General features: G+C 51.0%; 1 protein-coding gene across 1 annotated transcript; it reads left to right on the forward strand.

Annotated features, from left to right (window-relative positions):
- The first annotated feature begins 3,064 nt into the window (after positions 1 to 3,064).
- On the forward strand, positions 3,065 to 34,011 carry LOC111141412 (ubiquitin conjugating enzyme E2 V1). Its single transcript, XM_022493938.1, has 4 exons — positions 3,065 to 3,115; positions 21,572 to 21,720; positions 30,850 to 30,975; positions 32,194 to 34,011. Exons 1-4 carry the CDS (start codon positions 3,094 to 3,096, stop codon positions 32,338 to 32,340), a joined length of 444 nt encoding a protein of 147 aa, XP_022349646.1. The 5' UTR covers positions 3,065 to 3,093; the 3' UTR covers positions 32,341 to 34,011.
- Positions 34,012 to 70,786: the final 36,775 nt, after the last annotated feature.

Here is a 70,786-nt window from a genome sequence, read left to right on the forward strand (position 1 = left end):
CCGGACTCCCCGCCTCCAATCTTCCTGCTGCCCAATCACTCTTCTCCAGGCAGCCGGGAGGCATTTTGTAAAAATGCAAACCCACCCACGCTTTGCTCCAAACCTCCCAGGCTCCACAGAGGAAACGGCAGGTGCCCCAGGGTTAAGAGAACTGAATTCCAAACCTTTTACTCCTTCCTTGTTATGTGACCCTGGAAAAGCATTCTCACGTTTCTGAGCCTCAGTTTCCTCATCTGACAAACAGAGATGACAAAAGCTAACTTTGCAGGGGTCACCGAGGATTAAATCATAAGAAATAAATAATAAGAAAAATAGTAGCTAATACTTAGCGCTCACTCTGTCAAGGCCTTTTGCAAATTCTTTAGTTCCATTAACATTTCAATCTTCCCAACAATCCAATAAATTGGACTCTTGGCCGCAGCAGCTGAAGCTACCGGCTCCAGCGCAAGGTGGAGATGGGGCGCAGACACCGGAGGAATTTGGCTCTGGGGACCGGCTGTGACTTCCGAGAGAGGGGTGGAGCCTCTCCGAGGGAGCGTTGGCTCGGAGGACCACAACTCCCGGTAGGCTCCGCGACGCAGCCGAACTACAATACCCAGCATGCCCCCGGCCGTCGGGCTTACCCTGTTCCTCCTGCGAGGTCCTGCGCACGGAATTTGCTCTACTGTCAATTTTGCTTGCCAGAAATTCCCTACGAGAACCAAGGAATCTATCCGAGTAAACGTTTACGAGCATCGTGGATAAGTGGCTTGCGTTTTCATCCTTACTCCTCCTGTTAGCTCCGAATCTGTTTACTCATCTCTACAATGGGGATATCCCTAGAATTTGCTGCATCCAGTTGTGAGGATTAAAAACGGGATATGAGGGTTTGGTAAATATCAGCTGTTTCTAGTGTCCCTCCTCCCTCTGTGCTAAAGGGTTTTACCAAAGCGTTTTATCTCTCCAGCAACCCTTTGAGGTGGCTACTATCACTCATCTTTTCAGGAGGGGGTACAGATGCCAAGAGAGATTCAAATCTCTTGCTTGAAGTCACACAGCAAAGGGAAGGGTGAAAGAGCCCTGGAATCCAGAAAATTTCACTCCAGAGGTGAGTCTTACTTTAGGAGTCCAAATGCTTCCCAGTTGTCACCCTATGCTTTACAATGATCCAAATTCCAGGGCAAATATTTTCTGTGTTTTTCAAAGATAAACTTGAATCGTGTGATACACAGATTACCGATGATTCCCTGGTGCCAGTGCTGGGAAGGAGACACATGTGGCACTTGGAGAGTCAATTATAACTAAATTGGATCTGGAGAAATCAGGGAAAGCTTCCCAGAGGGGGTGATGCTGGATCTGAGAACTGAAGAGTGGGAATAGCAGGCAAAAGCCCTGAGGAGGGAGAGGGCATGTACTGCAGAGGACTTGAAAAGGGTCAGCAAAGGAGAGGTACAGGCAAGTCCCAGAGGTACAGGCTATGCCAAGGACAGGGGAAAGAGGCACCCAGGCTGCAAATTTTAGGAAAGTATTCACTTGCAGGATCATACAGGTGCAGAGCTGAGACCTAAGAATAAGTTTCCTTAAATGAGGCTTAAGTGAAAGCCCTAGATATCTCAGTGGCCTCACTGGTCATGGCCCTAGGTCCATGGCCTTTGGTTAGGGTGGCTGTCCACCGTGGTTTGCCCTGAAGAGTCCCATTGTTCTGGCAAGATTATACAAGGTCTCCTTTCAATCTGATCATTGTCTTTGTTGGATGTTAATTCTATGGCCATGCAACTTGGAGAGTCTGTATTTTATCGAAAGGAAATGGGGAGCCACTGAAAGATTTGACTGAAGGCTGTTTTGAGCAAATTTTGGCTGCCATAGAGAGAATGGACTATGGGGGCAAGAATAAAGGCTGCTGGGATCACCCAAGTAGGAGACAAGAGCAGCCTACCCTAAGTGGGAGAAATAGATTGAGCTGAGAAATGCTTAGGAGGCGCTACTGTCAGACAAGGTGATGCACTGGGTGTGCTGGATGAGGGCTTCCCATTTTCTTTTTCCTCTGTACTCAAAGTCCCCATCCTTCCTCTGCCAGTGTTCAGCTATGTGACCTGGAGGTAGTCCCTTCACCTCTCTCAGCTTGTTTCTACATCCGTATCAGGGCTTCTTAGACCATTTATGATAAAGGAGCAGTCCCTTCTTGGATTTAACATATATTTGCAAATATGTTTCTGTAAGACCTTTGCACATGCTGTTCCGTCTACCTCCTAATCATGCAGTCTCTCTTGAAATGGGACCACTTTAGGAGGCCCTCCCTGACCACCACGTTGCCCCTTCCCTGGTTTACTCTCTATCCTATCACAGTCATATTCTTTCCTACTTCTTTGTTAACTAGCTCTCTATCTCCAACTATAATGTAAGCCTGTAAGAGCAGACTTCATTGATGTATATATATCCATTCCCAGGACCTAGCACAGCATGTGGCTGTGACTTCCGAGAGAGGGGTGGAGTGTGGCATACAGTAGGTCTTAGTATTTCTTTGGATGAATAAATGGATTGATGAGTGAATGAATGAATGAGTGAATGCTTTCCCTGGCATCTTAATGCCCCAGAACAAACCTTCTCTGGCTCGGAAGCATCTGGAGTGGGTTCAAATTCTGACTCAGCCATTTAACAGCTAAGTTTAGATAAATCGCTGAACCTCGCCCCCCATCTCAGTTTCATTTTTCACATTAATCCCTACCTGGTAGAGATACTGGGAGGATCCAACTAGATAGGAAAATGGCCGAAGCGAAACAGGAGATATTTTTTTAATGTTTCTTTTCTTCTGTGTCTTTCACAACAGCGTCCTTCCAAGTCTGATCACCCCTGCCTTTCTCATCAAGCACCTCAGTATCTCCTTCGCATCCCAGCCTGGAGGGACATGAAGATTGCTGGGCCCTCCCGCACGCAAATCATGTTTCCTTCCTCTGAAAAAGCAGGAAAAAAACCCTTCCCGGCAACGGGTCGCGGGGTCCGCAGAGCGGGCGTCAGCGGCGGCAAGTGCGCACGCGCGCGCGCTTGCGCAGAAGGGCCAGGGGACGGGTTGGGGGGGTGAAGAAGGGGCCGGCCTTCGAGCGACAGCGACGCAAGATGGCAGCCACCACGGGCTCGGGTGAGCTGGGGAGCCGGGCCCGGCTGGCCAAGGGGGCGGGGGCCTGGGCCAGGGACCAAGGACCCGCAAAGGTCCTTGCAGCGGGACCAGGGCCTCTGCGCTGCCTCTGTCCGCTTGGCTCCGCGGTGGCTAGCCGGGCGGCCTGAGTGGGGAGGAGGAGCAGGCGGTGGCCGGAAGCACGGGCGGGGGCCGGAGGGTCCTGTGGGCGGCGCGGCGGGGCCCACAGGCTCCCCGGGCGGCGTGAGGGCCGGGTTGTGAGGAAGGACTGGGCCCCAAGGCACTACTGAGGGGCCGGAGCTAGCGAGAGGCGAGTCTGGAGGCACTCCTGGGGATACCGAGGCTGGCTGCTCGGGGGAGTTCAAGTGGTCTCTTAGGGGGATGAGAAGGGTCCCCAAAACGGATGAGAGTCCTTTACTGGATGCTAGAGGTCCGAGCCAGGGGGGAGCCTCAGGATGTCCGTTTGGCGGGGACTTCAGAGAACCCCTTAGGATGGATGGGAGAAGAAAAACAGGATCTCAAGGGGTGACCGAGGATCCTCCATTGGTTAAGGGGACGGCTTCAGCGTTAGTTTGGGGGATGGGGTTAGCTGAAGAAATCTCTATGCTGATTGGAAAGGGGGCGTCTTGGGTGGCTGTTTTTGGGGGAAGAGGGATTAAGGGCATCTCTGCAGGATAAGTGAGAAGGGAGAAAACGATCTCTTAGATTCCAAGAGGAAATGACCTCGTCATTATTAGGCTTTTATTTAAATAAACATGTTGGGTTTTAGGAGGCAAGCTCTGAGTCTCCGGAGTAGTAGTGGAAGCTTCTGATATTAGGTGAAGAACAGGTGAGCTAGGAGCCCTGAAGGTGTGTGTCTGGAGCGGGAGGGTCAACTGATAGAAGCTCCAAGAAGTGAGAGTGGGAAAAAGTCCTGTTTCAGAGATTTTTCTTTTAGAGGAGAAAAATCTCCTCTGTTGGATGAAGGAAGCATAGCCTAGAAGTGTCTGTTTTAAGGAGATTGTCACTCCCTAGCATTCCTTCGGATATTGGTAAAAGATAGGTGGGTTCAGCTCAGAAGATCCCCCTCAAGTGGATGGGCATGGGGAGAGGAACAAATGAAATGAGAACTCTGGATGACTTTGGGGCAGGAAAGCTGAGCAAACCCCCATCTCCAGGATGCGGAAGAGGGAATAAGGGAGCTATACTTTGGGAGAGGGAAGTTCTTCCAGTCCCTCGTAGGTTAAGGGAAGCAGCATATTTTTTTTTGAAACTTGATTTCCTTACTGCACTCCTAAGATGGGCCAGACGATCAAAGCCTGAAGGGTCTGTTTCAAGAGTTAATATTCCACAAATGGGCATCAGGGGATGAACTTAGATGGCCTTCTTGAGAGGGCTGGGGTAAAGATGGGCTGGGGGAGATCCCCCGGAGGGGCCAATAAGGCAAGAGAGATTCTGGAAGTGCAAGTTTTGGGGGAAGACTGAGTGTCCTCCTTATGGCGAGGAGGCTGAACCCTGAGGTGCCTTGCAGTGATGTTGGCCAAGGAGGTCCTCACAGATAGGGTGACGATGGGTGACCGCTGATGAAGGAAGCAAACAGGGCCACCAGCTTAGGTGCTGAAATCCTCTGGCTGGTTAAGGCCACAGCATCAGCACTGTTGGGAGAGGCTTGGTGACCTAAAGGGAACAGAGTGAAGGGAGTCCCATCTTTCCAGGATGTTGCTCCTGCCATATCCCAGGGAGCCAGCCGTGTCTGTTAGAGTGGCAGTAGAATTGGCTGTAGGGGATCAGACTAAAGTGACCTGTCACAAGCAGTGGGGTCCCCCATGAGGGATAGAGGAAACCACATATCCTTTTCCTAGATTTTGGTTTTAGCCGGAATAGTGCTGAGTCAATTCATGTTTTAAGATACCCAGAGGAGAGAGGCTGAGTCAGGCCAGACTGCTGTGGGAAACTTCTCACCATAATAGCACCTCTGCCAGGTTGCTGTGAAGTGAGGGTACAGTGTGCCTGTGGCAGCCAGCATTATGGTCATACTGCAACTCAGCCTGTTTGCAATCACTTGAGATTGGCTGCCTACAATCTGTTGTAACAGCTACTTAATTCTAACTTCTTGAAGCCCTGCCAATGGATGAGTGCTTCATAAATGCTAATGTGATCAGATAAAACGCCATCAGCTGCTGTCTAGTGTCAAGAGCACTTGGCATGGTTTAGATAACATAGAACCGGCTTTAAGGTGCTCTCTAAATAGTGGGCTTCCAGAAAGTCCTTTGTTTATTCAACAGATATTTATTGAGGGCTTGTTTTGTCCCATGGCAAATAGTGGACAAGATGGACATAGCCCCTGTCCTTGAGGAGCTTACATTCTAGTCAGTAAGAAAGCCATTAAAGGAGTAAATCATTAAGCCAATTTCAGGTAGAAATTAGTGCTATGAAGAAATTTGTGTGATGTGATAAAGAGTGTGTGGAGTGGTGATCAGGGAAGGCTTCTCTGAGAAGATGGCATTTGAACTGGTGTAAATGATGGAAGGAGCCAAACTTGCAGTGTGTATCATAGGCAGGGGAGGTAGGGACAGTGAGTGCAAAGGCCTGTGGCAGGACCAAGCTCAGTGTGTTGAAAGAACAGATTAAAGTCCTTACTGTGCACGAGAGGCTTGTTAAGGAGATGAGGTAGGGAGATACGGCTTTGGATTTTATTAAGTGTGAAGGGAAGCCATCAAGTTCGCTGGTATGAAGTAGGCATTCTAAATATTTACTGAATGAATGAGTCTGAAAATGACAGGGGAATGACAAGGTGCCTGGCTGGCTCAGTTGGTAGAGCCTGCCACACTCAAACTCAGGGTTGTGAGTGTGAGCCCGTGTTGGGCATGAAGCTACTTAAAAAAAAAGAAAGAGAGAAAAAGAGGGGAGTGAGCGGATCTGACCTGTGCCCCTGTGTAGTAAAGGAGTGCAGAGTGCCTAGAGTGGAAGCGGAAGGGCCTTAATTGGGTTAAATCGAAACGAATATTCAAGCCTCTGCTTTCTAACCCTGAGGAGTCTTTCAGGTTGGTCAGGGACCCTGAAGCCTTTCTTAGTCAGGTTTAGAGCAAACCACTTTCTTAACCTGTGCCCCTAGTTGCCAGGAAACAGCTCTGAAGTCTGAATTCCTATAAAGGGTTGGCCTTAGTTGTTGTTGGGGTTTTTTGTTGTTGTTGGTTTTAAATGGTCACTACTTTCAACACTTGGGTACAACACCTTGCCACCTCCCTTGGTTCTGCAGTGCATGAACTCTGCATAGATCCCTAGAGAGTGGACTGGGAGAAGCCCACGAGAATCCATCAGGATGCTGGTGCTGTGATGGGTAACTTCCTCCCGCCTTGGCCAGGATTGCAGGACCTCAAGCCCTTGGTTGCCAGGCCCTTCCCCTCTCCCAGCACCCCACAGGCTTCCCTGACAGTTAACCAGAGACCTGAGTGCCATAAGAAGCCGCCCTGACTGGGCCTGACTTTAAATTTGCATTCACTGGAGTGGCCTCGTGTCCACATTCGGCACGTGCAAATTGAACCTGCTGCAGTGGAGTTTCAGCAGTTTTCCATTCCATTTAAGGGTGTTCCAGAGAGCTGGAGACCAGTGATGAGAACCTATAGTCTGGGAAGTTGGTCTTGTTCCTGTGTGTCTCACCATGTGAGTGTCTTTTGCTGATTGTAGCCAGCTGCCTTTTGTACAACGTGGGCCTCCGTGCCGGAGAGCTGCCTCCTACTCAGTGCTCCGCTAGAGCCGCCAGCTCCGGGGACGGAGGTCGGTCCGTACCACCTGTTGCCCTCTTCAGGGATTCCTAAGGTTCATTTTGATGATTTTGATTTTCCCCTTCGTGGTAGCTTTCAAACCATGCTTTTCACTCCACCGCATTCTCTTTCTCCCACCCCTTCTCTCTCACCTGAATTGTAGCCACAGTACTTTGATAAAAGTGGAATACAAAATGTAAAGTCAGGAATCCTCTGTTTGATTCTGAAAGGCCCCAGTGAAGTACAGAGCAGTATATTTGGTGAAGTAAACACTGTGAAGTTTCCCGGTAATTTGACTGACCTGTTTAGTCATCTCATCCAACTCCCCACAACCCAGTGAGCTAACCAGAGTCAGTTTTGTCCCCACAGTATTACTGAGGGAGATGGGTGGCTGAGTGGCGGCACTCGGACTAGAGCCCAGGGGGTCTGGCTCCAGCTCCCTCTCCAGCCTGCTCCAGCGCCTTAGGAAAGAACTGAAAAGGCATGGATTTTTGGGATTGGTTCTTCGTAGGTATTGCAGTGTTTAATCTTGGTGAGAGAAAGGGCTTTAATGAGAGGAGTCTGCCAGCTGCCACAGGGACCCTTTTTATAGCAGCCCTGGCCACTGTTTGTCTCATTCTGGGTAACCTGCTGTCCAGTGATAGTGAAGTCCATTTGTAAGGAAGTCAGTACTCGCTAGGCTTGGGGCCCCTCCTGTCATTTACGGAGTAGGGCCTTATCTTCGTTTACGTGCAAGCTCGTCAGACTTTTTTTTTTTTTTTTAAGAGGGTGGAGAAGGGCAGAGGGAGAGAAGGAATCCTAAGCAGCCTCCACGCCCAGCACAGAGCCTGATGTGGGCCTGATCTCACATCCCAGAGATCACTATCTGAGCTGAAATCAGGAGTTGGAAACCCAGCTGACTGAGCCACCCAGGCACCCCCAGACTTGTTTTTAAAGTGTACTTCTAGGGCCTACTATGCGCTAGTCAGTGTATTCAACTCAATTCAGTGATCCCGCCCTTCACAGCAGTGCTTGGAGACAGGTACCTGCCGTGAAGTTGAGAAACTGAGGCACAGACCCCGGTGACTTGTGGAGCTAGGGTGCAGCACAGTTCTGCCCCAGGGCATGTGCTCTTGGCCACATTATCATTCTTCCAGCCCCCACTGCCTTCTCTCCAGCCAGGCATCTCACCTTCCTTCAGCCTCTGGCAGGTCTGTCGACATTTCCGACTTGGCCAATTAGTTCTTATACAGGTGGGTAGTCGAGGTGCTTAGATAGGGTCATTTCCTCATCCTCACATCCATCCATCACAAGTCTGATAGGTAAAACCCAGCAAAAGATGCTAAGTCCTCCTTTGCATCTCCACTAGTGTCATTCCTGCTGGACCAGAACCATCTCTCTGAAAGACTGCAGAAGCCAGCTTCCAGTCTTACCCTTTTCCAGTTCATTCTCTAGAGGAAGCACAATGATGTTTTGCAGACTGAAAACAGAAACTGCCCCTCCACTGCAGAAAGCCCTTAGAATCAAATCTCCTTGCACTTTGAATCAGATCATTCTCTTCTCTGGGGCCCTGAAGGCCCTCTGGGGCCTGCCCCCTGACCTCACGTGGTATCTCGCACACCTCTGCTCCTGCTCTAACCCCTTTGGGAATGATCTGCCTCCCGTTCTTCAGGTCTCTGCTCTGCAGAAGGGACATCCCTGACCACCCCATTCAATATAGTCTTCTCAGTCATTATCACATCTCTATTCTGTTCTCTTCTAAAGCACTCGCCTTATCTGAAGCTTTCTTATTTGCTCTCTTGCGTATTTTCTGTCCTTTTCCACAAGGGCGGGATTTTTTCCTGTTCTCCACTACTATGTGGTAGCACCCAGCACAGTCCCTGACCTGCTCTGTAAATATCTGTTGACTTTTGCAGTGAATTAATCCAAGGTCTCACCTTGATGTAGCCAAATATATAAATTTGACATATTTGGAGAAACAATGTATCTGATAAGGCAGAAGCAAGAGTGACTCTTCAGCCTTTCAATAAGGAAAGCTCTTGTCCTGACTAGTTGGTTTTTCTAGAGGGACTTTAGCTAGACTTAACTCTGTCCTCTCCTTCCCTAACTGTCCTGATACCAGTTCCCACATCTTATTCTTTGTCTCTGCCCCTGTCAGAGAAAATCTGGTCCTTGTCCTTGGTCACCCTAGTGTCAGAGAAACCCAGCATCTCACATTTTGTCACCAGCTCTTTGTTGTCCCATCGTCTGGGCTGTAAAGACAGATTGCCGCTCTTCCCCTAGATCAGCAGCTCTTAAACTAGTGTCTGAATCTCTAGGATTGCTTGCTCAGTCGCTGGGTTTCACCCTTAGGGTTCCAAGATCTGTAGTTGTGTAGTGTGTTGTGGTGTTCTGGGATGGGGCATGCGAATTTACATTTCTAGTAAGTTCTCAGGGGATGTGTAGGCTGCAAGTGTGGGGACCATACTTGGAGGATGATTGCTTTAGAGGAGAGAACAATTCTGCTTCTCTGGGCAGGCACTAACTATGCAGCCAGACTGCCCTTGGCAGTTGCTCAGGAAGAAAAGTTACCTGCCCCTGACTTTATAGCTACTTTTCAGAAACATTGAAGCTGGTGTATCACGGTCCAGGCCTCCTTATTTTCCAAAACAGGAGTAGCACCAGACTCCTAGTTCACAGTCTTCCTTAAATGGGCAACCAGACCAGTTTTAACTGCAACTTTCTTTTCAGGAGAAAACCTGTGAGGCTCAGCCAGGCCAGGGTTTTCCAGGATGGGGTGCTATAGGAGCTGCTGCTTTGTGGCTATGACTTTCCCAAAAGGTGTTTTAAAGGGCTTCACATCCATTTTGTACCACAAATACTTTACTGTGTTGCTGTGTCTCCAATTACTGCATTAAGTGTTTTATTATGACATGGTGTAAAACCCTATCAAATATTCATGCTTTTTCAACCTGGTTGTCATATTTTCTTTGTAATATCCTGCAGCTGCTGACTTTTCAGCTTATACTTAGCCAGGAGAGTAACTGGCTAACTCTTGATGCTGACACAGATCCAGGAAAAATCTTTCTGGAAAGAATTCTGAAATTACACAGGACGAATATTTTCTTTTAAAAAATATTGGACTACTGTGATATCTTAGCACCTTGGTGAAGTTATCTTAACATTTCCATCGTTAAATTTTTAATAGTTTACCAAGATTAACAAGAGTTCGTTTCTCCATCCTCTGTATTGTCCCTTGAAGCTGCTTCTCTAGCTGCCTTTGGTGTAAGATTCACACACAAATATTGAGGTTGATTCAGTGGATTAAAGTGCCATAGGAACTAAACATACAAGGAGTATTCTTAAGTTTTTCTGACCTATTACGCTTCTGTTCTTTGACATGTGTGGATTTAATTTTTAAGTATATTCACGGAGATCTTTTGTTAAAATTAATGTATCATCATTTTCAGCTTATACTCTCCATTCAGGATGGGATGAAGTCCTAACTTGTAACTGATACAAGGTCTATAGGATCTCTGAACTCCAGTAATACATATTTTTTAAAAGATTTTTTATTTTTAAGTAATCACTGCACCCGGTGTCAGGCTCGTATTTGTAACCCCAAGGTCAAGAGTCACACAGTCCTCCTACTGAGCCAGCCCCAGGCGCCCCAGAACTCCACCAGTATTTGGATTTGTGTCCCTGGATAGCCCTTGAAGTTCTAGCACTAGGGTGTAGTCAGACCATGTGGAGTTAAATGCACTTGCTTTGTAGAAAATATTGATGTATTAACTTTGTATATAGTTTCTAAACGGTGTAGAATATCAGTAACATGCTTTCACATATATTTCATGAAACAAAGGTCATCTTGTAGTGAAAAATCCTTTGGCTTGTGTGATTTAGATTAAAAAAAAAAAAAAACAGTTTTCCGTCATTTAAAAAAATGTAGATTTCCCTAAAAGTCTCTATCATACTTGACTAAAAAATAAAATTAGTTATCAGTTTTTAATGATCTCAAAATAAAAGACATGAGGTTTCTCAGTTACTTGGTATCAGTGTTCAGTGTTTTGGCCACAGTAGACCATGTTAGAGTTTACAGTAGGAAAGGAAGAGCTAGTGCTGTGTCTCCTGTCAGGAAACATTTATTGAGCACCATTGTATGCCAGGTAACACACCAGATTCTGGGGAGGCAGGATTGAATGAGTCACAGCTCTAGCTCGAGAAGCTCTGAGAGTGAGTCAGACAATAAAAACGAAAGAAAATAAAATGTAAAGAAAAAATAAAAGGTCCAGCACAGACATTGCGTGAGGGTAAAGGGATGTGGGGGAGGAGCGCTCCAAGAAGAACTTTGCCTGGCTTCTAAATTAAGATTTCTGCTTCTTCCCAAGATCATTCAGAATTCAGTGTATAACTTTCCTTCAGCTACTTAATCCATACTTCCATAATCTTTCTAACACTATGGCTTTCTTTTAATAGTGCTATGAATGTTTCCATGCTGTATTTTCAGAAATAAACCAGAATTAGAATTCTGTGACATGGAGTGTTATTCATTCCGAAATAAGATCCCTCGCTGACACCCAGCCACCCGTTCATTCAGTCTGCAAGCACTTGAGCACAGAGGCTGGCAAAGCGTTCCTCGCGGGGTTGAAGCTTTGGCAGTGAACAGAAGAAACGGAGTTTCCCTCTCATGGAGCTTATTTATGTTCAGATGGGAGAGACAATAGACCACTAATAATTAGAAATGAACATATTAAAAATGTCAAGTGGTAGCCAATGCGGTGAAGAAAAGCAAAGCAAGATAAGGGAATGGGAAGTCCAGCCTTAGTGAGGAGTAAGAGAACCACCCCACCGGCCATCCAGAGAATCCCAGGGGAGGCAGAAAGTGAGGTTGCCAGTTCATGTGGGAACTGAAAGAAGGGAGGATGGCCGAGGGAGGACAAGGAGCAAGGGAGTGGGTGACAGGAAAGGCTGGAGATGCGGGTGTTGCTCCAGTGTGTGCTGGGTGGGCCAGTGGAGGGTTGGGTGAGTGACAGGAGCAAACTTACTTTAAAAAGCTCACCGCAGGGGCGCCTGGGTGGCTCAGTGGGTTAAAGCCTCTGCCTTCGGCTCAGGTCATGATCCCAGGGTACTGGGATCGAGCCCCGCATCGGGCTCTCTACTCAGCGGGGAGCCTGCTTCCTCCTCTCTCTCTGCCTGTCTTTCTGCCTACTTGTGATCTCTATCTGTCAAATGAATAAATTAAAAAAAAAAATCTTTAAAAAAAAAAAAAACTCACCGCAGAGACGAGACTGTAGGTATAGGCCAGTAGGCTGGGCAACCAGTTAGGATGCTGAGGGGGGCACGGACTACAGGGATCACAGTGGACATGGCAAAAATGACCATATTTGGAATGTATTTGGAAATGGACTGAGTATGGGGGGGTAAGGGAAAGATTTCTCATCTTGACCCCAAGGTACTTGACCAGAGCAATCCGGTAAATGTTTGTGCCATATATACTGAGATAGAGGAGTGGGTGGTTTTGGGAGTTTTTGTTTTGTTTTGTTTTGTTGTTGTTGTTTTGAGGAATACAGGGTTCTGTTTGGAAGTGTTTTAGGTTGTAGGCATCTAAACTGAGAGGTCAGGGAGGCAGTTAATTGGAAATGTAAATTGTAAAGTCACCACCGGCCTCCTTGGTTTTGGTAAAATAGCCTGGGGATGGGGGAATGGAAGAGACAGAAAGGGGAAGGTCTGGGGGCTATGCCCTGAGGCCAGGCAGTCAGTATTTGGAGGTTAGAGAGGTGAGACGAAAGAGTCAGTGAGATAGAAAGAGAATCTGAGGCTCAGAGAAGCCCCTGAAATTGCCACTGGAGCGCTAGGAAGTGGGAATTGGGGCTGAAAATCTGCCCCAGGATTTTGCTAGAGGGTCCGCTCGTGCCCCTGACCAGAGCAGTTTTGGTGAGTGACTAGACAGAAAGGATGATTGGGACAGGTGCAGGTAAGGTGCAGAATGGCAGACAAGAAAAAACCCTTTGAGGTTTTTTGCTAAGAAGGAACAAAGAAATGAGATGGTAGCTGGGGAGATTATGGGATCAGGCGAGGGGATGGGGGTTTTATTTTATGATGGATGATACAATGTGCTAATGAAAGTGATGCGATAGAAAATTTATTCTGCCAGGAATTACACACAGCGCTTTACAGGTTTCATCTCGCCAGTTCTTCTTGACACGTATAGCGTCAGGGAGTGATGGCATCCCTGTTTCCCTGAGCCTCGAGGTAGCTGGTAGAGTCACACAGCTAGATTGCTAGGAGACTGTGGAGCTGGGACTTGATTCCCAGGTCTTCCTCTTAATCCTTTGTGGAGAGATTATAGAATTTTCTCTAGCATGCACTCTGATTGTTTTGTGTGGGAGATAACTTAGCCATTGCTCTGACGAGCATTTGAAAATTGGAATTATAATGGGGCACCTGGCTGGCTCAGCCGGTACAGCGAGCAACTCTTAATCTTGGGTTTGCAAGTTCAAGCCTTAACGCTGGGTATAGAGATTATTTAAAAATAGAATCTTTAAATAATGGAATGGTAGACCAGGTGGGTGTCCTCATGACTGTGTGTTTGTGACATGTAAAGATCATTATTCCATACAAAGAAGCATGGGTGACCTTGTCCTGTTTTTTTGGGGGGGGGGAAGGGCAGAGTGAGAGAGAGAGAATGAGAGAGAGAGAGAGGGAATCTTAAGCAGGCTCCCGAGAGTCAGGCACTTAACTGATTGAGCCACTCAGGCACCCCTGTGCTTATTTTTTTTATAAAATGGAGTTTGCATACCTTTTTATCCTCTCCCCCTACCTCCAATTTGGGGTTTTTCAACAAATACTTATGTTAAGCCTGCTGTGTACAGGCCAGCAGTTTTTTTCTCACATCCTAAGAATGGGAACCACTGCCACGGTCATGCAAATTGATATGTGCTGCCTTAAGTCTCTTAACATTCATTCCTTTTTTTTTTTTTTTTTTTTTTGACAGAGAGAGCAGGAGTGCGCACAAGCCGAGGGAACCTCAGGCAGGGGGAGAGGGAGAAGCAGGCTCCCCACAGAGCAGGGACCCAGACGTGGGGCTCAATCCCAGGATCCTGGGATCATGACCTGAGCCGAAGGCAGACACTTAACCAACTAAGCCAGGCACCCCTCTTAACGTTCCTTCAGTTTCCCACCGCCTGGCGCCTTGATGAGATGTTCTGCCATAATATTTGCTCTAAGCAGATGCTTCTGGCTTTGCATCCTGAGACATCGCTGGTTGCATACTCCTAACCTGGCCTCTCCTTCCCTGCCCACCCTGAGCATTGCGCAGGACATTCACCTCATCTCTTGGCCTACTTAGAGCATAGTGACCCTAGGGATAAAGTCTGGTCCCTCTTGGTAGCAAGGCCCCACTTCCAGCTTTCATCAAATTCAGAGGGGTCCTGGACCCTTTCATAGCCTTGTGATAGGCTGTATTTCTGTCATCCAGTTCTGAGACTGTTCTGTTTTACTGAGCGTTGTATGGTATACCTTTTTGCGTGTGTATTTTGTTTTCATAGTGAGACTTTATACTTCAGCTGTGAGACTTCTGTTTTTGTTTCTTTCCCAGCCCCTCGAAGGTCTAGCATGGTATTGGATAAGTGTTGGGTATTATTGCACAGAAAGAAGTTGTAAACGTTTATGCTACCGACAAATTTATAGGATAATGTTGACAAGCAGGTAAAAAGCCTAGCAAACTTTTTTTTCTTTTAAAGATCTTATTTATTTATTTGAGAGAGAGAGAGAGAGAGAACAGTGGAGGGGGGGGAGAAGTCAGCTCCCCACTGAGCAGGAAGCCTGAATTAGGGCTCAGTCCCAGGATCTTGGGATCACAACCTGAGCCAAGGGCAGACGCTTAACTGACTAGTTGCCCAGGTGGTCACCCCTCCTAGCAAACTTTATTTGCAGGCCTGAAACGTGTGGATTTTTTTGCTCAGAAGTGTGGCGTGAGCTCAGTTTTACACACATTAAACATGGTTAACCCCAGAATAGTGCCTTACCAAATAGAGTTCAGTAAACCACTTAACTAGGTGCTCATTAGCCACTCCTGTGTAAATATCAGAACAAACTGAATGAACCACTCCATAATTTTATAATTCCTGATTTCTGCTAGCTGTTCTTATTCTCCAAACTCTGCTTTTAGTCAGTTTTTGAGTGAAAATAAAAGTTTATGTCTTAGGGGCGCCTGGGTGGCTCAGTTGGTTAAGCGACTGCCTTTGGCTTAGGTCATGATCCTGGAGTCCTAGGATCGAGTCCCGCATCAGGCTCCCTGCTTGCCAGGGAGTCTGCTTCTCCCTCTGACCCTCCCCCTTCTCATGCTCACTCTCTCTCTCTCAAATAAATAAATAAAATCTTTAAAAAAAAGTTTATGTCTTAGTAAAAATGAATTCAGAGTGATAGTTCCCAGCTGTTGAGTTTGTGGACTTAAATTCTTCAGTATTTAGCTAAATAAAGGTTAACAGAGTACTTAACCACCCCATGCCAGATTAGCATAGTGGTTATCAATCTTACCCTTCTGACAAAAAAGTTTTTAAGAACTCTCTGAGCTAAATCTAGGATGTTAGGGATCAGAGAGATTCTTGAGAACAATTAGGTGTCCCCACACGTAGTGATGGTTCATAAGCAGAACTTGACCCACAGATACTTGGTCAGACCAAAGGAATGACTGTCGCCTTTATTTAATTATTATTTTTTTTTTTTTTAAGATTTTGTTTATTTGACAGAGAGAGAGAGATCACAAGCAGGCAGAGAGAGAGAGGGGAAAGCAGGCTCTCCGCCAAACAGAGAGCCTGATGCGGGACTCGATCCCAGGACCCTGAGATCATGACCTGAGCCGAAGGCAGAGGCTTAACCCACTGAGCCACCCAGGCACCCCTGACTGTCCCCTTTGAACAGGACATATATTCTCCAGTTTACCTCGGTTCTTAACACTCCCTATTTTAAGCCAGACATTAAAGAAAATTTGTAAAGCTGTCCTACTCTTCTCACTAATTTTCTTTTGTTCTTTGGAAACTAGTTATCTCATAAAATAGGTTATTTATCTGAACACATGATGATTTGTTGTCGTGGTTTTTTTTTAAACATTTATTTGTTTTTATTTTTTTAAGATTTTATTTATTTATTTGACACAGAGAAAGATCACAAGTAGGCAGAGAGGCAGGCAGAGAGAGAAGGAAAACAGGCTCCCTGCTGAGCAGAGAGCCCGATGCGGGGCTCGATCCCAGGACCCTGAGACCATGACCTGAGCTGAAGGCAGAGGCTTAACCCACTGAGCCACCCAGGCGCCCCTGTTGTAGTTAGTTTTAAATGAATTAAATATTTTTTAAATTTGTTCAGTTTTGACTTCTGATTCCGCAAGTATCAATAGCTATAACCCACATAGACAAAGGCTCTTTGAAGTCTTCAGTAATTTTTAAGAGAGTATAAAGGGGTCTTAAGACCAGAAAAACTTGAGAACTGCTGGTCAAATGGAATGAATGCTTATTGTAATTCATCAGTATATGGTACAATTATTCTAATATTTATATGTATGTTCCAACTCCCACTTGGAATGTTTTTTGACAACCTAATAGATAATTAGCCATTCCAGAGCTTTTGATTTTTTTTAACTTTTTTTTTCTTTAAATAGGCTCCATGCCCAGCATGGGGCCCAACACTGGGCTTGAGCTCATGACCCTGAGATCAGACCTGAGCTGAGATCGAGTTGGATGCTTAACCAACTGAACCACCCACGCACCCCTTAAACTGTTTCTGAATCCTGTTTTATAACTTGAATCAAATTTAATGATCCTATAATGTCAGTACTGCGAGAACTGTGCATTGCTTTGTCCTGTGTGGTGCTCTGCAATTGTTCCAAATGCGAACCTAAAATAAGTGGAACCCTTTATTTCTTTGGTTCAGTTGTGTACATGGGCTTTAACTGAATGTCTAATCCGGTAGAATGACTGTTGGAAGTACAGAATTAAATAATAGAATATTTTTTCCCTGTTTCACAAGTAGAAATCAAACATCAGAAGAATATAACTTGAATTTACTATTTGAAACTAATACAATGAGCTTGTGATCTTTGGATTAGGATTCCCGTATCAGATCTGCTTGTTAATGAAGAGGTAATATTTCCAGCCTCAACATTTTGCTTAAGTTTACAAGAGAGGTAGTCTTATCAGGAATAGTTAATCCAGCCTGATTTAAATAACTGACACAAGAAGGCACATTTTTCATCTTTCCAAAAAGAGCAGCTTGAAATAGAAGTCACACACACAGCTTCTGTTCAGAGGGCTCAGCTATGGTAACTGTTATACTTTGCCATTGTGCATTTGTCTTGAACAGGTTTTAATAATATTAAAAAATATGGACCACTTACTTAAAACTAGTCACTTAAAAAACCATTAAGTCGGGGTGCCTGGATGGCTCAGTGGATTAAGTCACTGCCTTCGGCTCAGGTCGTGATCTCGGGGTCCTGGGATCCAGCTCCGCATCGGGCTCTCTGCTCAGCGGGAAGCCTGCTTCCTCCTCTCTCTCTGCCTGACTCTCTGCCTACTTGTGATCTCTCTTTCTCTGTCAAGTAAATAAATAAAATCTTTAAAAAAAAAAAAAAAAAACACCATTAAGTCAGATTCCTATTCATATGAATGAGGGCCTGAGAAGGTAAGGGAGCTTGATAGGTATCTGGGGGAAGCGTGTCCCAGGCAGAGGGAACAGTCAGTGTGAAAGCCCAGACATAGGACCTTGTCTAGAGTATAGTTGGCATATTTCCTGAGTGTTTTGTTTTGCACATAATGAGATCATGGTAAAAGAAATCAGAAAATACAGAAAAGATAGGGGATCGGGATTAAAGAGTACACTTATCATGCTGAAAAAAATAAAATGATTTTAAAAAGAAAATATAGGAAAGGGGTTGGAATCACCCATAATCCTTGCACCTAGAGATAACCACTGTTACCTTCTCGGTCTCTAACCTTTTCAACTTTGTTAAGCTGCTTAAAATGTCACCTAGCATCTGCATTAGTTTCCTAGGGCTGCCGTAACAGTACCACACACTGGGTGGATTACACAACAGGAATTTATGTGCTCATGGCTCTGGAGGCTAGAAGTCCAAGCTCAAGGTGTCAACAGGTTTATTTCTTCCCTTCGCTTGCGGAGGACTGCCCTCCTCCTGTGTCCTCACACACTCTGTCTCCGTGCACTCTTGCATCCATTGTTTCTTTGTCTAAATTTCCTCTTATCCTTGGACACCATTCAGATTGGATTAGGGCTCATCCTAATGGACTCCATTTTATTTTTCATTTATGTGTATGTATTGTTTTGTTTGTTTTAGAAAGTATACGCACGGGGTTGGGGTTGGGGGGGTGGTCAGAGGGAGAGAGAATCCCAAACACGCTCCCTACCCAGCGAGGAGCCCGACATAGCGCTCGATCCCAGGACCCCAAGATCATGACCCAAGCCAAAATTAAGAGTCAGACAGTCAACCAACTGAGCCACTCAGGAGCCCCTTTTGTTTATATATTTTTAAGAGATTTTAAAAATACATATATGTGTGTGTGTGTGTGTAAGTAAACTCCGCCTCCTACATGGAGCTCGAAATCACAACCCCATGATCAAGAGTCACATGCTCTACCTTCTGAGCCAACCAGGTGCCCCAGTGGTCTCATTTTAACGTAATCACATCTTTAAAGGCCTTATTTCCAAATACTGTCACATTCTGAGGTGATAGCAGTCAGGGCTTCAGCATATGAGTGGGCAGGGACACAATTCACCTGTTTCACCATCTGACATTTATCAGTCTTCCTCTCCGTATGATCGTGTTCCTTCGGTACTCATTTCCGTTAGTGCAGGCTTATACATGAAACAGTGGTAATAGCCACAGCTCTCCACAGTGATGCCCCTCCCTGCTCCGCTGCCCAGGCAGATTACTTAGGATTAGTAAAGATTCAGAGTTAACTCTCTCTGGACAAAAGACATTGTATTGTCTGGTGTTTTGCTTATAACGTCACAAACATCCTTTAGTTTCGGTTTTGCTGAGGAACGCAAGCCAGTATAGCCGAATAATCCAGTTGACTATTTAGATTAAAAATGCCAGTGCTTTACAAATGAGCCATTCAAGTATGCTTTCCCGTTTATTCTGTTTCCTTTAAAGTACTGTCCGTGTCATTTACTCTTACCTTCAGTCAGCCGACTCGTTTGCTTACATTTATGCTAAAAGGAAATTTTTTTTACCATACCATCATTGTACATGGGAAGTTAGTATAATATTACTTGGCCTTAAATTATTTTCCCATCCAAGTACTAACCATGGCCGGACCCTGCTTAGCTTCCGAGATCAGACAAGATCGGGTGCGTTCAGCATGGTATGGCCGTAGATACCTTAAATTATTCTTAAAAATGAATACAGAGGGGCACCTGGGTGGCTCAGTGAGTTAAAGCCTCTGCCTTCGGCTCAGTTCATGATCCCAGGGTTCTGGGATCAAGCCCCGCATGGGGCTATCTCTGCTCAGCAGGGATCCTGCTTCCCTTCCTTTCTCTCTGGCCCTGCCTCTGCTTACTTGTCTGTGTCTGTCAAATAAATAAATAAAATCTTTCAAAAAAAAAGAAAAAAGCCTCTGCCTTCGGTTCAGGTCATGATCCCAGGGTCCTGGGATCGAGCCCCACATTGGGCTCCCTGCTCAGCAGGAAACCTACTTCTCTGTCTCCCACTCCCCCTGCTTGTGTTCCCTCTGTCACTGTGTCTCTCTTTGTCAAATAATTAAAATCTTTTTTTTTTAAAAAATGAATACAGAGCTGTCAAGTGAAGTTCAGTTATCGCCACCTAAAATCCTCTCATGTAACTACCACTGGCAACTCCACCCTTCCACTTGCTCAGACAAAAGCCGGGAAGCCAGAGTAGTTGACTGCTCTGCTTTCGTGCTTCTCAGGCAGTCTGGCCGCAAGTCTTAACGGTGTGTACCTCTCGAATATCTGGAATTGTACTACTCACCACCTTCACCAGCCCAAGCCAGTATGTTCTTTTGCCAGGATTTTTACAGTAGGCCGAAGCTCCCTTCACCTCACTCTGTACACAGCAGTCAGAGAGATCCTATTTTTAAAAAGCAAGTCAGATCCCACCACTCCTCTGTTCGGAACCCCACTGTCTTCTCAGATCAGTAATTGGAGTCCTTACCCATCCCCTGCTCCTCCCTCTCACTGACCCGCTGCTAGCCGAATTGGGATCTTGCTGTTCTGTGACATTCCAGTCAAGGTCTTACCTGCGGGTCTGAGCGCTTGCTGTTTCTTCATTGGAAGCCTCTCCCCTCAGTTCTGCGTAGGTCATGCGCCTTCACGCAGTTTAGGGACAGGACCTCAGGACACCTGGTCATAGTAAGGCTTTCCTTGATCTCCCCGTTTAAAGGTGGAGCTCCTCCCCCTACTGCTCCCTGCTCCAGAACTCCACCAGCTGTCATCCTCTCTGATCTGTATTACTGTTCTGTGATTATATGTCCCCACTAGCATGTAAGCTCCATTGGGGGCAGGCATTTTTGTTTTTTTCACTGCTTAGTCAGTCCCCGTTGCCTAGAAAAGTGCCCGACACAGAGCAGGTGCTCTGGTATTTACTCCAGTTGAATGAATAATAGCAGGAGCCCCACCTTGGGAAACACTGATAGATCCTGGGAACCACCTCCCAGTCTGCAGTCCCTCCAGTGAGTTTTTCTCCACGGCTATGTGGTAAGTGCTGCTCACCTCAGGGAGTCTGGCCAGACGGAGGCTCAGCATTCAAGGCAAAAGAGAGCGTATAATTTGTCTGAATTTGAGTTTTTTCCCCCCAGAGGTTATAGTTCAAATGCCAGGGAGGCAGGTGGAAGAGGGGAGAGAGAGGCCCACAGGACTGGCTGGGAGAACGTTCCTGGGAGGGTTGCTTGGAGCCCAAGCACAAGAAGAGAGTTGCTCTCCCTGCCCTTCCACAGCCTCGTCCCCTCTCTGTCCCCAGTGCCTCGGTTCTGTTCTGGAAAACACCCAGAAATGGCTCAAGCCTTAATCTGAACTCAGGTATAGTAGCTTGAACCTGTGAGATGTGTTTGTGTGATTTCTTCCACGAGCTACTTGCCAGGCTTTGGAATTTTTAGAAACAAGTAAATCAGAGAACCAACTGCTCTCTTTGGGCTTTTTCATAAGAGAGAAACCACGGCTTGAATAATTGAAAATGTTACCCTTGGCGCTTTCAGTTGACTCTTAGCTGATCAAGAGAATACTGTGTTTATTTCATGTGGCTATCGCGGCTGGTTGTTCCTCCTGAGGTAGTCTGAGCGTCATTCCAACAAATGCACACACCCTTAGCCTCAAAAACGTGTAATAAGAATGAAACAAAAGCAGGAGCCTTTTCTCTTCTGAGGCGGTTGCTACTCATGATACCGGTGTTGGTGGTTTTCATCTGTTGTGGACCCAAATTGATCAACGTATTGACACAAGCTCTTGATGTCAAGTTTATCGAAGCTGCGGGACCTGGTGGGGAGGGGGCATGGTCTTTCTAGGCTTGGCTTATTGGTCACTTCACCTTAAACAAAACCACAACCCTTCCTCGTGGGCACGCTGCTCGGTCCCGGAAGCTCTGTAAGCAAGTTTACGGGACGACAACTTTGAGCCAGGTTTTTTTTGCATGTCAGTATCTTTATTTCCACATAGTAATAACGAGCAGCTAGATCTAGGCTTACAGGTTCCCCTGGAGTTGCTAGTATCTTGAATTTCTTTCCATTTATTTTAGGAGTAAAAGTCCCTCGCAATTTTCGACTGTTGGAAGAACTGGAAGAAGGCCAGAAAGGAGTAGGAGATGGCACAGTTAGCTGGGGTCTAGAAGATGACGAAGACATGACACTTACAAGATGGACAGGGATGATAATTGGGCCTCCAAGAGTAAGCGTCGAGCTACGGCTATAAATGTCAATGTCTTAAATTCACTGTGCCTCCTTTTAAGAAATATTAGCCTTATCACGGGAAAAACTCACCAATGGTATATTTTCTGAAATGTGGCTATTCTGTTTTGACCAGTTTCAGTTTATATATTTGAACCTCCTCTGATGCTGTTTAATCCCTCTACATGGTAAGCAAAAACCTGTTTAGACTCCTAGTGAGAATTTCCATGGCAGTGGAGGCAGGGAGCTGTGAGGTCATCGTACCCTCACGTGCACTTCAGAACAAATTCGTGGGCTTATCAAATAACAGGTTTCAGATACAGCCAGCGTTCCGAAGACCGTGTCCAGACGAACTTCGGAAAGCCTGCATGGCTGTGGTTTTCATTCACAGTTTCCCGGTCTGCCGCGCGCCCGTGTCCTAATTCATCAGCTGTTCAGCAAAGGCTTTTGCTGCCTGCCTGGTTGGCCCTGGCCTCCTGCAGGCACCACGAGACCCAGAGGCCTTTGCATGGAAGACAGAGACAACGGGGAGGAGAAGATGGACCTCCCTTTTAGAGCTTCGTGATCTGTGAGGGTTCCCAGACTTCATAGCGCTAGCTAACTTTTTAGTGTACATAGTAAAACCCCCAAGAAAAGCCATTGAATTGTCACAAGAACCCGTTGTTCGAGAACCTGTTGTTAGTGGCATTAGTATTACTGTTGTGCTGTCGCATCCCATTTTACAGGTGAGGAGACAGACTCAGAGAAGTCAAGTCACTTGCCCAAAGTCACGTACCTGATAATTCCCAAAGGGGTTCAGACTCCATACCCTGTGCTCTTAACCTTATGCTGCATTATCTCTTTTCTGTTTAGACGTTGAGTTTTCATTTGTTCCCATTACAGAATTACCCAGAATGTTAAGTAGTAATATGAGGTAGGAGTAAGGAAATGGATTCCCATAATATGACACTTGTTTCAGACCACGGGAGATTCTGCCCGAATGCAGCAGGACCTCTCCTGTGTGTGCTTGTGCTTAAAGATGATGGCGGCCATGCACTCTTTTCACTGCGTGCACAGGCCCTGCACCAGCTCCGGGGGCAGTAGACAAGTGGGATGTGGCGCCGTCTGAAACAAGGAGGAAGGTCATGCTCATTAACTGTTAGGGAAATCTACTGTTCATCGTGGACCGTCATAAACACTCACGGTGAATGACTGGCTTTGCTGTTTAATGTTACTTCTTGAATCATCTTTGACCCTGTGGTTTTATTTTCTGGGTTTTAAAAAAAAATCCAATTTACTATTTTTATTCATTTCTTTATCTTTAAAAAAAAAATCTCTGAAAACCAGGATTTCTGGATCTATTAAATACTGGGGAAAACTCGATCTAGAAAGTGTGTTTCTTCATGGAGATCGTTTCTTGCCGTCTCTGAAAGCCTGCTGTTTGCTGATGGCCTCCTTCACTGCCTTTCTTCTCTGCCTAAGAACGGGTTAGGTGGGTTGAGGATGAGAACCCTCTTCCCTTGACTCTCCCTCGCACCTGGAAATGACACAGCATGGGGTAGTTGTTCAATAGATGTGTTCATTAGCAGATCGATGTTCAGGTTCTAACAAATTAAGAACGAAGCAGTGTACAACACTGTGAATACTAAATACCACTGAACCATACGCTTAAACAAATGAAACACCAAACTCCATTGAAAATACTCTGTTCTACCTACAACACCTTGGATTACCCTGAGTTTTGTTTTAACTCTTTCTGCAAGGCTCTCCCTTTTAGTGAGTGGCCACAGTATGCAAGGGGCTCTCCATACATTCTGTATATTTACATGTATGTGCATATATACACACACATACATGTATGTGTTGTATTTTGTGTGTGTGTGTGTGTAGTAGCTTCACCGAGATGGAATTCACGTATTATAGAATTTACTTACTGTAGATTGCACTTATGAAGTGTACCATTCAGTGGATTTTATTATATTCAGAATTGTGCAACTGTAACTAATTTCAGAACATTTTCACTACCTCAGAGAGAAACCTCCTTCCCCATTGGCAGTTACTCCCAATCTGTCCCTCATCCCACTCCCTCACCTTTGACAACCTCTCATTTACTCTCTGTCCCTATGAATCTGTCTGTTCTGGATATTTCCTATAAATGGAATCACACAACATGTGGTCTTTTGTGGTAGTTTTTACTGTTTTCAGGTTCATACATGTCTTAGCATTTACCAGTTGTTCATTCCTTTCTACGGCTGAATAGTATTCCATTGATTAGACGGACCGTATTTTCTTCATCCATAAACTAGCTGATAGACATTTGGATTTGTTTTCCTTTTTTTTTTTTTTTTTTCTTTTTTTGCCTATTATCAGTAATGCTGCTGTGAATATATGTATGCAGGATTTTGTGTGGACATAAGGTTTCGTTTCTCTTGGGTGTATACCTAGGAGTGGAACCGTCTGGATCATATGGTAACTTTATGTTTAACATTTTAAATAACTGCCAGGCTGTTTTCCCAAGCGCCTGTACCATTTCCATTTCCACCAGCAGTCCATGGGGGTGTCTGCTTCTCCACACCCTCACCAGTGCTTGCCGCTGACTGGTTTTTCACCCTTGTGGTTACGCTTGCTCTGGCTCCCCAAGGTTAAAAACAAAGTCGTAAAAAGAACTGTCTGCTTCTAGGTGCTTCCTGTGACCAGTCCGCTTAACGACTAGCCTACAAGGCATATGCTGGGCCTCTGGAATAGCAACATAATTATTAAAATATCTAAATAGAACACTTAGTAACTCATCTGCCTATTGGATTTTTGTATAACTATAACTCAAAAGAAAATCCTCCATCCCAAAAGTGACCCAGCAATTTTCGGAATTTACTCAGCTTTTTTTAATGTGTTGCCCAAATGCCTGTTTGTGCATTTGGAATACCGGAAACCACGTCAGTGTCTTTCAGGAGACCATCGTGTGTACTGTTTTGCTGCTGAAAAGAGACAGCTTAATGTGTGCTGAAATGGAATGATTTCCATGATATTTAAGTGAAAAAAGGTACAAAGCAGTATAGGAAATGCTGCCCCCGGAGTTTGGGGGGTGGGGGAGAAGAGGGTCATACATACACTCCTGCTTCTTTGTGTTTACAGTACTTTTGGGGGAACAGGAAAGAAGTTGGGGACGACAGTTGCCTTCAGAAGGGATCTAGCTGGCTGGGACGAGGGTGGAAAGGAAACTTATTTTTTACCATATGTGTGTTAGTTTTTGAAAAATTTTTTTTTTTTTTTAAGAAGGCAGGTTCTCCGAACCTAAAAGTTAAGTTTCTCATCCAAGTGCCCTTTGCAAAATCCAGGCAAATCCAGCTGTCTGCAGCATATAACGTGGATTATTTCTGCTCTGACCACAGAGGTGCTAAGAAGAGCCAGGTTACAGACCAGTTTCTCTGCTTTGGCACCACTGACATCTTGAGCTGGATCATTCTTTGTTGTGGGGCCATCCTGTGCATTGTGGGATTTGCAAGACCCCTGGTCCCTGCTCACCAGATGCCAGTAGCACCTCCCTCCTCAAGCTGTGACAGTCATTAATGTCTCCAGATGTTTCCTAATTCCCACACCCCTCAAGGGAGAAACTGAGGCAGAAATTGCCTTGGTTGAGAAACACTATTTGTGTCTCTGGGTTGTCCAAGATAATGTTTTTAGGTGTGAGTTAGAGCCTGGGTGTGTTTTTACACATACTTATCTAAAAATACTGTACGCATGCTTAAGAACAAAACATAATTACAGGAATGTGTGAGGTAAAAGGAAAGTGATCCTTCCCCCATTTCATTATACTCCCCACAGAATGAGTGTGTTTCTACTGGCTTTTGCTTTGGGGACATAAACATAAGCACATAGCCTTTGCAATAAAAATAAGACCTTGCCATACACAATGTTTTGCACCTTCATTTTTTTCACTTCACAGATGGTGGATGTCTTTCCATGTCAGTGCATCTTGATCTTTCTGTTTAAACAGCTTTATGTGGCAGGTCTGGTACATGAATATATCCTCATAAAAAGTCTCAAACAATACAGAGTATGTAAAGTAAGAAGTTCCCTCTGTTCCCCTTAACTCTTTGTGTTAGGAAAAGAGAAACGATGCTAGGTATTTCAACAGAGAGAATTTAATATAGGAAGTTGGACTAAAAAAGCAGGCAGGCACACTGTGGGACCACAGAGATAACACTGCAGGAAATAGTAACTTAGCCCTGGCGCTGGGAGGACATGGGGGGCACAGCCATCAGAGCCGAGCACCGGGAGGAGCTGTCCCAGGAGGCAGTGACAATGTCGGGGACACTGAAAGACGCTGGAAACCAGAGCAGCTCTCATGGCCTAGATGAGGGGGCATATGCAGGCTGACGTGACAGGAACAGAAAGCAAATGGAAAGGAATAAGTACTTCCTTTCTCCTTTGAATTTTATATGACGATTGGGTGGTTAACTGGACAATTTAGTTGTCAGGTTCTAGAACATTCTGAGTGGCACAAGCATTGACTTGGAGAAATGAATAGTTAATGTTGCCTGAAGACAGGTCTGGTAGCTCATTCAACAGGATACCCTGACTGTGGCAAGAGGGAGAGGCTCGGTACAGAGGAAAATTGTGTCTTGTCACTGGAGGGGGCTTTGCAGAAGCCCACTTAAGCTCCACACCCAACTTCCTCAGCTCTGCTGTTGGATGCTAGGGCTAGGACTCTGTGAACTACATTTTTCCTTTGCCAGCTGGTGCCCTATTAGGTTCCTCCAGTCAGGGACACAGCAGAGGGCCCGAGCGGCAAGGAGAAGGGACTTGCTTCTGCTTGTTTGCCTGTTCTTTCCCCACTACTCTGGCAATGGTCCTTCACCCTGGCATCAGCAGTGGGTGTTTTCAGCCCAGTGACACCTGTTTAACCAATTCCCTATGTTAAATTCGCTGTTAAAATGCCTAGTGCTGTGTCTCGTGTCCTGGCTTATCCCTGCCTGCCATATGCCTGCTCTCCAGGTGGACTGTGAGCCGCATCGGGTCCACCTCCTGGACGGCTCTTCCCGTGCATTTTCTTCCGTCTTCATCCAGAGCCATATAGACTTTCTCACTTTTTAAGGGGCTCATCCCTCCTTCTCACACAGCATGTGCCAACCTTGGACAGCACACCTAAGTTACGCACACCTGTGGAAGATGTCGCTTGAGGAGCGGTCATCTGGTTGACCTGAGTCACCTTTTTATATACTGAGAGTTTGTGATTTTCTCGTTTTTGCAACCAGTACCTTTTTTCCTTTGCTCATATCCTACATTTTAAAACTACGTTTATTTCATAATACTTTTAGATTTCTAGAAAAGATGGAAAGGTAGTCTGGAAAGTTCCGTGTGTACCTCTCCCCCAGTTTCCCGTGTAGTTAGCATCTTCTATTGGGATAGTACCTTTGTCACCAGTGGCCCCATATTAATGCCTTACTATTAACTAAAGTCCGTATCTGATTTAGATGTTCTCAGTTTTTACCTTGTGTCTATTTTCTGTTCCAGAATCCTATCCAGGATACTACATTATATTTTGTTGTCGTATCCTGGGCTCTTTGTGGCTGTGACAATTTCAGGTTTTTCTTGCCTTTGACAGTTTTGAAGCACACTGGTCAGGTATTTTGTAGAGTGTCTGTATTGGAATTTATCTGACGTTTTTCATCATGATTCAGCTGGGATTCTCTCATGTATATATTTTAGGCCCAGGAAGTGATTGTCATCGTTAGGCTCCGGGCCTGTAGTGTCCAGCGGATGAAACATCGTGTGTGCACGTTCTCATAGCCTCAGTTAGAAGGGGGTGTCTCTCTGCTCTTATAGGTTGTTCATATTCTGCAACTGGCTGGTTGTACCAAGACCCATGTCTTGTAGGTCTTTGTCGGTCTTTCCCTGTGTGTATCTGGGCCTCAGCCTTTGAAAAGGCTACGAAGTATCCAGTTTTATGCATGTGCCATGTTTGCTCAGTCAGCCCCTTGCAGGTGGACATTTAAATTGTTTATAGTTATTTTTGCTATTGCAAACAATGCTTTTTTTTTTTTTAATGCTTCACATTTTTATGCAGAAGTACAAGTCTGCTGTAGGAAGTTCCTCGAAATAGCCTTTCTGATTTAAGCATGCCTGTTTCACATTTTGATAGGCGCTGCCAGACTGCCCCATGAAGCTCTAGCCGTGTCAACAAAGTGGACGGTGTTTCATGATCAAATAATGAATCTTGAGCAGTGTCCCTCATCCACAGAATGTTCTAGCTGTTCTTCTCTAGGCACAATTCCTTTCTTCGGGGAAACCTTTTTAGCAGGTCTCTGGAGCACTAGTAAACCAAACAAAACAAAAAACCAGAACCATTTTCCCACTTTCTACAAAAGTCCTGCTTTGTCCTTTTTAATGATCCTTAAGGTATCTTTATGTTTGCTTGACTTGAGGCATTTCTTACTATGTTCCTGTGAATTTGTCAATTGAACATCAGTGGTCAGAAATTTAGTATTTCCTTTTTGCTTTCTAAGAACTTAGTCATAGAGGTACATTTTAAAATTAGACTTCATAGTGTCAAAAGTAATAAGATTTAATATATATACTAATCAGAATCCTGTCACCAAGCTGCTCACCTTAATGCTTAACCATTTTGATGCTTTTGTAACTTAGAATGATGAGTGAAATTTTTTCGAGACCGATAAGCCACAGAACATCCCGGCAGGTGAATTCATTGCTGCATCAGAACCTCCAAAATGTGATATCGAATATTTTTAAAAAGACTTACTGATTTTGATATTTACCACAAGCCCATACCCCCAGGGACTATTTTATATAAGAAGTTCTGTCTGAATTATGTGACAAAACCATTGAGCATGAATGTAAGATGGATGTCCAGGGATGAACTTGAGATTCATGCAGTCAGCAGATATGGCCAAGTGCAGAGTTGCTGATGGAGACTGTGCTAGATGCTGAGGATAGACCTTTTATCATGTTTTCCATAAATCCCTGTCGCTTCCTTCTTGTATTAACTGAGTGAATTTTGGTCTTCCGAGGGAGCACCTTAGTTGCAACAGACTGTTCATTTTATAAACTAGTGAAGAGCCATATGTGAGTCAAGGAACATTTGAGAATCAATTCTGTTGAGGCTTCTGCCCTCCTTGTTCTCAGTTTGTCAGGGGAGGTCTGACAGGAGACTTCAGGTGGGTGATCAGGAGGACATCTGAGAAGAAGGTGTCCTTGAGCCAGAGAGCTGCGGGGTGAACACAGAACGGCAATTGGTGTCAGGGCCCCACGGTAGAGAGAAGTTGGGGGCTAGATGGAGAGGAGGAAGAATGAAAAGAGAGGAAGGCAGGGCTGCGCAGGGTCTGATCCAAGGACGTGGGCTTCCTTCTCGGGTCACTAGCCACCATCGGAGGGGTTAAGTTCTTGGTATTTTTTTTTTTTTAAGATTTTATTTATTTATTTGACAGAGAGAGATCACAAGTAGGCAGAGAGGCAGGCAGAGAGAGAGAGAGGGAAGCAGGCTCCCTGCTGAGCAGAGAGCCCAATGTGGGACTCGATCCCAGGACCCTGAGATCACGACCCGAGCCGAAGGCAATGGCTTAACCCACTGAGCCACCCAGGCGCCCAAGTTCTTGGTATTGAGAGATCAGTCAGGCTGCTGTAGTGGAGAACAGATGTAGGGGGGCAGCGAGAGCAGCGACCTGGGGTGACTGAGGGGAGGGGCGTGGTGGAGGGACATGGGTGGGTGTGGGATCGCTCTTGGAGGTGGAAGCTGAGACCTTCTTTTGATTAGAAGGTGGGGGATAAGAGAAAAGGGGGTTGTGACTGGCTCCTGTGTTTTGCTTTAACTAACTGCTAGGTGGTGGTGCCATTTATAAAGGAAGAAGAGAGGAAGAGCAGGTTGAGGGTGGGTGGGAATCCAAACTGAGTTTAGATTTGTCACAGTTTGGAGTCCCTGTTAAGTGGATGTGAAAGGTTTGTGGATGTGAAGGATGAATGCCTTCTGAATCTTAAAATATGTTCCTGTCTTTTTCTTAGGCATAGACCACCGTTTAGACGTAATGTTTTCAAGGATTTCAGTCGTGTCTTCTGTAATTTATTCCCCCAAAGACAGCTAGATGGCGCTGTTTACGTGGGAGCCATTACTTGTGCAGGAGGCACTGCGGAAAGCGGGAGTACTGGTGCCCGAGAACGGGACCCACTGGAGGGTGCGTGGCCTCTGCCTTCGAGGGGGCCAAACTAATCAGACACCTCACCTTTCAGGGTGGTCTTTAGACATGTAACTAATAACATAGCCGCTTCATATAGGACAGAAAGCGGTGGACTCACCTGTCCCGTATGATGGCTGAACTGGGTGACATGTGAGCACGTGATGTTTGAACTGCGTCTTAATGGATGTGTGGTAGTTCAGGTGGGGGCGGGGTGCTCTAGGCGGACGGAACACCCTGCTAGTGACATTGCTGCTCATCAGGTGGAAGTTACAGGGAGAAGGTTCATTGCCGTGGGGGATTGGACTTCCTGGTGTTTCTCGACAGAGCCACGGTTGGCGTTTGAAGGACGGTCTTTTCCTCTGCGGGCCTGGCATCCGTGGCTCCCCACCTCACCCACGACATGCCTGTGGCCTCGCAGGTGGATGTAAAGCCTGCGGGGGGAGATGGTGCAGCACACGGCCCCAGAGTGATGAGGTGGGAAAGCGGCTCCCGCATGTGCACCCGCACCCCTGCCTGTGTTTCACATTGAAGTTCTTCTAAAGAGCCACCTGGCCTGTGCTTTGCACTTGGCGCTAGTTAATGCATTGGCGGATGACCTTGGCGTGAGTAAACGTTTGGTGTGGCTTCCCAGAGTAAGGAGGGCCCCTTACACACCATTGCCCAGAGCACAAGACAGGTCTGCAAAGTAGAGAAATTAATGCAAAAACAAGTCCACCTGATTGGACTTAAACTTGAAACTTCAGTGATACAGTTTTAAATCGTCTTTGTATCCCCCAAGAGTTCATAGACACTAGTGTGGGAACTAGTTCCTGCTAACTTCACAGGTAACGAACGGGTAGACTCTGTACAAAGGAAGCAGATGCACCAGTTCTGCAGACAGGGAGAAATGGGGTTTCAAAAGATCTGCCTTTTTGAATTCATGGTTTGTAATTGCCTGACGTCTCTGTGCCTTTTTTTTCCAGACAATTTATGAAAACCGAATATACAGCCTTAAAATAGAATGTGGACCTAAATACCCAGAAGCACCCCCCTTTGTAAGATTTGTAACAAAAATTAATATGAATGGAGTTAATAGTTCTAATGGAGTGGTAAGTTGTTTTTCCTGCCCACGCTTGTTCCCTCTGGTTGAGAAATGCTTTGTGCTTGAGCGTCAGGGGCGCTGTGGCCCTGAGCCTGTGTATTTTGTGGTTGTTTGATGCTGAAATGTACTGCAGTATGAACAGAGGCAGACTCAGGGTGAGGGCCTGTCCCCCAACTGTATTTAAATCATCCTTTTATGCCACAATCACTCCCGGCCAACCCCCTGCTGCTCGCTTGAGATAGGAGCTCCTTCTGTCTTCATGATGGGCCCTCCTGAGGTGGGGAGGAGGGGCCTGAGGGACAGAGGTGCGGAGTCCTGCCCAGGGTCATACTTGGACTTCCTGAGCCTTATTTATGGTATAGGCTGGTTTTTCCCCTTTAATGGCCTTGCTTTTTAAATTTATTTTGACTACCATAAATGGAAAAGCAGTCTCAGTTGTCCGAAGAAGGCAGTAATGGCAACAGTAAATACTACAAAATCAAGAGTGATGTTAGTCAGTTCTTCCCCCACAGGTTTCTTGCCAAAGGCTTTGAGCCTTTGAGACCTGCTGTCTTATTCAGAGGGGGGATCAGCAAGCGTTGAAGGGTTTTACACATTAGCATCACGTGAGCTAAGCCTTTGTTGTGAGATATTGAGAAGACTTGAAAGAAAAAAGATGAACCTTGTTGCTGTGTGTTCACTGTTTCTTGCATCTGAGTTCCACCAAAAGTCCTGAACCCAGAACTCGACCCATGCTTTGGGACACTTCTTTTGGGAATTGCTGCACTAACTTGAGAGAGTGTGACTCGGAGGCAGATCCTTGTCACGAGTGTGGATCTGGGCCACCGCTTGCCTTTGCTCCTTACTGCCCTGTGCATCGGTAGTATCCACCACCTGGGTGTGAAGGGGCCAGCCCTGAGCAGTGGCAGCAGCCCGTCCAGGAGAGCAGGTCACTGTTTAGAACCAGTTGGACTCTTGCCGAGTGTCAGGGCCCTTTTCTCTGAGGGTGGCTTTACTTAACCATTGTTTTCCTTCTCCCAAACAGTGAGGGTTTGGGACACAAACAGGGAAACACAAACTGACCTGGGGGGAGGGCATCGCACAGCTCATTCTGCCCGTCAGATACCATTAGGTGATGGACGTGTTCAACTTGAAAAATGCGTTGAATCCTATCTGCTGCTTTCCTCCAGCCTGTAGTGATTCGTTTGTTTGAGAGCCTGACAGTTTTTTGTTTGCCTTTTTGTAGGTGGACCCAAGAGCCATATCAGTGCTAGCAAAATGGCAGAATTCATATAGCATCAAAGTTGTCCTGCAAGAGCTCCGGCGCCTAATGATGTCTAAAGAAAACATGAAACTCCCTCAGCCGCCTGAAGGACAGTGTTACAGCAATTAATCAAAAAGAGAAACCACAGGCCCTCCCCCCTCCCCCATTCGATTTAAGCAGTCATTTTCCACAGTAGTACATTTTCTAGATACGTCTTGTAGACCTCAAAGTACTGGAAAGGAAGCTCCCATTCAAAGGCAATTTATCTTAAGATACTGTAAACGATACTAATTTTTTGTCCATTTGAAATATATAAGTTGTGCTATAACAAATCATCCTGTCAAGTGTAACCACTGTCCACATAGTTGAACTTCTGGGATCAAGAAAGTATATTTAAATTGATTCCCATCCTAACCGGTGGGGCACATCTAACTCAACTGTGAAAAGACACATCACACAATCACCTTGCTGCTGATTTCATGGCCTGAGGTCTCTGCCTTCTCCCCTTCTCCTCCTCCTGCCTCCCTCCCTCCTGCCTCCCTCCCTCCTCCCTCCCTCCCGGCAATAGCCCCTCCAGCCTGGGGCGGCTTGCTAGAGTAGGTGTCAAGGTTTCAGGTCGCAGCCTGTGGGACTACTGCTAGGTGTGCGGGGCTGCTCCAGCTGCACCCCTGGTTTCTTTTTTTTAAGTCTTAAATGATGCCCTCCCCCCTCCAAGCCATCATCCTTTCTCCACTTCCCGTGACCACCCTTGGCCGAAGCATAGATTGTAACCCCCTCTGCTCCCCTCTGAAATTGGCCTTTGGTGAGGAATTCAGGGCTTTCCCCATATCTTCTCCCCCACCTTAATCGAGGGGTGCTGCTTTTTTCCTTCCTCCTCCTCAAGACCTTTTTTGCACCATCACCACCCAACACTTTACGACACTTCCTTGCTTTGGCCAGAAGCCATCAGGTAAGGTTGGAAAAGAGTCTCTGACTTCCCTCGTTTAGTTTTGGAACCATATGTACTCACTCTCCACCAGCCTGGGAATGAATACTGGGTCCTCAGCCCTGCCACCCTCTGCTGCCATCGTCAGCTGATGTGGTTTTTTAGCTCAGGTTTTGATAAAGTGAAAAGAACAGTCACCAGGGGTACTCAGACCTGCCAGCTCTCGAAGTGCTTGGTGGTTAAACTTGGAGAAAGGCCACAGAAGACACTTGTAAGCACACATGATCCCTCTGAATGAATTGTTTTCTTTTCCTGTAATTGCTTTTGCTTTTAAAAATTGAAGAATTTTTAAACAGGGTTCTCATGTGGTCATCTTACCATCCACTGGGGTGTAGTTTGGAATCTGACAACTGGAACAAAAAAGAACCTTGAATTCGGTGCATACTTTGGTTTTGGTGCTGCTGCTTCTCACGGTCCTCAGCAGGGATTAAGAAAGAACTCGGTGTGCACAGCAGATCCCCGAAATTGGCGGGCTTGACTTCCTGGCAAATAGCTGCATTTTTCCACTTTTTTGTTCAGGACCACTAAATGCTGAGATGCGGACGCGTACCGACATAAAAGCGATTCATTGTGTTCTAAAGGGTTTTTTTTTTTTTAATTTAGTGTTTATATAAAACCACCTTTTGAAGCAGCAACTATCAAGTCTGAAAAGCAATCGATGTTTCCATTAATCTTTTTCTGGGGGATACCTTAGTTCTAAGGATTTAACATCCTGTAAGTAAAGTTGAACATAACAGTATTCCATATGCAGCCTTTTTATTGTCAGACCATTGCCTGATTTTAATATAATAAAAAAAAAAGTGTGCGTTAATATTTAAGAAGCTGTGCCCTTCTTCCTCTTGGCATATAATTAAGGAACAGAATTTGATGTCTTCGATGCTTTGGGGTTCAAATTGATGTCCTAAACCAGGGGGCAGCAAACCTCCTTCCTCCAAGGACCTAAGTCAGTAAGTACTTGGGCTTTGTGGGCCAAGAGGCAAAACTGAAGGTACTGTGTAAATATTTATATAGTGAGAAAACGGATTTCCACAAAATTGTTTATTGATGGAATTCAAAAATCTAGTAACTGAGTATAGTTCTTTTGTAACGTTACAGCTCAACCAATGAGAAGAATGGAATTCTTTCTTTAGAGGATAACATTTTTGCTTACTGGAATTCAAAGTTAGTATTCCTGGTTTATCAAATCTGCTGTAAATGTTCCTCTGTAAAAATAGTTCTTCACCAAGGGGCTGTGCACAGTCAGTGGGCCAGGTTTGGCCCCTGCACCACAGTTTGCCAACCCCCATCCGGCGAGGTGATGGCGCAAAGTGGGGCGGGTGGGGGGGGTGTCTTTGCTTTAAGTAGCTTTGTAGACTCCAACTACTAAGTCCGCTCTAGTGCCTACTTAGAGCTGGATTTAGGAGTCTATTGGGAAGGGAAAAATAGGACTTTCGCGTGGATTTTTGGTGTTTGAGACAAAATTTTTGCCTGACAGTGGACAGTTTATCTACTGCCTCCTGTGTACGGGGTGGACGTGTGTCTGTGGCTGTTTTTATCCAGGATTTGAACTTCTGCTGTGGTCCCAACTGCCAGCAGGCATGACCTTGGTGTCCTGTGGCAGGAACCAGGCCATTCTTTTGTGGCTGTTGGGGCCAGCTCAGATGTCAGAACCTGGTGCCCGGGTTCAGCCAGATTACTTCTACCAGGCCACTCGGAGAAGGCACTGCCCGAAATTCTGCCAGGTGGGTCCTTAGGAGGCCTCCGGAGTGAATTCCTGCCCTCCAGCTGTGGCTTCTCCGCACTCAGTCCTACCTTCCCTGAGGGAGGAAAAGGACAGGGGAGGTTCTAGAATTATTTCAAAATGCTGCTGGAAAACCCCCAAGGCAAATTCAGGGCTGAATCTAAAGGTGGCAGCCCTCTTGTGCGTGTGACCTCCAGAGAGACGAACGAGCCACTGAAATGCTAGAGTGTGCACTTCTCAGCTTCTTGGTGTGTGACAGAACTGACCTCGGAGCTTGTGGAAATTTGCCCAGATCCATATTGTGATAACGGAGTCTGATCTGTGGTTATGCCCCCCAGCCATGTGATTTGCCCCTCACTGTTGCTGGTGGGTTTACAGGTGGTCTGCAACTTCGGGCCTGAATTTAGGGCAGAGAAGCAGCACTTATGTGGGGGGCTGAGCACGCTGCTTCTCCGGTGGCCTCCACTCACACGCCTCCAGGCCCCAGCGCCTGCCAGGTCTTTGCTCTTGAGGGAAGACCCTTGTGTTCTTCACCGTGTAGACCTGCAGGGTGTGGGGGTGCATGGAGGTCTTCAGAGTGATCTGAGAGGAAGCACGCCCCTGATAACACCAGCAGCAGACTGTGGTGGGTCTCTACTACCTGTGACCTTGGACCTCGATCGTGGGATGAGGGCAGGGCTCTTGAGCTTCCACTCGGCCAGGCTGGGAAAGTTCCTGGAGCCTTCTGGTTAGGGGCAGCGCTGGGGCCCTGGTGCCTTTAGTTGTGATGGTGTCCAGTAAATGGCGCGGACTCCGTGTGCTGCTGCTCCATCCACCCCGGTTATCCGGGCTCCCTGCTCGGCCTCTGGCCCTTTGTGCTGCCTTCCGGTCCCCAGGGAGCTAGTGGACACTCAGCCTCTTTCCCTCCCTGTCTTGTGCCTGCTCTGTGTTACTGCATCATCAGAAGCCCTTGGGACAGAGCATTAGGGATTGCCCCTTCCTTTCTCAGCAGAGGAGGAAATCTAAGGACGGGAGCTTGTGAAAGCCGGTCTTCTTTCCAGCCTGCGAGTCCCCCTGTGCCGGGCGGGGGCTCTGCAGACTGCGCAGTTCCGAGCTGTGCACACGATCACTGGACGTACCTTGAAGGCTTTCTTGGGGTGACGAGGTGACCTGCTAATGCTTGTAGTCCAAGCCGCCTCACATTGGCTGGAGGTGACCTTGGAGGAGAGAGGTCTTAGTGCTAGAGCCAACCTCACTGCGGCCACCAGATGTCTCACTGTGAACAAGAAGGCACAGGCCACACGGGGGAGTTGACGCATGTGCCTGATGGCTCGCAGGCGGGTGGGGACAGGTACACGTGCCAGGGATGTGGGCTCCGTGAATGGCAGCTCCTTGATTGGCAAGACAAACTGTGAATGCAAACTTTTATGCGGAATCTCCCAACACTAGTGTGTTGACCTTTTTATTCCGTGTGTAGTACAAAATTCCGAGACAGCTGGCAGGCCACGGGGGAGCTCTGCGTACCTACGGCTCTGTCACCAGCTCCACCTTGGCCCTCCCAAGATCATGGTGACCTTTGCCCGCCCCCCCCAGACATACCATGGGTCCTTGGAACAGGGGCAGCACCACTTGTGGTACAGGTGAAAGGTTCTAAGAAATCAGAGTTGCTGCAGGACCCACAGGAAACAGACCCAGGTTTCACTGTGTCCAATGCAGTCCACTGAGATGTACCATTATTTTATGTCCCACCAAGAAAAAGTGCTGTCAGGTATAAGTGTAAGACCCCACTGATTGGGGTGCCTGGGTGGCATAGTCGTTAAGTGTTGGCCTTTGGCTCAGGTCATGGTCCCAGGGTCCTGGGATCAAGTCCCGCATCCGGCTCCCTGCTCAGTGGGGCGCCTGCTTCTCCCTCTCTCTGCTCATCCTCCTTGTGCACACGCACGCGCACTCTTTCTGTCGCTCTCTGTCAAATAATTAAATATTTTTTTTCTGAAAGACCCTACTGCTTCTAAGGAATGTCCCAATCCAGAAGTGTTAAGGTGTGAAAGCGTTCGGTTGGTGCAAAGCGGTGTACTGTCCATTGTGATAAGGACAGAGGAGGCGGCCGCGCTGGTGGCAAAGGACAGACAGCACATGGCATCCCCTGTGAAGGACACTCCGCACACCTGAGCTGGAGACTCCCACTTCCATCTCAACGAAAGAGAGTACCTGGGCCTAGAATGAACTTCAAACAGGGACTAGAAAGGAAGTGAGGTTCTCTCCCGCGTCTGACCCCATCCTCTCCAGGCCAGCACCTGGTCTGTGGGTCCCTCTGAGGTCCAGTTCGCGTGTGCAGACCCATGCTCCCTCATCCTCTCCCCGTAGCTCCTCCCCACCATTGTGTTTCGCGTAACTGGGTTACGCTCTCCCCCGTGCTCTCCCCCTGGATGTTTCCTTCCAAACAGGTCCTCTCAAGATCCCCACGGGGCGGCAGCGGGGAAAACAGCCGTGTAGTTCTGAACTCCCAGTCCACGGCGTGCCCTCACCCGGGTGACATGGCCCTGGTGGACACAAAGGTGTCTCTGATGTTTTTAGCGCACGCATGGGTGTGTGTGTGTGTGTGTGTGTGTGTGTGTGTGTGTGTTTGCGCGCGCGCACAGGCGTGTGTGTGTGCAGGTGCCCATCTGTGGAGCCCAGTGCTGGGAGTGGGCTTCTCCATCCACGGACAGGGGCACTTTCTGTCATTTTCAAGCTGTCTCCCAACGACGTATCAACTCACCCCGCCTTCCATCAACAATGTGGGCCTCTCCGATCATACCGAGAGGTCCCCGGCTGCTCCCTGGCACGGGCCAGTTCTCGCCCACCTCCCATCTCGGAACCGAGCGGCTGTCCCGTAGTTTCATGTGCATGTTCGCATGTGTGAGGCTGTGTCTTCTCAAGCTGGAAAGTCCTGTTTTTTCCTCCCCCACCCCCGTGTCCTCTTTGTTCCTTTTTCCGACTGATTTCTGAGAGTGTCTTACATAAAGGAGTTCTCACTGTCCGAGACAGTCATCTGAAGCATGAGCCAATGGGTCTGGTGTACTTGGCAGGTTGGTGATGGGTGGCCCCCTTCACCAGCCATCAAGGGCCCTGTGGTATAAGGAGGTCAAATTGGAAACCCTTCCCTTGTGGTCAGCTGGGGACCTTTTCAGTCCCTGCTCAAGGCCTGTCCACCCATCCTGTAAGTGAATAGGGATGAAGACAGGCACATGGCCAGCGGCCCAGCTTCCTGACCCCACCCGGGGCTGGCTGTGTGGGCCGGGCGGGGGCGGGGTTCTGATGTGCCCTGCCCCCTGGCGGTGCTCGGAGAAGCACAGACCCCAAGCCAGGGAGTGGGTGCACTAAGAAACTTCCTTCCAGAAGCCAGTTCTCACATGCACCACTACCTTCCCAGCCCAAGCCACCGCCAGCGTCCTGGGCTCTCAGCTGTGCCCCCATCTCCACACAGAAACCCAGCCTAGAGTGCCCTCCCCCTTCTCCGTGTGGCTGGCTCCCCAGCCCGGGCCAGCAGCTCCTGTGTGTCCTCTCCAGAGAGGCCTTCCCAGACCCTATCCCTCTCTGTCCACATTACCGACTGTGTTTTATGCCTGGCAGTCACTAATCTCTAACCATCTGATTTGATGGTTATTCCTCTTTCCCTCACTGAAGTTAGAGCTCATTAAGTAAGCATGTGAATGACTCCCCAGAGCTGGGCCTTCCTCTCCAGGCCACTGACAATGGGTCGGGGCGGGGGGGTTGTGTGTCTCGTGGCCTATGATGCCTCAGCCGCCTCTGCCATGAACTCACTAAATGACCTTTGGGCAGCAGGGTGGGCGGCTGAGTGGGTGGAGGGCTCGGCTGATTTTGGCAGCTTCGGATGAAGCTTGTAAATGGTGAACAGGTGGAAATGAGAGGGTAGAGGTGAGATTTTCATGATATCTACTTCACTGGACCCCAGTGCAGGGCCCGGGCCAGGAGTCAGGTGGGCCAGCCCCAGCTCATCTGTCGGCCCACTGTGTGGCCCTCGGCTGGCTCCTTAACTTCTCTGTATCCGCCCCACAGGCTTACCAGAAGTTTTATGTGTAGTGAGATTCTCACAGTCCTCAGCACACAGCAACCCTCCAGGAAACGTGAGTTAGCTACTGAACACTGAACAGAACAGAAATTTCCCAGGTCTCCAGGCCCTTGGTGCCCCATCCTGGCTCAGACCTGTACTCCTGATGTGGCCAGAAGAGGGCGCCCGTGCGCCGCGGACCGCTCTGCGGGCCACACCTCGGGTCCCCGTCCAGCCCCAGGGACAGATGTGGCAGGGAGGAACCACTTCTGAGCTGGGCTCTGCGGGAAACCCGGGGAGAGGGTGTGCAACCTCCTCCGCTGTACCGGAGCTCTACCCCTAGTGCTCGCCAGCTACACTCCTGTAGCCTCTGGCTGCAGGGGTCACAAACCCAAAAGCCTCAAGGGCCCGTCAGGGGCTGCTGTGAGCTGGAAACCTGACCTATTCGCCCCTGGAGTGTGGGATCAGGATAGCCACATCTTTTGATTTTTCAAGAGAGAACCCAGACATCCGGATTTAGTAAAATATCTCAATTTCTGTGATGGCAATGGATTAAAGGCTTTATTCCCCCCTTTTTACTTTTTTTTTTAAATAAAGATTTATTTATTTATTTATTTATTTATTTGACAGACAGAGATCACAAGTAGGCAGAGACGCAGGCAGAGAGAGAGAGAGAGAGAGGAGGAAGCAGGCTCCCTGTGGAGCAGAGAGCCCGATGTGGGGCTCGATCCCAGGACCCTGGGACCATGACCTGAGCCGAAGGCAGAGACTTTAACCCACGGAGCCACCCAGGTGCCCCCCCACTTTGTACTTTTAATCACCAGTTGCCACCTCTGAGCTAACTTTTAATGCTGCCTTGGAGGAAGGTATTTTGAGATAACACCATGTCCCTCTGTTTCTGCACCTGCCCCCCAGGCTCCCTCCAGGCCCCAGTTTGCAGGTCACCCCAGTCCTCTGGGTTAGGCACTACCCCCATCCCTGAGCTTTTCCAGAAGAGCTTTCATTCACTGGTTCATTCATTCATTCATCCAACAAGCATTTACTAAATGCTTTGTCTGTGCTGACCACTCCGCTGGGGACACAGCAGGGAGCAAAACAAAGATCCCCCGCCTTCGTGGAGCTGATGTTTGACTGGGGGAGACGGACAACAGACAATGTCATTTTCGAAGTATTAAGTACATACCCAAGTAAATGGAGGGGACAGAAGGGCAGCAGCACTGGGCAGAAAGGGCCTCTCTGAGGAAATGACTCCCAAGTATGTGAAGGGCCTGGCATGCCCAGAATCTGGAAGGGCAGACAGTTCCAGGTGAAAGAAACAGCAAGAGCAAAGGCCCTGGGGTAGGAAGATGTATGTCACATCATCACCTTAAAAGTCCACAGTGCCTGAACGGATGGAGAAGTAGACATGGATTTGCCGTGGTAGACCCTGTGCTGGGCATAGGGAGGCGATGCCCGAAGAAGAATGAAGGAATGAATGAACAGACCCAGTTCAGCGGCTCCTGCTCTGGTTTCATCAGCTCGATCCCAGGCCTCTCCCACACATGCCCTGGCCCAGCTGGGAATGATATTCCAGTTCTCCCTCTGGCTGTCAGGCTCCCTCCACAGCCCCAGACATCCTCCCATCAATAGCCTGAGCCCCTTTTTCTATGCTCCACAGACTGGCTCAGAGTCCACGTGGACTTGTCAAGGGGCACGAGGTAGGGAGGAGCAGCTGAGCTGACATCGGACTTCCCTGGGCCATAGTGGGCAGGAGGCTCCAGGAACATCGCCCTGTCCTCAGAGAAAGGCGGTGATTTGGGGGCCACAGAAGCACTCCCCACCCATCCTCGTTGGAATCCAGCCTGGGTGAAATGGGACCTTTCCTAAAAAGGTAGGTTCATTGGCGCGCCGGTCATGAGTGACGCACAGAGAGCAGCCATGTCTGTCCACTTGTTCGTTCAGCGCATACTGGCAGGGCTGCTTCTCCACCAGACACCGGGTGTGCAGAAGAGGAGAGGCCGGAAAGTCCTTTGCCCTCACACTGCTGTCATACTGGAAATGGGAGACACAGAGTAAGGAAATAATGAATATATAAGATAATTTAACAACTGAACTGGGTCAATAAAAATAGTACAGTGAGCTCATGTGATAGGAGGAAGGACAGGGAACTGCTTTAGATGTGTGGTCAGAGAAGACCTCTAAGGAGGTGGCACCTGAGCTGAGTGCTGATTAGAGAAAGAACTGGCAGAGAGAACAGCAGGTGCAAAGATCCTGAGGCTGGCATGAGTTTGATGGGACGACAGAACAGCAAGGAAGCCAGAGTGGCTGGAAGAGAGTGTATGAGGATCTGGGCGGTAGGACTGAGATGGAGGCAGACCCCACAGGTCCTTAGGGACCTGCAATGGCAACGGGGTGACCTCCTCATGAGGTGATGAGAGGGTAAAATGAGACAGTACAGGAAAGTGTCTGGAACACAATACAAGCTCTTATCATTACTATTATTACAAACTTCAGGCATTCTCCCTGGGTCCAGACCTTGGGACCATCCTAGGAAGGGCCATCAGGTTTTTCAGGCCCTATTGGTGGCTTGTAAGGGCAGTAGCCCCCTCTATGGGCCCGGTTGCTCCCACCGGGGTCCGGGGGATGGGAGTGGACACTGCCTGGTGTGGAGTGTCAGCTTAGCCTGCTGCAGGGTCCCCCAGCTGCACCCCAGCCTACAGCAGTTGGTCTCCCCTCCCCATGGCTGCCATGTCCCAGCCATTCACAATCTGGGGGCACCTCCCGTGGCCTAGTCCAAATCCTAGCCATCTGGGGTCACCCTGACCTGACTCTTTGACCTCTCTGAGCCTCAGGCAGGGCCACCACCTACCCAGGCCAGCCTACCCCTCACCTCCTCACCCCACCCCCACAAGTGGCTCCGGCGCCCAAGCCATGGGTTCCTTGGAATGTGATTATTTTTCTTCCCAGATAATTCAGGCCAGAAGACTGGGCCGGCCACTTCCTGCCACGCTGAACCCACTGCCTTCCTGATCTTTCTCTCCACAAACTTGACACTGTGGCCAGAGGCCTAAAGCCAGACCCAGGAGTCCCCTTGTCTCCCTTTCTTGCCTTGGCCCCTGATCAGGGCCCATCTCTGGGAATCTGACTGTAAACACCAGGACCCTGAGCTGCCCCCTTCCCACAAACCCCAGCTGAGAACATGCTGACCCAGCCATAGTGTCTCAGGAATATTGCCCTCCACAGTTTACAGGGGGATTCCCAATCGCAGATCTCCCTAAAGCTTCCCAGATAACCCAGGGACGTGTCCTCCAAATTTATTCATTCAACAAGTATTTAATGAAAACCTACAGTGTGCCAGGCTCTGCCCCGGCCCAGGGAATGTAGCAGAGAACAAAACAGGCTGGAAACACTTGTCTTCGTGAAACTGACATTCTGGGGGTGGGGACCATGGGACCCGGTAGGAAGAAACAAACAAGTAAAAATTCAATTATGTAGAGTATTGGTTGGTGATAAGTGCTGTGGAGGAACATTAAGCAGGGTAGGTGGATGGGGGTGATTGGCTGGGGCAGGAAAGACCTGCTATTTGAGAAGGTGTCATTTGAACAAAGACCTGAAGAAGACGAGAGAGTGAGTCATGTGGATACCTGGGGGACGAAAATCCTGGGAAGAGGAAGCAGCTAGTGCAAGGGCCCTGAAGCAGGAGCATGCCTGATGTGTGAGAGAAACAGCCAGGAGGCTGGTGTGGCTGGAGCAGAGGGAGGGAGGGGATCAGGGAGAGGATGAGGTCTGGTGACAAGAGACACGTCATGCAGGACCTTGTCAAGATTTGCCTTTTTCTCTGAGGGAGCCAGAAACTGCAAAGGAGGAACAGGATGTGACTTGGGTTTTCACGGAGTCCCTCTAGCTGCGTGCGGAGGATGGACCGTGGAGGGTGAGCTTGGACAGCAGGGGACAGGGAGGTGACAGAGACGGACCAGGGTAGGGAAGGTGGGAGGAGAGCGTGGGGCTGCCACAGGCAGTCCCAGGGGACTGGGTGAGGAGTGCTTGGATGCTGGACACCACACGTCACTGACTCAAGGGCACACATCTTTTCACATTGTTCATCTCTCCAGTCTTTTTCCATGGCCTTTTAGACTCAAGGAAAGCAGAGTGATCAGATAGTGAGCCCACGGCATGGGTGCAGAGGGGAGGGGAGAGGAGCAGAGACCCCCAGACCTGGGCCCAGCCCAGGAAGCCGGAGTTGCCTTTTTCTGTCCCGGGGCGGGGGGGTGGGGGGCGGCACTCGGAGGAGTCAGTCTGGGGACGCAGGGGGAGGCCATTCAGCACTGGGTACACTACACGGCCTGCAACTCCAGACAGAGGGATCAAGGAGGCTGGTGTGTCCAAAGCTGAGTGAAGACCTGGGGTAGGGACAGATGCTGGGGCGGGGGACAGATGCCACAGTGGGCAGCATAGAAATAGAGTTTAAGGCCCAAGTGTGAGCTTCCCAGGAGCAGCTTGGATGGAAAGTTGCTCGTGCTTTCAAACTAGGCACAGGTCCCCTTCCTGCAGGCATAAGCCTTCCAGGGTGGGGGGCCCAGAGCCATTGGCGTCCCGCACCTCTCCTTATGGGTACAGCCCAGCACCAGGCACAGCATAGCTGGGACTAGACCAGGCCCCACTCGGCCCTCTGCTGCATGGCCCTGGGGTCTTCTGATGTTAACAGGATGAAACCAAGGCCCCGAGAGGCTGAGTGACTAGCCCAAGATCACACAGCTCTGAGCCACAAAGTGAAAGTCACTCTGACCAGGTTGACCTCCAACCTGTCCCACGGCCTTAACTGCCTACCCCCCACCCCACCAGGATGCTTGTCGCTGCTCGGCCAGGCTGGCGAGGTCCATTTATTCAGCACGGACTAAATACATCCCACCCCCAACCCTCAGTATCCCTTTTCTTTTCCACTATGCTGTGATGTTGTTGGTGTCCCTATTTTACAGATGAGGACCTTGAGACAGAGAAGTGAAGTTGCTAGTATGGGGCGGCCCCCCAGGCCTGGGATCTGAACCCAAACTGGCTTCAACCAGAGCTTTTCCCTCTGGGCGCCTGAGGGGACAGAGTCTGGGGCGGTGCTCAGGTGACCAGGGACTAAGGATAACAGTCAGATCCTGACAAGCATCTTCTGTGTGCTGGGCACATCACAAAACTCTCTTCCCCCAGCCCTAAGGCAGGGACTGTTTACCAAACCTATTTTATGGAAGGAGAAATCGAGACCTTCATGATTGTCAGAGGAAGTCCGCTGGCTCCTGCTGCTCCTGGTGCCCCTTGGACCCCAGCCTCCCCCCGGGGCCCCAAGGTGCTGAGAGAGGACAGCATGCTGGGTGACCTTGAGCAGTTTGCTCATCCCTGAGCCTTGGTGCCCCAGCCTGGCCGCAGACTGTGACTGGGAGCTCTGAGTGGCCCCCCGTCACCCGCGGGAGTTCAGCCCTAGGAGAGAAACGCCAAGCCCCTGGTCACCCCCAGCCCGGGACCAGATCCACTGTGCTGAGGCCCCTGACACTCCAGCTGACAAAAGAGAGAGTCCGACCCCAGCCTCCAGCTGGGGACAAATCTTGTGGGCTGTTGGGGGGAAGGGGTCTCTGCACCCCCAGCCAAAATTCTGCTCAGGTAAATCACAGAACGGGCTCTGCTGACTGAGCACTTGGTTCCATGCGGCACCTCCTAGCCCAAGTTCCTGAAAACCCCACAGTGGGAATGTAGGGTCAGGGAGAAGAGCACCCCCTCACCAGGTGTGGTCACAGTGACCCCTGAGAGAGGTCCCAGTAAGAGGCTGCAAACGCCCCCCCACAACCCCGCCCCCCACCATCCCTCCAGCCCAGAATCCACTCGGCTCTTGGCTACACCTCGCAGGGGATCTAGGAGCATGTGGGTTGGAAAGCCTAGATTTTGAACTTCTGGTTTGCTCGGCACAGCAAGAGGCCCACGACCCAGGCCAGCGGACGGGCACACACCCCCACCCTGCTCATGCTCATGGGCGCCAGAGTCACCCCAACCTTCACGCACCATCCCACTCTCCATCTTTAACCCCCCAACAAGAAGATGGATTTGCCAAAGCCAAACGCATGTGTGATTGTCACCAGCTGTATTTTTATGGGAAAATGTAGGACTTGGCTGAAAGCTCATCTATTGTGAGTGTGTCTGTGTGCGTGCGTGCGTGCGTGCGTGCGTGCGTGCGTGGAGACAGGGAGGAAACACTCTGACACTTAACACCCTTACTCCTGGCCTGCTGCCAGCAGGCTAGCTCCTCCCTGGGACCTGTGGCCGCACCTGGGGACGCTTTTAGCAGTCACAGCTCCTGGGAGCTGCCGGCCTCTGGTGGGCAGAACCCAGGGGCCGCTGCTGAAGACCCCTCGTGGGGGAGCCCCACAACAGGGGATGACCCAGCTCGGAATGTCCAGAGTGCAAGGTGGAAGGCCCCGCCCCAGCCCGTGGGAACATGAGGGGCTTTTCTCTGCTTCCGTTAGCTCCCCAGATTTCCTGAAGGGAAGTGACGAGGAGGACCGACGGTGCCACCGGAGGACAGGGCTCGGGGTCGCAGCCCGGAGCCCCACCTGCTGCGTGCCCCGGGCAGGAGTCCTTCCTCTCTGGTCCCCAGCAGCGGCCCGGGGGTGCACACGATGCCTCCGCCCAGCCCTGCGACCGTGGGAGGACTCGGTGGGACGATGCCTGCCGAGGGCCCAGCGTGTAGGAGGCCCTCGGTTCAGGAGGAGCTGACGTCTGTGTCATTAGGACAAACGACAGTGACAACGTCCATGCCCGAGCGCTGACCGCACCCAGGGCTGGGCCAGCAGGTCACACAGAATCAGTAAGGTCCCCCCCACCGCAGCCTTTCGAGAGAGACATGATGATCTCCCATTTGGCAGGTGAGGGAATTGAGGCACAGAAAGATTAGGCAAATTGCCTGACGTCACACAGCAAGTCAGTGGCAGGGTAGGGATGAAGATCCTTGCTTCCCGGCCCAACCGCTGGCTCCCTCCCTGCCTCCAACACCAGAATAGGGTCATTTTCCAGTTGAGTTTTCCCAATTGTCTTCTCTAAAACTTGGTACGATAAGTCTTTGCTGGAAATCAGATGATTGCTAAAATGACAGACGCCCCCTTGTACTCGGCCACCATCTTCCTGCCAGGGGCCCCCCCTTTACCCCAGTTTCCAGAGAGGGGCCAAGACCGCTGGGGGCTCCTCAGCCCCGCCTGCCCTGAACCAACTTCAAAACCTTCCGTGTCTGCGGCGTGCTTTGATTTCAGGCATCTTATGGTCCTTCTGAAGATACTGACTCCTTGGGAGTGGAGTGGCTTTGTGGGGCCACTGGACAGGGCACAGGCCAGGGACTGGGGCTCTGAAGGGGTCTGAGGCCGGGAAGGGCTAACTCCCTTTAGGATTTAAGGCTGGTTTCTGGGAGAGCAGGACGCCGGGCCCACTGTCTAAGTAAGCACCTACGGGCCGGGTGCCCCGCCAGCCCAGGACCAGCTTTGTCTCTCCACAAGGCATCTCACCTCCAGAGGCACAGCAGAAGGACCAAGGGTGCGCAGGTGGAGAAATTCCCTCCTGACAGCCTAGCTCTGGGCTCTACCTGGAGTTGAGGAGAGTGACTTGGGTGCACATTCTGAAGAGCGTCCATATTTGAAAATAAGCACCTGCTGTAGCAAATCTGAAAGGCCTCAGGAGGGGTGAGGCCCTCAGAAGTTGGGGGTCCACACGGGGTGTGTACGTGGGCTTCTGGGGATGGGGGGAGAGGTGATGTCTACACCACCTGATTTCCATGTCACCTCAACAGCTCCCCATGCTCACACCCTCCCTCACTGGGCCGCCTCCAGCTTCCCCAGCCCCACAGCCTGAGCAGGCACCCCAGGAAGCAAACCCAGTCACAGGGGATGAGGACAGTCACCTCACCACACACAACTGGCCGGGAGCAACCACCCAAGCTGCTTTTAGAGTGTTCCTTCACTCACCTGTTCGTCTGTGTGAGCAAACTTTGTGAGTGTCCGGAGGCAGCCATAACCAGGTCCCCCAAACTTGGTGCCTTAAAAGAAGAGAAACCCAGGTCGGCAGAGCCGTGCCTGCTCAGAGGCTCCAGGACAGAAGCCTTGCCTCTCCCAGCTCCTGGGGGCTCCCACGGTCCTTTGGCTCATAGACACATCCCTCTGATCTCTGCCTTCATCTCTACATGACCTTCTGTGTGTCTGTGTGTCCTCCCCTGTCCTCGTTAGGACCCCAGTCGCTGAGGTAGGGCCCACCCCTGATCCAGTAGGATCTTGTCTCAAGGTCCTTAAACTTATGACACCTGCAAAGATTGATTTCCCAAAAAACCACATTCTGAGCTTCTGGAAGGACGTGTGTTTTGGTGCCTGCTGTGAGCTCTGCGCCCTAGGGACAAACAGGTGGGTGAGACAGAGTGGGCTCTGCCCTCACAGAGTCCCGTGCAGGAGTGCCCCGGAGGGTCAGAAACCCAATCACAGGAACGAGGCTGCGATGAGCTCCACCAAGAAACACTGGACTCAGGGACACACAGCAAGGGGCCGGACCATCAGCACCCCAGCCGCCCGGCTGCCTCCCCGAGTTCGGGGCAGCAGCCTCCCACGGGCTTCTTCCTGCCCACACCTCCTGGGGCCTCTGCTACAACTCATTTCCTCCTGGAGGACTCTCCCTGGCTCCCCAGGCAGCCCCTCTGGGCTCCAAGGCCTCTTGAATTTCCTCCCAGCATCAGTAGGTGGTAGGGTTGTCTTTTTTTTACTTGAGATTTCTTTATTTATTTAGAAAAAGATTGCTTTCTGTTAAAAAAGAAAATTTAACTAGAAGCGGCCATAGAAAAGTGCACTGGCTTTCTCCCTCCCTAAATCCGCGGTCCAGTATTTCTCTCTCCCGCAGGAAGGTACATTCGGTATAGTCACTGGTACACAGTAGGTGCTCCATAAATGTCATAGTGCTAGGTCCCGAGGACAGGGAGATGGTTAAGTCACCACCCCTGGCCTCCAGGAAATCACTGAGATACAATCCCCATGCTGCCTAGTCCAAGTGGGGCATACAGTTGGTGCTCCATTAATGTTGGAGTCCCCTCCGTCTTTCCTGCTGTCCCTGGTGAGAGAAGCTTTGGTGTAATGAGGGCAGGACCTGGGTGAGGTGGGCCTGGAGGACCAAGGGCACAGCTGCTGGGAGGGACTCAGGTGGGCTGCCAGGTGGAAGAAATACTAGCCTTGGCCTTGGGGGCCTGCGAGTCCCTCTGGGCCTCCACCCCAGGGACCAACTTTCAGCATCCGTATCCTCTGTCCCCAGCTGCTGCCCAGACATCAGGACTTTGCAGGGTCCACTGTCCTATCCATGAGCCTCTGCTGAGTCCCCCGGGGTGCCCAGGGGCCACTCTGCATCAGACCAGCCCTCCCACTCCTTCCCTCCTGGAGCTGGTCTTCTGGGTGGGGAGCCTGGCCCACAAGTCCGTAAGACATCACAGCCTAGTGCCAGGGAGAAAGAAGGCGGAAAGGATCAGGGAGGGGCAGATATTAAATAGGGAGGTCAGGGAGGCCTCCCAGAGGAAGTGACACTTGACAGAGACGGGGGTGGGGGCCATGGAGGTTCCGTGGGAGGAGCTTGTCCTGGAGCCCAGAGAGAGAGGGCAGGGATGCGATGGGGCATGAGCTACAGGGCCTCGTGACCGCTGGGAGGACTCGGCTGTCCTCTGTATGAGGTGGGAGCCGTGGAAGATCTGCGCACAGGACAGACGGCACCGGACTCGGGATTCTTGGCCTGGGCACTGTTGACATTGGAGCTGGATGCTTGTCTGTCCCGGGGCCAGCCTGGGCACTGGACGGTGTTTAGTGGTGGCCTCCCCCACCAGATGCCGGTAGCACGCCCCTCTGCCTGTGTGACAACCCACAATGTCCCCAGCATTGCCACATGTCCCCCGGCGAAGGGGTGCAAAACCTCCCTATTGGCCTGTAAGGGACAGAGGGGCAACGAGGCTGGAAGCAGGGAGAAGGGAGGGGAGGGGAGGGGACTGTGATAGTCCCACCAGAGAGGCTGGTTGTGGGCGGCGGGGAAGGCCGGAGCCTTATTTTCTAGCTGTGATTTTTCTGTACTTCCTGAAGTTTCTGTAAAGGACATGCTTCTCTTGTGCAATCAGGAAGAAACAAAACCAAGAGAGGGGTGTTTTGGTGTGTTTTTTTGGGAGAGACTCACAGGAAGCTATTTCTGCCTGCCCTTAAGAAGAGCTGACTCTCTGTGCCTCAGTTTCCTTGTGTGGGGCTGCACTACTGGTGAGACCATAGAGGACCACAGCAGTGAGGACCAGTCAGCCGTAGCTCTCAGAACACTGAATGCATTTACCCTCTAGCTCTCCTCCTAAGAGTTGAGCTTCCAGAACACACTCCCAAGCCCCCAAACACAGGTGCAAGGTTGGGGGGGATTCACCACGGCGTGGTCCCTCAGAATGACTGCAAGCCCGACCCCAGTGGAATACTACACAGCTGGTAAAAGGCCCGAGGCTGTGGGAAGCCTCGGACAGGCTGTTAAGTGCAAGCACCAGGCACCCGGCAGTGCCTATTGGAAAACTACTAGGAAAACGAAAATGAAATCGGAAAGGGAATGTGCGTGGATCTGTTTGTGGGCTCTTGGGCAAGCTCTAGAAGGTATCAGAAGACAGCTCCAAGTAAAGGGTCTTTGTTTGTCCGATGTGTTCTCCATTTATTGTTATTTGTTAATGCAAAGTAGTTCCGGCCACCAAAGAAAGCATGAAGAATGACGGCCCCATTCCCACCCCAAGAAAGGAAATACCACGAGGGAGAACAGAGCCGTCCTCATGACTCACCCCCCGCTAAGGGGACCGCCATCCCGCTCTGCCATTTAGCCTTCCACGAGTGCCTTCCCCTTGGCTGCTCCCTGAGCGCCCCTCGAGTTTTCCTGAGTTTTGCACTTTTTTACTCTGTGTGGGTTACCTTTCCCCTTAGGGATGCAGAAAAATGCATGGAAAAGAAGTGTTCTTGAACCGCCATCCCTCTGGATTCTTCCCGGAGCTTTGGTTTCCTGGGAAAGGGGGCTACACCCCTGGCCTGAGCTCCCCCCGGGTCCAAGGGCAGCAGACTGGCCGGGCGGTGGCACGGACGGAGACCCCGGGCACAAAAGCCCGCGTGCGGCTGGCCTGGCTTCTACAGGTCCAGGGCTCGGAGCCAGCAGGCTGGAGACAGGCGGCCTCCCGGGCCTCCTCACAGCCGCTTTTGATAAAGCCCCTCTGTGCATGGGGTGGGGGGGCCCGGCCGGCTGGAGCCAGCCCACATCTGGAGGCCAGCACAGGCCCGGGGCAGCCGGCGCGGCTGACAGCGACGCCACCCTGAGCCGCACGCCCAGCCCTGGGTAAACACGCCCGCGCCCACCCAGCGGCTCACCTTTCGCCCACAAGGCTGCCTTTCTTCTCGGACCCAGGCCGAGGCCACCACGAACATTCCTCCCTGTTCAGGGCAGAACGGGCTGCTGACCTCGAGGCTGGGCTGAAATCTGAATCCAGGCACTAGGCGATGGGGCGGGAGGGGGAGGGGAGGCAAGGAAAAGCACCTACTACCTGCCAGGGGCCCAGCTCCCCCTCGGAGTGGGGACTTGTGGTTAAGAGAGTGTGCTCTGGAGCTGGAAGGCCTGGGTTCGAAGGACAGCTCAGCTGTGTGGTCCTGAGCAAGGCTCTCTACCTCTCTGAGCCTCATTTCCGCATCTGTAAAATGGGCGTAACAGGAGGCCCTCCTGTAGTGGCTTATGTGAGTTCTAAAGTTACCGGAAGTTCATTGCTCCCAAGAGTGCCAGGCCCGTAAAGTATGACTGCTTGGTCACTCGCTCAGCCAAGCCGCACAGAGGGTGTCCTGGGCTGAGCATAGGTTAAGAGAGTGAGAGACGGGCGCTCGGTGGTTGGGGATCTGGGTCCTTGCTCCATGGAGCAGGGAGGCGTCATCACCAGGAGATCATCCCCTGAGCTTGTCCTGCAGCCTGCTCCCCTGGGACGGGGCTACTGCCCAGCCAGGGCTCCAGGCTGGTGTGGGGACACTGGGTCAGGCCAGGGCTCCTCCCCTTCTCTGGGGGATCACAACCCAGAACCAACCAAGGCAACAGCCAGCCTGGGTCCTTACCTCCTGTCCACAATGTGGGCTCTCAGGTCAGGGGGCAGGGCCAGGAGAAGCAGCCGGGTCTCCTGACTTGGGCTGGGCACCCTGTGACCAGGAAAAACAGCTCTAGTGCACATCTAGCTCTCCTCTTCCCGGCAGTGAGGTCCTCGCCATGTCCCGCTGCCTCCATGATGCCCTGTGTCCTCACTGACAGGACGAGAAGGCGGAGACGATGGCACAGGGAGATCCTGACCCTCCAGCCCCTCGTCTGCCGAGGGGTCAGAGCAGGGCTCCCTGCGGGGAGATTACATGAGAGCGGCCGTGGGAAGGGCACAGTGCTTGGCACAAAGGGTTAGTCCAGGCAGCTTCCTGGAGGAGGCCACTGTGCTCTCAGAAGCAGGAATCAAAGGCCTATCACCGAGAAGGGGAGGGATACTGAGCCAATATCTGCAGCCAGTACACAGCCTGGCAGTTCTCAGGAGCCATATCCCTGACCCTTCCAAAAATCTGCTGAAGTCTGAACTCCAGCCATCCCCATTCTACAGATGAAGAAACTAGGGCCCAGAGAACAAAAATAGTTTATTTGCTCAGGGAGTAATATCCAGAGCCAGAATTTGAACGTAGGAAACAACATGCCTTCTGGTCTCCTTCCCTCCCTCCCGCCCTCCCTTCCCTCCTTGGGTCTTTACCATGCCCCCACAGTATGCCAGATTCACAGAGACAAAGCAAACCCAGCGTCAACCTCAGGAGCCCCTCCCTCTGTCTACCGCCAACCTTGAACCGTCCCTTGACCCTTCTGGACTTCAGTTTCTCTCCTCTGAGCAATGGGTTCAAGCTCTGCAGCCCCTTCCCGCCCTGCGTCCCTGACTCAGAACAGCATGGATGAGCGGCAGCCGAGGCCGGCTGCTTGGAGCCTCCCCGCCCCACCGAGACGGGGTGGGGGTCCTCCACCTGCTGCCACCCCCCCACCAGTCCCCCGTGAACCTGCTCGCCAGGCTGGAGCCAGCCACCATCTGGAGCAACGGGCTGTTTATGGAGCCAGGCGGCGGCGGCCCTGGCCCTGACCCGGCCAATCTGGAAGTGATTAGCAGCCCGGGCTGGGGAGCATTTGGAGTTCTCATCAGTTGGTCGGGACCCCCCCAGCCCCCACACCCCGCGCCACCCGGAGCCGAGGCTGCTCTGGGGGTCTCCAAGGAGCCCCTTTTCTTGCAGGGCACTCCAGCTCGGACCTGCTCCAAGGCCTAGAGCTCTGAAAACCAGCAGCGTCGAGACTGGGCCACACACAGGCCAGGATGCGGGGGCGGGCTGGGGAGGGTGGGGGGTGGGGGGATCTGGGGCCTTCCCGAAGGAAACCTCTTGCAGAATTGCTTTCTGGTGTTTGGTTTTGAATATACATCCAAGCGCACAGGGGAAACACACACACACACACACACACACACACACACACCCAGCATAGAGGGTAGAAAGGTGTGGAGTGAAAAGTCCGGGTCCCTAACCCCCTCCTCCCAGGTCTCTACTCCCTCTAACCAGAGAATTCAATGTGGCCAGTGTCTTGGGTCTCCTGCAATGGTGCAAGTGTTTGCACACACACCATCTACTTACTCTTCTTGCCTTTTTGTACAAGTAGCAGCCCACTTTACGTTCTGTCCTGCCCCTTCCTTTTCTCTCCCTTGGATTTATGTGTATTTCTAACATGACTGCCACTAATCATCATGTTAATAATAATAACACCAAAGGTTTCTGTACCTCTGACCTACTATGTCCCGGGCACAATTCCAAACACTTCACGTGGATTAATTAATCAGCCATAAGGCTGAAGTGATCTTATTAAGAGGCTCTGTTCTTCTCATCATCCCTATTTTGTAAGTGGGAAAACTGAGGCACAGAGCAGCAAGGCACCTGCCTAGTACCACAGCAGTGACTGGAAGAGCTAGGATTTAGGCCCAGGCTGTCAGGCTCCCAGGTCTATGCTCCAAACCTCTGTACCATTTTGCCTCTCCCGGGGCTCCAGAATATTCTGTCTGGATGGATCCTGCTGAATTTGATGAGGCCTTGGGTGATGCATCCTTGGGTTGTTTCCATCTTGGGCTGGTGGCAACTGTGCCATGAACATGCTGATAGGACGTCATGCTTACGGAGTTGGGGGGTGGGGTCCTTTCCCCGAAAGGTCTGGCCAGTCACGGGGGTTAGCATCGGAGGCCCAAGGGCCATTGTCCAACTGTCCTCGTGGTAGAGGTGTGCTGACGCCTGATCCAGTCCCCTGGGAGGACAGGGGAAGCCTCATCAGCAGCCACAACCCAGGCTTGTTTCCAGGGAAACTCGGATGCGGGCCAGCACATCTGAGCCTGCCTGCCTCCTCTCCTCTGATGGGTGGACGGAACTCCAGCCTCCCTTCTCATCTTCCCACCTCCAGCCTCTCCTCTCCAGTCCAAGCCCCATGCTGCAGCCAGAGCAAAACTTGTGAAGCCTACATCCAGCCAGGCCTCTCCCAGATCACCACCCACCTGTCAGGATAAGGTCCCACCCTCGCTCCCCTCCCCTCCATCCAGGCCAAGCCACAGACAGGTCCCCAAATCGCCAGGCCCACCTCACCCTCTGCACAGTCTGTCCATCTGGAACAGCCTCTGTACCCTTCATCTGGCTAACTTCTCAACCTTCTGGTCTGGGCTCACCACCTTCCCCAGACCTCCAGACTGGGTTAAGCAGGAGCCTCCCCCTGGTTCTCCCTGCCCAGCCCCAGCGAATCTTAGCTTGGGTCACACTCTTAAAGATTTTTTTTTTTTTATTTGACAGACAGATCACAAGTAGGCAGAGAGAGAGGAGGAAGCAGGCTCCCTGCTGAGCATAGAGCCCGATGCGGGACTCGATCCCAGGACCCTGAGATCATGACCTGAGCCGAAGGCAGAGGCTTTAACCACTGAGCCACCCAGGTGCCCCTTGGGTCACGCTCTTGTCCAATGGCTATGTTCCCTGACATCTTCCTCCAGGAAGATGAAGATTTTTGCCTGTTTGATTCATTTCTGAATCCCCAGATCCTAGAGCAGAGTCTGAAGCACAACAGGTGCACACACACACACACACACACACAATTGTTGAATGCATGCATGCCGAAATGAATGCATGAATGACCAAGTCAGGGGAAAGCCTGGATCAGCTGGCATCATGGCTGCCCCAAGGGCAGTGGGCTCCAGCACTAGCCCCAGGGGGAGGAGAAGAGGGGGTACAGTTCGGAAAGGAGGAAATAAAGAGTTTACAAAGCACCTACTGTGCATCAGGCACTTTCCTATCCCAATGAGAACCATTCTACAGATGAGGAAACTGAGTCCCCTTCATTCATTCCACAAACCGATTCTGGGAGTCTCCAGACTTTGGGCTGGGAGCTGGGGTGACAGAAGAGAACAAGGCAGGCTCGCACCCTGGGTTTTCCTGGCTGATGGGGGAGGCGGACCCCACAGGGAGTGGAGCAGAATGAACCAGAATGAGAGCCTCGGCACCTCACACCACCACCGCAGCCAGAGGCGGGCACCCCCCCAAGAGAGCTTGTTTAAAGGGTACATTCTTGTCTGCATCCCCCCGGCCTGGGTGTTCCACCACAAGAATGAGTTCCGATGCGCCAGGCTCTCATCTGATCACCTGACACGGAGGAGCGGGTTGGATTCTCACGGGTCCTCTGAGGGCGGCGTGTGGTTGCTCCCATCACACGGAGGAGCAACCCCAGGCCCAGAGGGGGTAAGTGCCTTGCCCAGGGACACGCCGAGCAAACCCAGGAAAGTAACATGATGAAATCACATACAAGGTCATGCACGCCAAATTCGGGATGAAGTCAGCTCTGGAAAGGGGGCAGGGCATGCACAGGGTCTTCCGTGGTTTCTGCCACGTTTTCTTTCTCGGAGCGGGAACGCGACACTCAGGTATGTTGACAATGGTCCATGCAGCCGCAATACGCAGAGTGACTAACAGTGGACATCCGGTGGGCTTTGCCCCAGCTCTGCGTGACTCGGGCCTGAAGCGCGCTCGGCGTGGGGGCCCCGCCCACCTAGTCCCCGCCCCCGCCTCCGCCTCCCCCCACCCCCAGCCCTCCCGGCTCTCGGTGACGCAGCTGTGGTGGCATTTGGCAACCCGGGCTGCCCACAGTTACGACAGCCCCGCATGTGCCAGCTGGGGGCGGGGAACCCGGGACCTGCCCCTGCCTCTGCCAGTTGCTGCCTCCTCCCAGAAGCCCCCTCCCAGGAGCCCAGACACCCTGTCTGCAGCCCTTCCCGCTCTCCCTTTCCCCATAGCGCTTTCCACCACCAACATCACAATTGTTTGCAGCCACCAGAAAGTCAGGGTCCCCAGGGCAGGAATTGTGTCTGTGTTGGTCATGCTCTGTCCCCAAACTAGCCTGCAGTCAGAGCCCAGTAAGCATTTGCTGAATAAACGAATGAAAAGCTGGATAAGTAAACTGCAACCCCTCCCTGTCTTCTTTCCTCCCTCCCTTCCTTCTTTCCCCAGAGAGTGATTAACCCCTGCTGTGGGCCAGGTCCTGTCCTGGGTGCAGGCGCACAGGGTGCGGGGCATGGGCAGAGCTCCCCATCCTTGGGAAGCTCATGTTCTAGAGAAGACGATGCTCGTCAGCAACGCAGTCATCGCTCAGACGAAATGCAGAAGTGCAGCGGTGGACGAGGAGGAGACATGTTCCCAGCAATGTGCACCTGCAGCGGTGGGGGAGGGGCATGGAGGGGTAGTGTCTCCCTGACGTGGGGCCCCTGCAGGGGCCGGTTCACGTGTGGATGGCACACCTACTCGGTGCCAGGTAAAGCCGGGAGAGCAGTGGGAGTGGGCAGGGAAGGGGTTATAGGAGAGGAAAGCCTTGGGCCCTGAGCAAGAGTGTCAGGGCCTGACCTCGACCTCCCAGCCTGGAAGGGTCCCTGGGGAAGTGGCGCCTGAGCAGGGTGAGCCAGTGGCTGAGGAAGAACATTCCCTCGGGGCACCGACTGGTGCAAAGGCAGGAAGGCTGCCCCACCCCGGGCTGGCAGTTCTGCCTGGGAAGGCCTCTCTCTGGCCTCACTTTCTCCTTTGTGCAAAGGGACTGGTGCCCCCCACCCCTTCAGGAATGCTGCAAGAGTCTCTGGGAGACTTTTAGGAGCAGGGCAAGACCATTGATTTAAATCCTGCAGGGTGTGTTGCTTTTTCTGTCCTCCGTCCTCCCCACTGGGCTGTGAGCCCTATGGGAGAGGGCCCAGCACAGCCCGCGCACGGTAGGTGCACAGGCCGTGTCTGGGGATTTAATGAGCCGGCAGGTCTCAGTTTCTCCATCTGTGCGATGGAGATGACACTGGTGTGACCATGGGGTAGGAATGAACTGCTCTCCACACATTAGTGTTGACTCCTCTCCCCACCTTCCCGTGGTCGGGCAGGCCTCTGGGGAACCCCCAGAGTCCTGGAAAACGACCCTCTCTGGGGCTGGGGCAGAAGGACAGGGGACGGGGGACCAAACAGTCCTCTAGCTCCAGACTTTGAGGCGGGACCCTGAGGTGCCCACCAGGAAGTGACAAGCGGCCTCCTGTACAATGGAAGGAAACTGAGGTACGAGAACACAATGGTGCAGTCACCTCTGAGGCTTACCCAGCACGCACTCCGAGCCAGGTGCCGTGCGAAGCCCTCGGCCCTGCATCGTGCCCTTCAGTCCTCTCAACACCGTCACGGCAGGAAGTGAATACCACCGGTGCCACCTGACATGTGGGGGGCAAGTCGGACCCCACCACTGGGGAACAGGGCACCTGGGACGAGAAGGCAAGTCTGGCTCCAGAATCCAGACTCATAAGCTTGGCACTTCCTGCAGGGAAGTGGGGGTGGCGGTGGGAGGGAAGGGGTGAGGGACGCTGGTTGAGACAAAGATAAGCCCTTATCTGGGGGACAGAGAGCTGTGGAATAAATACTTGCAAGAATGAGGGGTCCCTGGGGTGCCTGGCTGGCTCGGTCGGTAGAGCACGCGACTCTTGACCCTGGAGTTGTAAGTTCCAGCCCCACGTTGGGCAAAAAGATTACTTAAATAAATAAATAAATAAATAAATAAACAAAATCTTTTTAAAAAAAAGAATGTAGGGTCTCCCCAGGTCAGTCCCATGTTCCTCCTACCTTGGATTGCCCAGGGCAGCTTGGAGAAGCCCCCGTCTCCAGCCTGTCCCAGCAATCACAGGATTCGGCTTCATTCATTCAGTTTCAATCTGTCAGTCAGCCAGTCAACAGGAAACAGAAGAGAGGAAGAAAAGAGACCAAACATACCCACGTAAATAAAAAATGGGTTGAGTGGCTCTATTAGAAAACATAGACTGTTACATTAGATCAGAAATTAAAATTCATTCATTTATTTATGGGACAAATATCTATTAAATGTCTAAAGTATTCTAGGTCCTATTTTAGATTCTAATGATAGAACTTAAAAATAAAATCTCTGTTAAAGAAGGGGAAATATGGGGGCGCCTGGGTGGCTCAGTGGGTTAAAGCCTCTGCCTTCGGCTCAGGTCATGATCTCGGGGTCCTGGGATAGAGCTCTACGTCATCGTCATCGGGCTCTCTGCTCAGCAGGGAGCCTGCTTCCCTTCCTCTCTCTCTGCCTGCCTCTCTGCCTACTTGTGATCTCTGTCAGTAAGATGAATAAATAAAAAATTAAAAAAAAAAAAAAAAGAAGAGGAAATATGGGGAAAAGAGAATTCAGGGAGAGAGACCTATAGGTGCAAAGGCCCTGAGGCTGGAGTGAGCTGGGAGAACAGAGGAGCAAAAGGGGCCAGGTTGGAGAACAGCGCTAGTGAGCGAGCATGGTTGGGGTGTGGCAGGAAAGGCCAGCAGGGCCAAGTACCCGAAAACGTAAAGAAAGGACAGTGGCTGCGGTCAGCTCACCAGCACCAAGGGCAGGGGAGAGGCAGAAGGGCTGGATCCTGTTTACATAGAGCAGAAGGTCAGTGGCCAGCCACACTAGCTGGACTCCTGACCCTCTCCAGCCAAGACGGCCCAGCACAGCCTCTCCTCTGGGAAGACCTACCACGAACTGAAGGTCTACTGGGTGCCAGGCTCTGCCATCAGGGGTTTACATGCTGAATTAGCTCAAAAGTCCTGCCGCCAGGTTAGTTTTCTCCCATTTTGCAGAAAAGAAAACTGAGCCTCAGAGAGGAAGGGTAACCTGCCTGAGGCCACACAGTGAGTGGCAGGGCCAGGATTTGAACTTGGGGTATCCGACACTATCACATGCCTTCCTGACATTGCACAGCCACTTCTTAGGAAATGGCAGGGGGGAGCCCTCCACTGGCTGTGTCCTTGTGTGGGTCCCCTGACCTCTACTGCCTCAGCTCCCCATCTGGGAAACCGAATCAGGTCAGTGTCAGGACCTTGATGACTCCCTCCCTTGGGGCAGTGGCGTTCCCAAAGTGCTGAGCTGGCATTCCCCATTCTACCCTTGCAATGACTCCACTTAACAGAAGAGGAAACTGAGGCTCAGAAGGGGGAAGTGATTCTCCAAGGTCATGACCTTGTGCTCTCTGAGGGCCTGGACTTTGGCCGAGTCTACTCATTGGATGGCAAGAAAGGGACACTCGGGGTGTCTGGGTGGCTCAGTTGGTTGAGTGTCTGCCTTCAGCTCAGGTCATGATCCCAGGGTCCTGGGATCAAGTCCCACATCAGGATCCTTGCTCAGTGGGGAGTCTGCTTCTCCCTCTCCCTCTGTTCCTCCCTCCCACAAGTGCACTCTCTCTCTCTCAAATAAATAAAATCTTTAAAAAGAAGAAGAAGGAGACTCCCAAGGATGCAGGTACTTTGGGGTGGGGTGGGGGGACAGGGGCAAGGACAGACAATGAGGGAGAAAGACCTGGAAGCCAGGACATTAGCCTCCAGCCTCTGGCCTCCAACTGCATGCTGGCGGAAGGTGGGGGCTTGGCCCCTCAGTCCGGGTTATTGTCTGAGAGCGAGGAGGGGCCATGGGAAGTCTCCCCACAGCTTCTCACTCAGGTCTTGCCCAAGTCCTGCCCAAACCAATACGAAATGCCAGGCGGTGCCCCCACCCCCACCCCACTGGGGCCATGGGAAGGCTCTTCAGCACCAGACCAGCCTCGGTGGGAATCTAGGCCCTATAGGGGCCTGCATGGCCTTGGACAAGACCCTCCCCCTCTGTAGTCACAGGCTCTGCCATCTCCTGGCCATGTGACCTCAGGCAGGTGGCTGTCCTCCTCTGAAGCCCAGCTCCCTCTCCTGTAAAATGGGGAGACAGTGCACACTGTGCCTGCTCCCTTAGCAGAAGCCTTATTACCCTAGGCAGGAGCATGACGGGGAAGGCCGGCCTTCAGAGAGATCCCCGTGTGGCCCTCTGGGAAGGATGTCCTGGCTTCCTTGGACTCAGGACCAGTCCAGGTACCTCTCTGCACCTTGCTTTCCCACTCTCTAAGAGCTGGGACACTGGCTGACTTGCAGGGATAGAATGACAGAAAGGATCATGGGGTAAACAGCCATGGGAGAAGGGGGAATAAAGAAGATTCAGGACAGGTACGGCTAAGGACTCGGGGTCTGCAGAATGTGGCCTCCTTGTGCTTCACTTTTCTTTCCTAGTGATGAAGGGCAGGCCAGAAGAGGTTAGCTGGGGCCAGTGGACAGGAGTGGGCCCCATCTCTTGAGGGCTTGCAGAGCACTAACAGGGAACAGGGAGAAACAGACCTAGGGCAGGAGTGAAAGTGAGTGTCATCTCTCCCTGGTCCTTCCAGGCAGAGAGCAGGTGCTTTCGGGTGCCAGACCTATGAGTAATCCTCACTCCTCCCCAGAGCCTGGCTCCAGATCCCAGCCCAGAGCCTTCTCAGCATGCTGAGACTCCATGGATTTAATAGAGACTGGTAGCTCCGAGAGGCACAGCAGCTTGCCTGAGGTCACACAGCACAGTTGCCATTACTTTTTCAGCCTCCCCCCACTTCTCTGCCCGGAGACCATGGGAGACCCAAGTATGAATGGGACAGAAGCCACCTGCCCATTCTATGCTGGGGTCGGGGAAGCCCCTGACCCTATAGAGACTTGGGGGAACTAAAGTACCAGGGAGGGTCCTCTGGCTTTGAGGCATCAAGTGTGCAATGGGCCTCTCTGTTTGGGCCTCCTCGCCTCCCACTGCAGACAGGTCCTGGAACAGAGCCTGGAAATGAGCTCAAGCTCCCTCATGCCATCTTACCACAAACACTAAGTTGCTTCTCAGAGTGCAGTTTCTTCGTTGGAAAGTATAATAGAAGACGTGGTAAAGTTGAGAGATGCTGAATGTAAAGCCAGGGTCCAGAACACAGCCCAGCAAACCGGGCTTGTTGTTTGGAATAGGTTAGATATTTAATCCCTCTCAGCCTCAGTTTCCTCATCTGTGAAATGGGTGTACGGGTCCGCTCCTCTACGGACAATCCCACTGAGAATTCCGAGAGTAGCCCCTAGAAAGCACTTCCTATGTGCCTGGCTTTTTTCTTCCACTTCTATTCCAACACCCATCACAGTGCCTGGCACATAGTAGGTGCTCAATGCGCCCTAGCTGCCAATACTGCTGTTACCACAGCCCTGACTTTCCCACTCCCCAGCTGTCTGAGATCTTGGGCAACTCACCAATTTACTGCCTTGCTGGATTTCACTTTCCTCCTTCGTATATTGACATAACAATAGAGCATACTTCCCGGAGCTGGGTGAGCACTCATTCAAGCATTCCACAAATACTTATTAAGCACCTACTGTTTTAGGAACCCCTGGGGGTGGGTGGGGTGCAGCTAGGAACAAAACAGAAGAAAAAAAAAAAACACCAATAACAGCCCGGCCCTTAGGAAGTGGATAATTGTGGGGGAGACAGACAGGGTCAGTCTGTATTTTATACAGCGCATGTTAAGACCCAAGAAAGGCAGTCCTGTCCATGGGAGGGGGAGTATAGAGCAGTTTTATGCGGTGTGGCCCCGTCTGAGAGTGTGATGGAGAGGGCTGCGCAGGGCGGAGGGAGGCCGTGTTGGCCCTCTGGTCCTGGAGCCCCCCACCCTAGGGCCCTGAGGCCTGGGAAGGACTGCTTCCCCCCAGGGCCTTGGACTTCAGGCTTTGGGCCGGACCAGCCTCCACCTGGCCTGGAAATCCTCACCTCCAGGGCATCTCCTTGCCCAGACCTGCGCAGAAGGAGCCACCGAGGTGCCTGGACTGGGACTTTCTGCTCCCCGGACCTGTCAGTCCCGCTGCCTGCGGATACCGAATTATCATTAGATAAGCAATCAACTCTAATTACAAATTATAAATTAGATAATATAACTCCACAGCAGATACCGTCATTAGCCCCATTTGAGGGCCAAGGACAGTCTGGTGGGATGGGGTGGGGGTCACTGTTTGAGGTCACCCAGTGGCGGTACTGGGATTGGAACTCCCAGACCTGCAGTTCCAGAAGCCAAACTCTTGTCAAAGCTGGAGGACAAAAGGACCTGTCCAGAGGTTCCATTAAGCCCCCTTGTGAGGTAGGTGGGAAAAAGGGGGCTTGGGCAGGCTCAGGGAGCTGCCACCAGCCCCACAGAGACCCCAGAGCGAGTCCGAGAGGCCCCTTCCCATGAGCTGGGGGCTCTGGGCCCTGCAGGAAGTGGCCAGGGCTCGGACAGGCAGCTTTGATCTGCTTTACGAGCCGCGGCTGTTTATGGAGGCCCAGGCCTCCGGCCCCTGCCACCCTGGACTGGGTCTCGTCACCGGCACTCGCGATATTAGCCGTCCCGGGAGAGTCTGCTGCCCCAGGGGCTTGGCCCCATTTCCTCCAGCCTGGCCCTTGCCCTGCCCCCTGGCCTCAGCCCCTGGGAACAGGGCAGGAGGGTCCCCCCAGGCCAGATGCCCTCACGGAGGGGCCTCCTTGCAGCTCCTCTGTAAATGCAGAGCCAGCTCGGCCCCGGGGGGGGGGGGGGGGGGAGGAGGAAGGAGGTCTACCTGGCGGTGGCAGCTGCTGGGAGCCCACTCCCCAACTCTTCCCGGCCGCTGCGGCCCCGCCTCCAGGTCGCTCTGTGTCACCTCCACAAAGATGTCTCCCTGACCTCCTGCCCTTGTCCCCCTCTAGCATCTTCGTTTAATTCTTCATCGCCTGTACCACTGTCTGGAATTTTCGGACTCATTCTTTTTCCCATGGGTTGTCTGCCTTCTTCCTGCAACAGGAGCCTTGCTGGTCCCCAAGGCCTGGCATGATTCTGGCACATAGTGGGTGCCCAGTAAATGTTTCTTGAGAGAAACAATGAAATGGAAGAATGATACAATCTTTGTGGGGGGGGGATCTGTTAGTAGCCTGAGCCCCCAAAACATTTCTCAGAGACCACCCCCCAAGCCCCATGCCTCACGTGTGCCTGGAAAATTCACAGAAGGGAGTTGCAGCCCCAATTTGTGGATAAGGAAACAGGTTCAGAGAAATGAAGTGACTTGCCCAGTGTCCCCAGCCTGAAGGGGTAGGACTGGAATTCCACCCCAGGAGGGTCCCTCCACACCCCTCACCCAGGGCCCCGCTCAGGCCTGTGATGGGTCCTGACAAGCAGCAGCCGGGGACAGGTGTCTGACCAGCCAGGCCGGTTCCAAGGCACGTTTGGGGGGCACTCCCCGCCCTACCCCTCCCTCCTGCCGGGTAATGCTGTGGGATGACAGTGGACACCTGCTCCCACACCTGCCCCTGCCTCCTCACCCTTATTCAGGCCCTGAGGGGCCCCCACCACCCACAAGGCCACAATAGACAGTTTGTCCTTGGAGACCCCCAGGATGCCTACTCCCCACCCCCTCGGCTCCCTGCCTGCGCTCTATGACCTGCGGCAGGTGCACCCTGCTTGGGCTTGGTTGGGGAGGGGGCAGCAGCCGGCCGGGGTCTTCATCCTTCTTCATAGACACCATTGGCTGTGGCCTCCCCACTCACCCCGGCCAGCTGGGGAACCTCCGGCCCGGGCCTGGGGGAGGGGAGCATGGGGGCACCTGCTGGGGGCGGACTGGTTCCGGTTTTTACAGAATTCACTAGGCTTCCCAGCAACCCTGGAGGCTGTCGCTGTGGTCATCCCCTAATGTAGCTGAGGTGATAGAGGCCTGGGGACAGAGAGGGCAAGGCACTTGCGTAGGTCACACAGCAGGCAGAACCAGTACCTGAGTGTTTTTTCCTATTCCTTCAACTTATCCCTCCTTGGGCCATCAATGTCACTATAGCCTTTGCTGAAAACCTACTGTGCGCCAGGCATTTAATCAGGTCCAAATTCACTGAAAACACATATTTAGCAGGTAGGGGTTTACTGAGCAGATCACTTCATTGTCAAAACAACTCACGAGGTCATTTCTCAGAGTGTGCCCCTTGCACAGATGAGGAAACAGGCTTAGGGAGAAGTGACTTGTCTGAGGACTCTGAAATGGATCAGGGCGTTTGTAATTTACCCAGTGAAGATTTACTGAGCACCTACTGTGTGCCAGGCGGAAGCAGATGAGCAGGAATCAAAACAGACACACTCAGCTTTTATGACCTTCATAGCCCCGGGTAGAGACAGACACAGAAACATTCAAGAAGTGATATGCACCAAGCTTTGCAGACAGGCCTAGATCTGGGTTGTCACTTGCTAGCTGTGTGACCTCCGGCAAATCACTTAACCTCTCTGTGCCTATTTCCTCTTGTATAAAATGGGAGATAAAAATGACACTACCTCACAGGGTTCTTAGCATAGGGAAATTGTTCTCTAAAGGTATTCTTTTCTGTTCTTTCATTGTACAAAAACTTATCAAGTGCCTGCTGTGTACCAGACTCTAACCTGGGAGCTATGGACACAGAGAGACCAAGATGATATAGTCATTGCTCTTGTAGGGGGTCTGGGTGAAGCCCAAACGTCCTGCCTCCCAGGCCAGCAGCCACAGAACTGCTTCTAGCCCCACCCTCTCCTCTAGGAAGCCTTCCGTAATGACCCTGCCCTCTGGGAACCCCGGGCCTCTGCAGGCTGACTGACACTGACTCCCTCCATCCGGGCGCCCAGAGCCACTCCCCCGAGCTGGCGCCCATCTCTGGATGGAGGTGGAAACTTAGGCACTGGCAGGATGTTTTATCCATTAAGATCCCGGCAGACGCCAGGAGACGGACGGAATGGAGGTGGGGTGAGAAATGACTTTTGCAGGCAGAACAGAGCCTTCTCTCTCTCTGTCCAGGTCTGGCTCTTCCCCAGAGTCCGAGGTCTCTACCACGTGGGTCCTCCCCCAGCCCAGGCCACAGAAAAATTGAATGCAGGGAGGCCTGGGACTTCTCTAGGGCATCGAGCAAGCATCCAGCCTCTGGCCTCGGCCAGCAGGCTGAGGCCACAAACTGAGGACCCTTGGACCCAGCCAGACCCACAGAAGGACGGAGGAGTCATTTTGGCCCCCACAGCATTTAAAGCAACTGGAATTCCTTGCCCACAGTTTTCCATCAAAATCCAGACTTCCCGTGTTTCCAGGGCAATGGGCCCCCTTTCCTATATGACAGTGAATCCCTGCCCACCACAGTCCCCACCAAACCCTATCGCCCGGTATCTGCTCACTGAAGTACGTGTCTGGCATCTGTAGGCAAGTGGAGTCATCCATCCGCCCCACGAGGGAAAGAAGACCAAGTGTGACATTTCAGGCAGTGGTCAGGGGAGGAAGGGTTTGGGCTCCCCAAAGCAGTCCCTGGAGGCACCAGAATTTGCAACCCCTGCTGGGAAAGAACAGCCCTCCGATCTTTCCAGGCACTGCTGAACCCAGGGCCTTTCTCTAGCCAGGGCCCCCATGTGTGAGTGTGTGCAGAGCCTGGGGCTTCTTCCAAGTGGGTTTGTGAGCTCAGTTTGGACATTTTATTTTTTATTTTTTATTTTTTTAAAGATTTTATTTATTTATTTGACAGAGAGAGATCACAAGTAGACAGAGAGGCAGGCAGAGAGAGAGAGGGAAGCAGGCTCCCTGCTGAGCAGAGAGCCCGATGCGGGACTCGATCCCAAGACCCTGAGATCATGACCCGAGCCGAAGGCAGCGGCTTAACCCACTGAGCCACCCAGGCGCCCTCAGTTTGGACATTTTAGAGAGAGGTGTGTGTCTGTGGGCACAGAAAACTTGGTGGCTTCAAATCTTGGCTCTTTCATTTCCTGGCTGGGTGGTCCTGGGCAAGGGCCTACCCTCTCTGGGCCCCATTTTCTTATCTGTCAAATGAACCTAGGGCTCGTGCCAGAGAGGAGGAAGAGGGCTTTACTCTTTGATGTAAAGCCAAGTGCGTGACATGTCCCAAAGGGCAAAGAGACCAAGGACCAGAGAGGTGGAGCCTATGGCCCCGAGCCCCTGGCCAGGAAGCACCAAAGGAAGATTTGAACCCAGGCCTCCCGGCTCCTGGGGCCACATGCTGACTCCCCCAACACACAGAGAATGTGGCTCCTAGTACAACTCTCACTCGTCTCATTTCATCGTTGCTATCGAGTGTGAGGGGTGAACATCACTCACCTCTGCCCCCCAGATCTGTCTGCTGCAATGGGAAGCCATCGCCACCAGTCTGGGTGTGTCTGCAGGAAGAGTCCTCCCCTGCCCTCGCACCCAGGGGACCACATCACAATTAGAGGAACACAGACACTCCTACGACATTCACACGTGCATATACACCCTCAAGCACACAGCAGACACACACAACACTCTCAACACACACAATAACACTCAGCGCACGTCTCCAGGCCCCTGACACAAACACCAGACCTAGGACACATATTGACCTGTACATATGCAATCACGCGAAATCCCAGACACACAACACACACACGCACACACATAGTCACGGTGCATACTCACAGGCACTGACAAACATGGAAGCACACACAGCTCCAAATCAGACACATAGCACACACACACAGACGGACACACACGGACACAGAGAGACACGAACACCGCACACAGACACACGTTCCACGCGGACCTGCCGGTCGAACCCGCTCCAGCTGGCCTGCACCGTGACACCGTGACCTTGAACGATGACCAGCCTGCCCATCTGAGATCACTCACATCCCTCCCTGCCCCCAACTCCGCCAGCCGTGGCTATTCAGGCTGGGCTTGTGATTTATCAGTTTTAAAAAAATAGTTTCCTACCTAACAACAGCATAAACCTGTCCCTAAGTCCCTTAGCTCCACGCACAGTGAGTGGCCCCAGGTACCTCCAGCAGGCGGGGCCTGAACAAACCACCCAGGAATAAAGCCTGGCTCTGCCCATCCTGCTGCTTACTTCCCTGTGCCTCAGCTTTCCCATCTGTGAAATGGAGGCAGTCACAGATGTAAGAATCAACGAGCTGGTCCAATACAGCTTGGTCTTCATCATTCTAGGAGCAGGTGTTAATTCCCTCCCCAGAGGCAGCTGGCGTTTCCAATTTGCTGGCCAGGTTTCTGGGATCCTCCATTTGGGCTTCCCCTGTTGGACTTCTAGCTCCCCGGGGACAGCGACCGTGTCTGCCTCCTTGTTGTTGCAGCTGAGTAGATGCTGGTGGAATGAATGAATACATGAATGAAAGAAGGAAAGAAAAAATGAACTGGTCCTTGGCCTTGCTACAGCTGGCCTCGGTCCAGAGGGCAGAGGGAAGACTTGTGCAAGATCAGGTCCTAAACTGGCAAGGCTTGGATCAAAATGCCTGCAGATTCATTTTAGGTGGTGAGGTCTGCTGCTCTACGCAGTACAAAGGCAAAGACATTCTTGGAAATCCTTCAATTGCTCACAGTGCACTGAAGACTTGTCCTCCCACCCCCCGTGTCTTCTACTGTCCCCCTTGGTATCTGCTCCAGCACTCCCTGGCCTCCTGGTTGTCCTTTGAACACATCAGGCACAGCCCTGCCTCAGGGCCTTTGCACTTGCTGTTCCCTCTGCCTGGAATGCCTTTCCTGACCCTCAGATAACTGCCTGGCTCCATTTCCCCATCTGTGCCATGGGGAACATAACAGTTGTGTTGAGGAGGAACCAGCTAGTCCTGAAAAGGCTCCGGAAAAGGAGACAGGCTGTCAGTGTATATTGCTAGTGTTGGAACTGGGTGTTATTTCCTTTCCCAGAGGGAATAACTCCTGCTTCCTGTCTCTGCTCAGATGTCACGTTCTCCATGAGGCTACTCCTGACCCCACCCCACCCCATGGCTGAAAGTAGCCCACCCCACCCAACGCAGCTCTAGTCTACAGTCTGTCTTCTGGCCACTACTCTCCACAGCTCTCATGGCCTCCTGACGTTCTTCTTTTATTTGTTGCTAGTCTCTCTGTGAACTCCCAAAAGCAGGAGTCTTGCTTTAGACAAAGTTGTAACCCCAGCACCTAGAACACTGCCTGGCACATAGTAGGTTCTCAATAAATATCTGCTGAATGCATCCATAAAGAAACACAAGGGCATAGAAAGGAGTGGAAAGCTCTAGAACAGACCAGAACACATGATAGAACAGGAACAAATCCATGGAATGGCATGATATGCCATGGCAACAACATGGCCCAGCAAAGCCGGGACAAGCCTCAAGGCCTCGGTGGAACCTGGTGGAAGCCCCAAGTTCCCTCCTGGCAGAACCCCCACCTAAAACTATGACCCAGGTCCCAGTGGGCCCCATCAGCAGGTGTCTAAGGGCTGCATCTGGACTTGGCGGGGGGTCTTCCTATGCCACCTCCCTCCAGCTATCCTAGTCCATGGGCTTTTCCTCCCACTTGGTCTCTGTTCCTGTCCAGCCGGACAGGTCAGGGGTGGTTTCTGGTCTGGGCGCTGGGGCACTGGCTCCTGTCTGGGGTGATTCCTGCTGAGTCACTGGCTGAGGCTCTGAACAGGATCCCATGGGCCTAATCGTGCTGGGGGTGGGGGACCATGGCCAGAGGGATGAGACACTAAGTCTATGTGAAGGGTGGGTGCTGGGCTGGTCACAGCCTGCTTCTCCCCCTCACAGCTGGCTTCTGCTTCACTGCTCCCCACTGCATGGACCCGTCCCAGGCCTGACCAAGGCCCTGGCTAGCCTGCTGGTTATGAAAGAGAAGAAGAGAAGTCTTGGGGTACTCCTTCACCTAGAAGCCCTCCACGGGGGAAGGCTAGCTAGTGAGAAGTTGTTCCCTACCCGACACAGATTCAGGCCTGAACTTGGAAGCCTTCATTCACTTGGTGGGTGGGGTCCTGGCCCAAAGATTGGGCCTCTTGTCAGGGTAGAGGTGAGGTAAGGGGGTCCTGCCTATCTGCCTGGAGGGTTGAGGTCCTGACTCCAATATGAGATTATTTTGGCACCTTTCTCCCTAGCCCTCACCACAGTCCATAACTAAGATAGGGCAATCCCCCCCCCCAAATCTATCTAGAATCTGACCATGTCTCACCACCTCCATTGTCCCTCTGCTCAGGACCCTTCTCAGGGGCTCTCACCTGTCAGAACAAAAGCCCAATCCTTACTGTGGTCTGCTTGATCAGCCCACCCCCTCCCCTCAATGACCTTATCCTACCTCATCTACTCTGCTCCAGCCACACGGGTTTCTTTGCTATTCCTTGATTATGCCAGCCATATTCCTGCCTCAGGACCTTTGCACTTGCTGTTCCCTCTACCTGAAACTCTTTCCCTAGATATTCACATGCCCCCACCCCCACCCTTACTGCCTTCGAATCTTTGCTTGGCATCACTTCCTGAGAGACATCTTCCTTCGACTCTTGCCCAACATGAAGACCACTCTCTCTGGCCTTCTGGTTCTCCCAGCTATGCTTAATTCTTCCCTCCTCACCCTTACCACCACACGTTGTATGAAGTATTCATTGGTGCTTGTCTATCTCCCTTGGTACAATGACAGCTCCACAAGGGCAGGGAGATTGTTCTGTTCACTCTTTTATCCCATGTGCCCAGAGCAAGGTCTGGCCCACAACAGGTGCTCAATATATTTTGGGGAGATAAATGAATAAATGGTTGAGCCGAGAACTTGGGAAGGGGAGTAGAAAGAGCACATTTTAAAGCCCAGGTGTTTAGGGAGAGCCTCTCTGAGGAGGTGACATTTAAGCTGAAGCCTGAGGTTGAAAAGTGTGAATCCCTCCAAGTGTGCATGTTCGAGGCAGAAAAGATGGCAAGTGCAAAGGCCCTGAGGCTGGAACCTAATCAACAAAGTCAAGAAATAGAGAGACAGTCACGAAGCTGAGTGTAGTATGTGTGTATATGGGGGGTGGAGTGCCATTCGGCAAGTCTGGGGCTTGATGTTGCTGCCTATAACCAGCGGGAGCAAGAGTCCCATTCTGACAACCCAAGACTCCTTTAGTATCTGTCTCGTTCCTGCCCGATTGGTTTTCTGTCTGATCCGCCCAACAGCAGCCACAATTGGGATCTCAGCTCTCCACCCACTGCCCCCCCTTCCTCCACCCACCTCCCCCCTTTCCCGCCGGGTGCTGCTGGCAGAACGGGAAACTGTGACTCAGGAGTCTGGAAGACAAGGGGCCTCCCTCCCCCTTCCCTCCCTCCACATCCGGGCAGGCAGGCGTCTGGGCGGGTGGCCGGGCAGGAGCCAGCCTTGGCTGACACCAAGGACCCTCCCACCTGACGTTCAGCTGGGCTCAGGCCAAAGGTGTCCTCCCCTGGGCAGGGCAGACACTCCACGTGGACTCCTACCGGCAGCAGTGGTGGGACCATGCAACCCGGCCAACCACTAGTAGTGATTATCCCCACTCTCTCGGGGAGGAAACTGAGGTCCAGAGAAGCTGTTACACCTGCCCAAGTCACACGGCAGACCTGGCACCGTGTGGATATGGTGACAGCAATGGCAGTGCCCGCTTGGCAAGTCCAAGGCTGCCGGCAGGCTGGGTGGAGCCGAGCCTTCAGCAGTGGAGACAGACCGCAGGCTTCCCCAGGCCCCTCCCAGGCAGGGCTGCTGACCGGGCTTCGGATGGCAATGTCCCCCAACTTCAGAGCAGGGCTCTCCCTTCTCTTACTAACCCACCAACCCACCCACACTCACCAAGAAACAACTGGACCAAGAGTCCAGGAAGGAAAACAAATGGGGACACAGGGTACTTCCTGGGGTGCCTTCACCCCCTCCCCATTTCCTCCATCAGCAACCTCCTGCCCATCAGGCAGTGACCTCAGCCAGACAAGGTCACGTAATTTTGCAGAACACAAAACAACATTTTCCTGGCCTCCTCTGAGAAAGCCTCATGGTGGTTCAGGGTATGGGCTCTGACTGGATTCTGACTGTCTGGGTTCCCACCCCAGCTCAGCCACTGCTCAGCTGTTCAATCTTGGCACAAGTGTTTTTACCTCTCTGGGCCTCAGTTTCTCCATCTGTAGAATGGGGCTTATAATACTTTGCAGGGTTGTTTGGCATCTTGAACGAACCAGTGCACACAGCAAGTGATCAGCAAGTGTTCCCAGGGTTCTCCACATTTGCAAGCCTGAGTCCCTGCCGAGTGGAGCAAAGCGGCTTGGGCGCCCCACCCCGTGCCCACACTGAAAGCTCATCTGTGAAACTCCTCAGTCACCCCGTCCCTCCCGCTAGAGTTACATGTCCAAGTTCGATTTCTATTCTCTGACGTCCACTTAACAAGCCATAGTTATTCTTCTTTCTGGCCTAAAATACAGTGTGGTTTGGGGAAATTAATGGACCCAGGCTATTTTCCCTTCTGATGAGGTGGCATCCCTAGCATTTCTGGGAAACAAGGCACTGTGTTTCCATCCGAAACATCCAGGGTCACTGTGGACATGAGACTTTGAGGTGGATGCCACTTCCAGCCTTGGCTGTCCCCTGGCCTGTGCCAGCCCCCACCCAAGCCTGACTGGAGGGGAAAATCTGGGAGTCCCCGA

This window comes from Enhydra lutris, unplaced genomic scaffold (assembly GCF_002288905.1).
Source record: "Enhydra lutris kenyoni isolate GAN:26980312 unplaced genomic scaffold, ASM228890v2 scaffoldscaffold6, whole genome shotgun sequence".
NCBI classification, from domain to species: domain Eukaryota; kingdom Metazoa; phylum Chordata; class Mammalia; order Carnivora; family Mustelidae; genus Enhydra; species Enhydra lutris.

What these genes read in the sequence shown, in the direction of transcription:
- LOC111141412 (XM_022493938.1), top strand. Translation starts at nt 3,094, where the DNA reads ATGGCAGCCACCACGGGCTCGG. An exon ending in GGCAGCCACCACGGGCTCGG is followed by an intron (nt 3,116 to 21,571) that starts GTGAGCTGGGGA and finishes CATTTATTTTAG; the next exon opens with GAGTAAAAGTCCCTCGCAAT. An exon ending in TTAATAGTTCTAATGGAGTG is followed by an intron (nt 30,976 to 32,193) that starts GTAAGTTGTTTT and finishes GCCTTTTTGTAG; the next exon opens with GTGGACCCAAGAGCCATATC.